The sequence below is a fragment of the Coregonus lavaretus genome (assembly GCF_964263955.1).
Source record: "Coregonus lavaretus genome assembly, contig: HAP1_SCAFFOLD_900, whole genome shotgun sequence".
Taxonomy (NCBI): Eukaryota; Metazoa; Chordata; class Actinopteri; order Salmoniformes; family Salmonidae; genus Coregonus; species Coregonus lavaretus.
In genome coordinates this window covers 124751-196839 of record NW_028160529.1, presented here as the reverse complement: position 1 = coordinate 196839, position 72089 = coordinate 124751, and the positions used below count along the sequence as shown (strand labels likewise).

Here is a 72089-nt window from a genome sequence, read left to right as displayed (position 1 = left end):
AGGTGACATAACAAGCATAAGGTCCATTGTAACACAGTGAAGTAGAGGTGGGAGCTAAAAGCAGACATGGACAGTGAGACGGTGTGAGGAGGTCAGGGGTGAAACACTAGATCAGGACAGGTAGAAATGGCAGGGCTGGAAATAGACACAGAGACACATTCTGATCATGGCTCAGACCTGACCTGAGACACCCAAACAGAAGATGCCATAGCAAAGTCCTGTCCAGTAGGCTATATGGGATTTCCTTTCATCAAAATCCAACACATAGAAATGTGTCCAGTGTGTGTGTGTTGGTGTGTATCCAGTGTGTGTGTGTGTGTGTATGTGTGTGTGTTTGTGTGTCCTGTTTGTGTGTTTCCAGTGTGTGTGTGTGTGTGTGTCCAGTGTGTGTGTGTGTTCAGTGTGTGTGTGTTCCCAGTGTGTGTGTGTATGTGTGTCCAGTGTGTCCAGTGTGTGTCCAGTGTGTTTGTGTGTTGTGTGTCCAGTGTGTTTGTGTGTTCAGTGTGTGTGTTATGTTTGGCACAGGGAAACTGAGGAGTCAACATCATGAACCCAAAACCCTGGATAGAGGGGCTCAGTGAATGTGGAGTGGAATGTGTTCAGGTGGGTCAGTGTGTCAGAGGAGACTCTGTAGAAGGACAGAGTGCCGGCTGGCTAGTCCAGATACACTCCTACTCTGTGGGAGCTGGAGGAGGGGACGTCTATGGTAGTGGACTTATTATTGTGACAGGCAGAGTAACTGTTGTCAAAGCAGATCAGACTCCAGGACTTGTCATTGTATCCATGCCCACAGTCATTACCCCCTCCTCTCCTGCTGATTCCTTTATATGTCACTCCTATAACAGCCCCTCTCCCACTCCACTCTACCTCCCAGTAACAGCGTCCAGTCAGACCCTCTCTACACAGCACCTGTTCCCTGTCCTCAAATCTCTGGGTGATCAGGATACGGCTGCTCCTCTCTCCTCCATGTCACCTTTCTGTTCTCCTCAGACAGAGAGAGGAGTCTGTTTACTGTGTTTAGGTCCAGTGTGAGAACACAGACATCTGATGGATGAAACCAGACACAATATTAGAAATCATCATCATTCACATTAGAATGTTAACTCACTTTTCACTAATTCATTTCATATAGATGTTTCTAGGTATCAAAAGGATACGTTAAGGTAACTTGAGACTTGTTCAATGATTATATGTTATATATGGTAATATAAAACACACTTATTCCCATTAATTACACACACACACACACACCTTGAACATACACACACATTTCTAAAGTAACACGAACACGCCACACACACACACACACATTGTCAAAGCAACTCTTTGTAAACTTTGGTGTCCCTGATTTGTGCTTCTGTAGAACTACAGCTGATATTTAATATGACCAAGTAAGTAATGATGGTGGTCTTTGACTTTGACTTCACTTGAATTAAGACTTATTCTTAGTCATATTCTTCACAGCAGTCAACACTCACATTTTCTAAGTCCAGGTTTCATTCTGTTCTCTCCACCATGTTCCACACTGTAACGGTAAGCAGAAGAACAGACAGTCATTGAGGGATACACGTGAACACACACACGCACACAATCACACACACACACACACACACACACACACACACACACACACACACACACACACACACACACACACACACACACACACACACACACACACAACACTCACACATTCAGCATATAACTTTGTACAAGCCGTGGTAAGAATGTTTGTTGTTTGTCTGTGTGTGTGTCCAGTGTGTGTGTATGTGTGTCCAGTGTGTGTGTCCATTGTGTGTGTGTCTGTGTGTGTGCATGTGTGTGTGTGTCCAGTGTGTGTGTTTGTGTGTGTCCAGTGTGTGTGTGGTATGTGTGTGTGTCCAGTGTATTTTTGTGTGTGTGTGTGTGTGTGTCCAGTGTGTGTCTGTGTGTCCTCTTTGTGTGTGCCCAGTGTGTATGTGTGTGTGTGTCCAGTGTGTTTGTTCAGTTTGTGTGTGTTTGTCAAGTGAATGTGTGTGTCCAGTGTGTGTGTGTGTGTGTTCAGTGTGAGTGTGTGTCTGTGTGTGTGTCCAATCTGTGTGTTTGTGTGTCCAGTGTGTGTCCAGTGTGTGTGTGTGTGTGTGTGTGTCCAGAGTGTGCGTGTGTGGGTCCAGTGTGTGTGTTCAGTGTGTGTGTGTTTGTCAGTCAAGTGCGTGTGTGTGTCCAGAGTGTGTGTGTCCACACACACACACACACACGCACACACTGGACACACACACTGGACACACACACACACTGGACACACACACACACACACACACAGTCTTTATATAACTTAGTCCAAGTGGTGGTCAGAATGTTTGTCTTAACTAGCCTGATAACTCCAACATGTCTGATATGAACATTGACATAAACCCTCTATGTACTTGAGTTTCTCCAGTCTGCAGTGTGGATCCTCCAGTCCAGCAGAGAGCAGTCTGACTCCTGAGTCTCCTGGGTGATTGTAGCTCAGGTCCAGCTCTCTCAGGTGTGAGGGGTTTGACTTCAGAGCTAAGACCAGAGAAGCACAGCCTTCCTCTGTGACTAGACAGCGTGACAGCCTGCAAAGAGTCAAATCATATTAAAACCACACTGCTATTCTTTTGTGTTGAGTAATTTCCTTTCTGTGAGTAGATAACATGTTTCTAAACACTACTGAATGAATCCTAATGATGCCATGATTGAGAAAGATCATGAATGAATCATGAATAATAATGAGTGAGTAAGTTCCAGAGGCTACAACAAAACATGCTAACCTCTCACCATTACCAATAACAGAGGGGGTATGATCCTTGTTCCTCTGTAACTTTGGTTTATTCTCTTAAACAACATATAGATTAATCTTCTGTCTCCTAGAATTGTATGGTCATATTGTTATACTAATGTGAACATCAATGCACTGATTCAATATGTTATTCAATAATACATATTTTTCTCTAAACTGAATATTTCTTCCTGATGATTAGTACTTAAATGTCATGTTATGTACTCACAGAGCAGCTCTGGAGGCTTTGACCACTGGCAGCAGCCTCAGAAGACCTTCCTCTGATCTGGAGTATTTCTTCAGGTCAAACACATCCAGCTCCTTTTCTGAAGTCAACAACACAAAGACCAGAGCTGACCACTGTGCAGGTGACAGTTTGGCTTCTGAGAGACTTCCTGATCTAAGGAAGCTTTGGATCTCCTTCACTAGAGAATGGTCATTCAGTTCATTCAGACAGTGGAACAGATTGATGCACCTCTCTGGAGAAGGATTCTCCCTGATCTTCTCCTTGATGTACTTGACTGTTTCTTCATGGCTCTGTGAGCTGCTTCTTGTCTTTGTCAGGAGACCTCGTAAGTGCTTCTGATTGGACTCCAGTGAGAGGCCCAGAAGGAAGCGGAGGAAAAGGTCTAGGTTTCCCGTCTCACTTTGTAAGGCTTTATCCACAGCACTCTTGTAGACAGTAACTTCAGTAACTTGCGGTTCGGCCATTAGATTCTCATTGTTGTTGATGAATGAGAGGAACGCATATACAGCAGCCAGAAACTCCTGAATGCTGAGATGCACAAAGCAGTACACCTTTTCCTGGTACAGCACACATTCCTCTTTAAAGAGCTGTGTGCACAATCCTGAGTACACAGAGGCTTCATTGACATCAATGCCAGTCTCTTTCAGGTCTTCTTCATAGAAAATCAGATTGCCCTTCATAAGCTGTTGAAAAGCCAGTTTTCCCAGTGACAGAATGCTCTCTTTATTCCAGTGTGGACCTGTCTCTTTTTTCCCAAGATACTTTTCATTCTTCTGTTTGGTATGAAACTCCACAAGGTGTGAGTACATCTCAGTCAGAGTCTTGGGCATCTCTTCTGTCTTGTCTGTACTCAACATGTGCTCAAGGACTGTTGCAGAAATCCAACAGAAGACTGGAATGTGGCACATGATGTGGAGGCTCCTTGATGTCTTTATGTGTGAGATGATTCTGCTGGCCAGGTCCTCATCACTGAATCTCTTCCTGAAGTACTCCTCCTTCTGTGGGTCATTGAACCCTCGTACCTCTGTCACCTGGTCAACACACACTGAAGGGATCTTATTGGCTGCTGCAGGTCGGGTAGTTATCCAGAGGAGTGCAGAGGGAAGCAGATTTCCCTTGATGAGATTTGTCAGCAGAACATCCACTGAGGTTGACTCTGTGACGTCACAACATATCTTGTTCTTCTGGAAGTCTAGGGGCAGTCGGCACTCATCCAGACCATCAAAGATGAACAAAACTTTGTACTTGTCGTAGTTGGAGATTCTTGATCCTTTGGTTTCCACTGAGAAGTGATTGAGAAGTTCAATCAAAGTGTGTTTTTCCTTTTTCATCAAATTCAAAACCCGGAAAGGGAATGAAAATACAAATTGGACATTCTGATTTGCTTTTCCTTCAGCCCAGTCCAGAATGAACTTCTGCACAGAGATTGTTTTTCCAATGCCAGCGACTCCCTTTGTCAGCACAGTTCTGATAAGTTTGTCTTGTCCAGTTAAGGGTCTGAAGATGTCGTTACATTTGACTGCAGTCTCTGGTCTTGCTTGTTTCCTGGTTGTTGTCTCAATCTGTCTCAGCTCATGTTCATTATTGACCTCTCCTGTTCCACCCTCTGTGATGTAGAGCTCTGTGTAGATCTTATTGAGAAGTGTTGGGTTTCCTTGTTTAGCGATCCCCTCAAATACACATTGAAACTTCTTCTTTAGATTAGATTTGAGTTCACGTTGGCAAATCACAGCAAGCTCATCTGAATGAAGAAATAACACAGAGGATATTAATATTACGTCTGATTTAATGCCTACAGTTTTGTAAAACTGTGTTATAAAGATTAAATTATAATAATGTATTATCTTAACTGACTGTATAAATCTGTAAATGTTTTAATAATGCATTCCACACTGGAGTGACTGATTATATATTTTTTTTTTGGTATTACTGATGGTGTCATTAATGTTCTCTCTCTCTCTCTCTCTCTCTCTCTCTCTCTCTCTCTCTCTCTCTCTCTCTCTCTCTCTCTCTCTCTCTCTCTCTCTCTCTCTCTCTCTCTCTCTCTCTCTCTCTCTCTCTCTCTCTCTCTCTCTCTCTCTCTCTCTCTCTCTCTAAATTAATCAACACAACACATCCCTGCTGCTACTTGATGAGGTCAGTAGGTGTTGTGTTAAGGCTGCTACAATATCATTGAGTTACACAGCTACATTAGCTGTACTTTAGCTACAGCTTTTAAATGTTCTAAAACAGCATTCAACATGAGGCAGACAGCTCTTACTTTTCTCCAGTGTGTCAGCAAGCTCCTTCTGGTTCATTTTCCTCAGGACGTGCAGTGTGATCTTCAGAGCTCCCTCTCTGGCACTGCTCTCCTGCTTCTCATCTTCAGCATCCACCACTTCCTTATCCTGCTTCTGACTCTCAAAGCCTTCTGGGAGTTCTGGACTAAGAATCCTCTTGAACATCTTCAGCTCCTTCTTCACAAATGTCATAATATTCTCTTCAAGCAACTGAAATAAATCAAGTAAATAAGTTAAGCAAGAGAATAAATGCTTTCTCATTAACACATGAATGAATGATTGACAGATCAACTTTACTTGAGGTAAACAAAAACAAATGTTCATAACAGGACCACATACACTGAATATGGAGGCCAGGTCTGTTTGATGACTCAGGGAAGACTGACCACTGAGAATCTCTGACTCTGATCTCTCCTGTTGGTTTCTGTGGACAAAACATGAGATTACATCTCCTCATCCAGGGAGTACACACACACACACACACACACACACACACACACACACACACACACACACACACACACACACACACACACACACACACACACACACAAACCACTGGATCCACAGCAACTCAAAAGCTTTTTCCGGGAGTGTGAGTGAGGAAGGATCTTTGGGTTCTCTGCCTCTCCTAGCAGCCTGTCATTCATCACTCAAGCTGTTTGCTAACTCTGCTTCTTGCGTTGCCAAAATAAGTAGCTCTGTTTGTGCTCAGACAATCCTACATTTCACACATACACACACGCACACCATTCACCTGCACTGCACAGGCCCCAGAAGCACTGAGAATACTGGGCCTCAATTGGCTCTCAGTCACTGCAGCAAATAGCTATCGCCATAATGAAAGGTTTTTAATACGAGTAGCTGTTTTCCCCTGATGTGTCTTTGTCAAACTGTGGAAGTTTATTTAGTGGTGAAAGTCATTCTCAATCATTTTAACGTTCAACTGTCTCGGTAATTAGCAGGTTCAATGCAGCGAAGGGGTATTTTGGAATGACACCCTCCATTATATGGTGTGCAAGGACTGAACACTCGTTGGTGCAACACAGAATGTACCGAGATAGAAGGAGAGATTGTGGGTGTCTTTATGCCAACAAAGTGTGATTCCAGAGTTTCTACAGTGTTAAGTAGCCTTAGTGATGTTATTTTAAGGACCTATCTTGTGCCTCCTCGCCACAGCGCTACCGTGTCCTCAAGCAACTCAGCCAGAAGAAGCTGAAGGGTTTTTAAAGTGGACAACTTAAACGAAAACCATTCTCTTTTTTCATGAGTGTTCCAGAAGACAGACCTTCATTGCCAGGACAAATAGTGATGTTGTTTCCAAACCAAACTTCAAGGTCTTTAAGTGAGTGTGTGTGTGTGTGTGGGGGGGGGGGGGGTCGGTCACATATTAACAGAGCTCTCTGCCTAGGCTTCCTCACGGCACCATGACAACCAATACTTACAAAGTAATCCTTATTTTGAATATTTTTGAAATAGACCAAATTTCTTTTGGGCTGAGAATATAAGACTTATAACTCTGAGAGAGCATCCAAGGGCTAGAATGATGTATATAGAATGTATGACAAACAATAATTTTAAAATATAATTCTAAAATCTTCAGAATTCTGAGATTTTTGTCCATAATACAGAATTCAAGCCAACATTCCAATCTCATTATGACTCAACAATTAAGCTAGGCTACAACCATAGAATTTGGAATTAGAACTTGGCTACAACAAGTTCCAAACCAAAGAAAACAACCAGCATATCCATTCACCACACCATAACTACTCAAGTGTATATCTTTTTAAATCTTCATAAGTGGACAGACATCGCGGAGGAGAGGTGAGTTAGAACATAATAATGTGTAAAAGTGTTTGACTTCTAAGGAAATCAGTGAAGGTAGGCCTACTTATTACCATTTAATAAATTATACCAGTTAGCCTGAAGGTAACTGAAGTTGGAAAACTGGCATGGCCAGACAGTTTTAAGAAAATGACATGGAAAAGATTCACACAAAATAAAAAAAATAAGGAATACATGTTTCTCCATACATATTGATGCAGAGAGAAGTCATTGAGATGGAGAAAGAGATGACTGAAAGTGAGGAGATGGAGAAAGGCAACAAGATGAGGGGGGAACGAGAGATAGAAAGACAAAGAGAAATGGAGGGGCTGCTGAGAATGAGAAAGGAGATTGAGACTTGTAACAAGGTAGACCACTACCGGTGGAAGCTGCAGAGAGAGGTGTTGGAGGAAGTCAACAAGGTGAGGGTGGAACCAGAGCAAGAAAGAGAAAGGCTGATTGAAGAGTTGCTGAGACAGATAAGGGAGACTGAGGCTTCTATTGAGGTAAACTGCTACCAATGGAAGCTGGAGAGAGAGTTGTTTGAGAAACAGAGAGAAAGTGCAGTGTCAGACAGAAAAAATATGGAGCTCAAGATGGCAAAGCTGAAGGTGCAGAACATACTGCACTTGGCCAAGATAGGGAAGTTGACCGTGGAGAACACGAGGCTGTCAGCTGAGAATGAAAGGGTGAGAGAGGTGTCGGTCAAACAGAGAGAAAGCGCAGCGACCGACAAACAAACAATGGTGGACAAGATATCAAAGGTGAAGATGTCCTTGGCCAAGTTATGGAAGGTGACAGTGGAGAACAAGAAGAGACTGTTAGCTGAGAATGAAAGGGTGGGGAAGGAGAGGGTGAGAGAGAGGAATGGATGGAACCTCATAAGAAATGGTTTGGAGACAGCTTTGGCCAAAGCAGACCAGGAGAGGAATCAGACCCTAGTAGCCTGGAAGGAGGACAGGGGGAGATGGGCCAAGGCCAAGGCTGGCCTACGAAGCCTCTTGGATCAACGGGGGGAAAGATGGATGAAGGAGAAGGAGGAGATTAAGAGGAGGAGCACGCAGGCAGCAGAGGAGTGGATAATTGAGCTGAGAGAGAAGGAGAGAGCGATAGAGGCTCTGGAAAGAGAAAAGATGAGGATTCTGTGCCTGAATGGACAAGAGAAGAAGGGATGGGAGATGGAAAAGAGAGAGATGGAGAAGGAGAACTGGAAGATTACAGAGGAGCGGGAGAGAAAGAGTAGTGAAATTGAGAAAATGCAAAGGGACAAAGAGAGATGGGCAATAGAGAAGAGGGATGTGGTGGAGAGGATGAAGGAGGCGTACATAAAGCTGTACCAGATGCAGACAGTCCTGAGGTTCAGAGAGCAAGAGCAGGCACAGGTACACTCCATTTAACCAGTCACAGTTCAGGGAGGTCATAAGTCACCTCCTAATGGTTATACTATCAGATTCAACAGATTAAGTTGACTGCATGCTAGAGAAGGAGTAATAATAATATTTCAGATCACTGACCAACATGTATGGACTTTCTCTTTCAGATGGAAACTAAACGCGCCCAGAGAGTCAGGGCAAAGCAGGAGAAAAAGGAGAGGAAAGAAAGAGACTTGTTGGAGAAGAACAAAGTAAAAGAACTGCTCAGAGCTAGAAAAGCAGAGAGTAAGGAAGAAGTGAGGAAGAATAAGGAGAAGGTGAAAGCCCACCTGGACGAGGTGGCAAGGAACTATAACGAAAAGAAACAGAGGGAGAAAGAAAGAGAAAAGCTGTTGAAAAAGGCATATGGCAAAGAAAATCACATGGTGTACATCCCAGACCTCATACTGAAGAAGATGTAAGAACACAACGCATATGGAAGAGTAAATATTATCAGCTAGCATTGGTCAAAAGTTCATTTCTATCTTCTTTCATTTAGTGGAATACTTCATCAATAAAATAATATGAGCATTTATTTGTCAGCATTCATTCCCATATGGAAGAAAGAACACACAAAATATGAGAAAAGTATAAGATGTGGAGAGGGCACGACAAAGCCTATTCGAGAGCATCCTGACTGAGATGAGAAATTCAATGAAATAATAGAATTATGAAATTGTTGTGTTGAATCAATGAATCAATGAATCAAATTGTGTTTACATATGTTTAAGACTCACACTTACCTCAGCCTGTTTCTTCCACTTCATGATCTGGGGATCATTGCCGACCCTCAACCTGTTAACATGTCCTCTAGTGGCATCAGAACATAGGCAGATGGCCATGGAGTTCAGAGTGAAGAATATCTTCTCACAGCATCTTCCCCTCCACAGCTCCATCTCCAGGCATGTTGGTACAAACGTCATTTTATTTAGCCTGCTGGTGAACAAGGCCATTGACAGCACCATCCATGTCCCTCTGTCAAGGAGGTCCTGCTTCTTACGTTGAAAGTCGTCTCTGAAAAGAGGAGACATTAGAAGGTTTCTTCTCTTAGTTTTGTCTTTTGTCTCGGACAAGGCTTACATGTCAGAGTTGTACTTACTTTACTAATTGACTTGTAGAAACGGTACAACTATATACAACATGTCAATTGTGAAATGATTGATATTGGATATCTAGTGTGAACATGATATTGGGTTAATCCTCACATTGTGGTGATTTCTCCACCTTTGATGACGTCTACTTTGAGGTTTCTGGCCTGGGGAAGGGTTGCCCTCTAACAGGTGGTCATCAAAGGTGCCTTCTCCTCTGCCCACGCCAGAGTCTCACTCCAGGAAAAGGTCTGAAAGACCTCTGTCTCCACCAGTTGGGACAAGGGACCATCTTTTTCCAGCACTAACTCCTTTTCTCTGAAAGTACATAGAAATCACACAAACCTATGATCCTACATTGTAGATGTATGGTATGGCATATCAACTGAATAAAACAATAAATACAAAATAATAATAATAATTGTAAAGTGGTTATCCCACTGGCTACAGGGTGAATGCACCAATTTGTAGTCGCTCTGGATAAGAGCGTCTGCTAAATGATGTAAATGTGCCCTTGAGCAAGGCACTTAACCCTAATTGCTCTGGATAAGAGCGTCTGCTAAATGACGTAAATGTGCCCTTGAGCAAGGCACTTAACCCTAATTGCTCCTGTAAGTCGCTCTAGATAAGAGCGTCTGCTAAATGACTAAAATGTAAATGTAAATGTGTCCTCTTCACCTCGGGGACAGGGGACTTTGTTGGTCTTCCAGACAATCTCACCTTCTTCACCTTAGCTGGTGTAATAGCCAATCTCACCTTCTTCTCCTTAGCTGGTGTAATAGCCAATCTCACCTTCTTCTCCTTAGCTGGTGTAACAGCCAATCTCACCTTCTTCTCCTTAGCTGGTGTAACAGCCAATCTCACCTTCTTCTCCTTAGCTGGTGTTCAAGCCAATGTCACCTTCTTCACCTTAGCTGGTGTAACAGCCAATCTCACCTTCTTCACCTTAGCTGGTGTTCAAGCCAATCACACCTTCTTCACATTAGCTGGTGTAACAGACAATCTCACCTTCTTCTCCTTAGCTGGTGTACCAGCCAATCTCACCTTCTTCACCTTAGCTGGTGTTCAAGCCAATCTCACCTTCTTCACCTTAGCTGGTGTAACAGCCAATCTCACCTTCTTCTCCTTAGCTGGTGTTCAAGCCAATCTCACCTTCTTCACCTTAGCTGGTGTTCAAGCCAATCTCACCTTCTTCTCCTTAGCTGGTGTAACAGACAATCTCACCTTCTTCTCCTTAGCTGGTGTAACAGCCAAGCTCACCTTCTTCACCTTAGCTGTGTGTGTGTGTGTGTGTGTGTCTATATAGTAAATGCTATATATATATATTATGGTTATATATTGATCATTATATATTATATTTATATAAATGAAGGTAGTGTGTATATATATATAAAAATATAATGTGTAAAACTAGCAGTGTGAATGTTAAAACAATAAATGTTGTAGAATAAGAGTTTACTGAAAATAATATAAGTAATTAAGTGAATAATTTAACAAATGTAGTGAATATGTCTGTTTGTAAATGAAACCTAGGCTATACAATTATTGTAATATGTAAATAAACATATATTTTTATGATTTATCTTTCCTGGTTGTTATTTCTCAGTATCTCTAAACAGAAAATGTGCCAATCAATAAAGTTTTCTTTGGTTGAAGCACCATCTGTAGATTGCGTGATTTGATTGGACAACAAGCATTTAAAGAAAGACACGCAACTACAGAGGACAAACATTTTATGATTCATTATTTTTTGAAGTATTGACCTTGGGAGAATACCTTTTTAGTGTTTTTCAAAATTGTTATTACACGACAAGTTCAAGACAATTTTGTTTGCATTTTCAAATGATATATACTTATGTCTTATGCCTTAATTGTAGCAGCGTAACTGTGTTGTGAGATCTTAACTAGAACAATAAGAAACTATTACTGGATATAGTCAATGGGATAGTTGTTGTCATGGTAGACTTTTAAAACTAATTATGTGGCTGGCCACCCCTTTACAACTCGGAAGGCATGGTTTTGCAGATAAATGAGTAAACGTGAACTACACTCTTAAAAGAAAAGCTTCCTGTAGGATCCTTTAGGATAATATAAGGTAAAAAATATACCTTAAGATTAATTTCAAAGCCTATACTCTGCCATCAGCTCGTTGTTGAACCGTTGTAGACTTCAGGGGTTCTTTGAAGAAGCCTTTTCAAAAGAGGGGTTCGGTTTGGAACCAGCAGCGCCCTCGTGAGTAAAGGGCGCTCGAGCGCAGAATTCAAATTGAGACCGTTGGTCAAAAGACAACTGGAAGCGGGAAGCGCGCGGATGGTTGGAGAGACGCGACCAGTAAGAGATGACTTGCAACGGATTGACGTGAAAGGTGAGTGAACCTTAGCTATTCGCTAGCTAAGATAATAATTCATCAAACTACTATCAAATAACTAAAAAACAATACATGATGTAATGTACTCTTGGTTTTTCATCAGCTAGCCAAGCTACATAGCCTGTAATGTTAGCTGGTAATTGTTGTATAAATGTTGGTACGTTTTAGCTAACGTTAGCTACAGTAGCTAGCTAGTTAAAGGTACTGTAACGTTAGCTAACTTTAGCTAGCTAGACTCAATATTGAGAAATTGTAGTCATTTAAACCCATGATATACTTTCTCACCATCTCCTTCCATCCTCCTCCCTTTAGTACCTGGCTTATCCTGCCCCTGTCCAGTTAAGTGGTGGAGAGTTTGGGAGCTGTGAGCTCTGATAGAGAAATGTATCAACCACCACAAACAGGTAAGACAGACACACACACACACACAGATGACCCAATGTAGATTATGTTCGACTTGACAAAAATAAGAATACATAAAGCAGATCAGATTAGTTAGATGCATTTGATATTGAATACTCATGTTGTTTATGTTGTGTTTGTGTCTAATTGATGTCTTTCAGGTTGGTGTATTGGGGCGGATTGTTCTGTCCTCTGTATTTCAGACCAAAGCAAGACAATGTTTAAAGCTCGCTATGGATCTACTAACAGGTTAGCCTCTATAAAGTATTTGGATGTATTTGAAGTGTGATTATAGTGTGTTCTGTGTAATTCCTTTAGTCTTTTCCAATACTAACTGAATGGTGAATGAATATATTTGCAGTCAATCAATCAATCAATACAGTGTTTGAACAAAATTCAACTCCAGTTGAAGAACTGGGACAAGCTATAAATCTCATTGTGGGGTAGGCCACATGTTATAAAGATGGTTAAAGCTCCTAAACGGAATTACGTTATCAGCATGTTTCCACTGTCCATACCTGCCTACACCTTTAACACCATAGACAAAATGATTCATTTGGACAATTAAAACTCTAATAGGCCAATTTGGGTTGACATGGAAGAAGAACTTAATGCCCCATTTGGAGCATCATATTATCTGAGTCAACACTTAAATGTGGGACTGCAGAATCCCATATTATAAGAGACAGACATCTTCACCATTCCTGACAAGCTCTGCTTCTTTATGGAACAACCATAAATACAAATTAGGAGGAAAGGTGGTTGTCTGGAAAGACACATTTTTTTCTTCACTTTTGCTTCATGTGTCAACTTTAATTTGAGTGTGGCTGTGGAAGACTGGTTCCGTGATGATGTCTGCAAGTGGCTGAGTACCAATGATCTCCATGATTCCATCCCATCATTCCAAGGTTCACAATCTTTCTGAAGAATGCCAACTCTATTCAATTGTCCACTTTGCAACGAGCATACTGTCTTTGTGTCCAGACGACTCACACATATTGGCCTCTATCACCAGCATGAACCACATTTTCTAATTACCTGTGGAATTAATGGGTGTGGGAAAACAAATAGATGTTTCAGCGCCTATCGGTCACACATCTACCAAAACCACAGAGCTTTTAAAAGCCAACTTAGATGAGAATTGCCCTCATGATGAATTTGAGACGGGGACTGATCCCATTGAAGATGACATGAGCGATGTAGAGAGTCTGCCAGAGGCTGAATATGTTCAAGCCACAGAGATCAACACTGAGCAGCTAATTGAAGGTCTCAAAAACAATATCTGTCTTTTAATTTTGAAAATCAGGAAAGAACACTGCATCCCAGCTACGGTACAGAATAGCATTGTTGAGGACCTCAGAACCATTTTTGATGCATTGATGACACACTACAGTGATCCTCTCAGGTTTCATCTTACACATAAGCAAATACATGTGGATGAACATGACGATCTCAGGGACTTGCTTAACAACTCTGCAGTATTTGAGGAATACATTAGATGCATAAGCTCTGAGTGGATGCTGGAGCATTACTGTGTGAAAGAATTGGGCATGGTCAGGCCAATTGAAGTACCACTGAGCAACAAAGAAGGTTATAAAACAAGGTGATTTCAATCCAGCTACATGGTCCCCAGGGTATATGAATATAAAGAGACATGAGACAAAACAATCATAATGAATAAGATTACATGGACAGGGGGACCTGATCCTAGGTCAGCACTCCTCCTCTGGGACACTTCCCAGGAGTCACCAGGACCAAGAAACATAACACTTACTGTTGTAAAGTCTAGTTACAGCAGGTGGTTACTTCCATCTAGTGGAAGATACCAATAAAACACTTTATTTTCAGGGTGTGGAGCCTGCTGTGTGAAACAGAAAGTAAATGTGTTCTTTTGTACAGGATCCATTTTGAGACGACAGAGCAGAAAACACGTTATGGAGAGAACTAAAAAATAAAGTGAGTATTTCTAAGTATTTCTGAATAATAATCTATTCTAAAGGACAGAGTAAGACTGAATACCTGGAATGAGATATTACTAGTTAGTAGAACTGCTACTTGAGCTGAGTTGCTGATGCAGTTTTCAAAGTGGAAACTAATCAGTAGGCCCACATGTTATGAGGTAGGCTATTATCATTGTCATTAAAGTAAGTCTATAACTTCAGTTTATTGTTGTTGTAGCCTTGTGTTATTATGTAATTATTAATGGCCATGTTTAGTTAATTCAATTGGAAGTTATCAAGTGTCACCATGGTCACAGTTCTATTTCAATTGCTGATCAGATGTTAGAATGCATTAGATTGAAGGTAACAGTCAGCCAGATTAGGCTACAGGTAAACAAAATAACCTGGCTGTTGTTGACAAGCATGGACCTATTCAGTTCATATCCATATTATTAAAATTTGATTCATTGATTGAAATTACGACCACATCCTCAGTAGCCTATTCCAGCAGGCTACTGGGCAACAGAAGCACTTCCTACCTCAACATCGTCTTGCTATTCATGTTAAATTAATTAATCTGTCAATTTGAACTAAGCAAGCTGCTAAATCATTCAGCTTACATCTTGCCTACATCTTGCCCAGGCTACTGGAGGCTGTCTGAAATAAGATGTAGGCCTATCAGGGGCTATGTTTTGGCCTAGTTTTCAGGCCTGGTGGGTGGATTTTGAGTAGTCATTGGGCTAGAGAAAGTAATTGCATTAAATAACCTGACTGTTTGGATGTGTCTGTTAGTAAACTGTTTTATTTCTAAGAGATAATGAATAAAATAGAACAATTGACCTTCAATAATTAGTTGTCACTGTGTTAACCACAACCAACATGCTGCATCTCTGTTTAGGGGTCAGTGCTCTAAAATGAGTCTCTCTGGGGAGAGAGAGGAGGGGGACCCTGCCCCTAAAATGAGTCTCTCTGGGGAGAGAGAGGAGGGGGGCCCTACCTCTAAAATGAGTCTCTCTGGGGAGAGAGAGGAGGGGGTCCCTGCCTCTAAAATGAGTCTCTCTGGGGAGAGAGAGGAGGGGGTCCCTGCCTCTAAAATGAGTCTCTCTGGGGAGAGAGAGGAGGGGGGCCCTGCCTCTAAAATGAGTCTCTCTGGGGAGAGAGAGGAGGGGGTCCCTGCCTCTAAAATGAGTCTCTTTGGGTGAGTTGACAATATTGTTTAAGAATTTATATTCCAAAACGCTATATGCAAAAAAATCTGAATGTTCTAGATTTTAGATGTGTATGAAAATGATTTTTTTCCCAAAACGCTTTATATCCAATTATATCCAATGTTTAGCTGGAATGTAATGTTCGTATCCTGTATATTTGACTGTGATACGTGGTCGTCTCACCTAGATATTTTAAGATGAATGCACTTACAGATGCAATATCTTAATTTTACCCAGTTTCTCACAACAGGAAAATAATCCTGCAGCAATAGCAAATGTGCATTTTTATGTGGATTATAAATAAGGGGCATTTTTTGTAAGGGCTGATCCATTTTTCATTAGGGCAAATCAAGTCTGAAACTTTAAGTGGAATTTACCCACTTTAGAAGCCTTTATAAAGCCTTGTAGTGGTTTAATAATTTATTTAAACAATAAAAGCTAATTTACCAACATTTCTGAAAATGGATATATAGCGTTTTGGAATGAAACTCTCTTATGTTTCCCCATCTGAGTTCAGAGTAGATGAGAGACGTAATGTTTGTCTCTGTTGTGTTGAAGGTCAATCAAGCAGGAGAGACCAGCCTCCCCTGTACCCAGCTGTGTGTCCATGAAGAGTGACAAGTCTATGGATCCACCTCTAAAATGTAGGTAAGAAGAACTCATGGGTCATGGTCAGTGAGTTTAACAACATTGTCTCTAGTCATTTCTCCTCTCCCATTTTACCATTTTTTTTTGTTGTTTTCATAATCCATAGGCTAATTATTTTTTCCATTTTCATAGTCCTGAAACAATATTAAACTAACACAACATTCCCTCCCTGTGTGTGTGTGTGTGTGTGTGTGTGTGTGTGTGTGTGTGTGCACTCCCTGGATGAGGAGATGTAATCTCTATCCTGATTGCCTAGTCACTTTTACCCCTACCTACATGTACATATTACCTCAATTACCTCAACTACCTGGTATCCCTGCACATTGACTCAGTACTGGTACTCCTTGTATATAGTCTAGTTATTACCTCAACTACCTGGTACCCCTGGACATTGACTCAGTACTGGTACTCCTTGTATATAGTCTAGTTATTACCTCAACTACCTGGTACCCCTGCACATTGACTCAGTACTGGTACTCCTTGTATATAGTCTAGTTATTACCTCAACTACCTGGTACCCCTGCATATTGACTCAGTACTGGTACTCCTTGTATATAGTCTAGTTATTACCTCAACTACCTGGTACCGCTGCACATTGACTCAGTACTGGTACTCCTTGTATATAGTCTAGTTATTACCTCAACTTCCTGGTACCCCTGCACATTGACTCAGTACTGGTACTCCTTGTTTATAGTCTAGTTATTACCTCAACTACCTGGTACCCCTGGACATTGACTCAGTACTGGTACTCCTTGTATATAGTCTAGTTATTACCTCAACTACCTGGTACCCTGCACATTGACTCAGTACTGGTACTCCTTGTATATAGTCTAGTTATTACCTCAACTACCTGGTACCCCTGGACATTGACTCAGTACTGGTACTCCTTGTATATAGTCTAGTTATTACGTCAACTACCTGGTACCCTGCACATTGACTCAGTACTGGTACTCCTTGTATATAGTCTAGTTATTACCTCAACTACCTGGTACCCTGCACATTGACTCAGTACTGGTACTCCTTGTATATAGTCTAGTTATTACCTCAACTACCTGGTACCCCTGCACATTGACTCAGTACTGGTACTCCTTGTATATAGTCTAGTTATTACCTCAACTACCTGGTACCCTGCACATTGACTCAGTACTGGTACTCCTTGTATATAGTCTAGTTATTACCTCAACTACCTGGTACCCCTGCACATTGACTCAGTACTGGTACTCCTTGTATATAGTCTAGTTATTACCTCAACTACCTGGTACCCCTGGACATTTACTCAGTACTGGTACTCCTTGTATATAGTCTAGTTATTACCTCAACTACCTGGTACCCTGGACATTGACTCAGTACTGGTACTCCTTGTATATAGTCTAGTTATTACCTCAACTACCTGGTACCCTGGACATTGACTCAGTACTGGTACTCCTTGTATATAGTCTAGTTATTACCTCAACTACCTGGTACCCCTGCACATTGACTCAGTACTGGTACTCCTTGTATATAGTCTAGTTATTACCTCAACTTCCTGGTACCCCTGCACATTGACTCAGTACTGGTACTCCTTGTATATAGTCTAGTTATTACCTCAACTACCTGGTACCCCTGGACATTGACTCAGTACTGGTACTCCTTGTATATAGTCTAGTTATTACCTCAACTACCTGGTACCCCTGGACATTGACTCAGTACTGGTACTCCTTGTATATAGTCTAGTTATTACGTCAACTACCTGGTACCCTGCACATTGACTCAGTACTGGTACTCCTTGTATATAGTCTAGTTATTACCTCAACTACCTGGTACCCTGCACATTGACTCAGTACTGGTACTCCTTGTATATAGTCTAGTTATTACCTCAACTACCTGGTACCCCTGCACATTGACTCAGTACTGGTACTCCTTGTATATAGTCTAGTTATTACCTCAACTACCTGGTACCCTGCACATTGACTCAGTACTGGTACTCCTTGTATATAGTCTAGTTATTACCTCAACTACCTGGTACCCCTGCACATTGACTCAGTACTGGTACTCCTTGTATATAGTCTAGTTATTACCTCAACTACCTGGTACCCCTGGACATTTACTCAGTACTGGTACTCCTTGTATATAGTCTAGTTATTACCTCAACTACCTGGTACCCTGGACATTGACTCAGTACTGGTACTCCTTGTATATAGTCTAGTTATTACCTCAACTACCTGGTACCCTGGACATTGACTCAGTACTGGTACTCCTTGTATATAGTCTAGTTATTACCTCAACTACCTGGTACCCCTGCACATTGACTCAGTACTGGTACTCCTTGTATATAGTCTAGTTATTACCTCAACTACCTGGTACCCCTGGACATTGACTCAGTACTGGTACTCCTTGTATATAGTCTAGTTATTACCTCAACTACCTGGTACCCTGGACATTGACTCAGTACTGGTACTCCTTGTATATAGTCTAGTTATTACCTCAACTACCTGGTACCCTGGACATTGACTCAGTACTGGTACTCCTTGTATATAGTCTAGTTATTACCTCAACTACCTGGTAACCCTGGACATTGACTCAGTACTGGTACTCCTTGTATATAGTCTAGTTATTACCTCAACTACCTGGTAACCCTGGACATTGACTCAGTACTGGTACTCCTTGTATATAGTCTAGTTATTACCTCAACTACCTGGTACCCTGCACATTGACTCAGTACTGGTACTCCTTGTATATAGTCTAGTTATTACCTCAACTACCTGGTACCCTGCACATTGACTCAGTACTGGTACTCCTTGTATATAGTCTAGTTATTACCTCAACTACCTGGTACCCCTGCACATTGACTCAGTACTGGTACTCCTTGTATATAGTCTAGTTATTACCTCAACTACCTGGTACCCTGGACATTGACTCAGTACTGGTACTCCTTGTATATAGTCTAGTTATTACCTCAACTACCTGGTACCCTGGACATTGACTCAGTACTGGTACTCTGTCACGAACGTCTTCCAAATGAGTAGACCAAAGCGCAGCGCGTTGAGCGAACATGACTTTATTAATTCAAAGTCTGGAACAAAACAACAAAACAAGAACGATTCGTGAAGTCCTCTGCAATACTGACAGAACATGGAACAAAAACCCACAACACCCAAAGGAAAACATACAGATAAATATGGCTCCCAATCAGAGATAACGAGCCGACAGCTGACACTCGTTACCTCCGATTGGGAGTCACATGACTACACAAGAACTAACCAAAACCACACACACCCAAATGAACACACCCTATTCCCAACCTAACCAAAACAAAACCCCAACAAAACGAATACACCCTGGCTCAAATACAAGTCCCGAAGCCAGAGTGTGACAGTACCCCCCCCTAAAGGCGCGGACTGCGACCGCGCCTCAACTAGGGCTAACCAAGGGAGGGCTGGGTGGGCATACCTCTTCGGCGGTGGTTCTGGCTCTGGTCGTGGTCCCCACCCCACCATAGTCACTACCCGCCTCCGTAGCCTCCTCCAACTTAACCCCACCGGATAAAGGGGCAGCACCGGACTAAGAGGCAGCACCGGACTAAGGGGCAGCACCGGACTAAGAGGCAGCACCGGACTAAGAGGCAGCACCGGACTAAGGGGCAGCACCGGACTAAGAGGCAGCACCGGACTAAGGGGCAGCACCGGACTAAGGGGCAGCACCGGACTAAGAGGCAGCACCGGACTAAGGGGCAGCACCGGACTAAGGGGCAGCACCAGGATAAGGGGCAGCACCGGACTAAGGGGCAGCACCGGACTGAATGGCGGATCCTGGCTGGCTGGCTCTGGCGGATCCTGGCTGGCTGACGGATCTGGCTGCTCATGGCTGGCTGACGGATCTGGCTGCTCATGGCAGGCTGACGGATCTGGCTGCTCATGGCTGGCGGAAGGCTCTGGCTGATCCTGTCTGGCGGAAGGCTCTGGCTGATCCTGTCTGGCGGAAGGCTCTGGCTGATCCTGTCTGGCGGAAGGCTCTGGCTGATCCTGTCTGGCGGAAGGCTCTGGCTGATCCTGTCTGGCGGAAGGCTCTGGCTGATCCTGTCTGGCGGAAGGCTCTGGCTGCTCCTGTCTGGCGGAAGGCTTCGGCTGCTCCTGTCTGGCGGACGGCTCTAGCGGCTCCTGTCTGGCGGAAGGCTTTAGCGGCTCCGGTCTGGCGGACGGCTCTGAAGGCTCATGGCAGACGGGCGGCTTATGCAGCGCTTGGCAGACGGACAGTTCAGACGGCGTTGGGCAGACGGGCAGTTCAGGCGCCGTTGGGCAGACAGGCAGTTCAAGCGCCGTTGGGCAGACGGGCAGTTCAGGCGCCGTTGGGCAGACGGGCAGTTCAGGCGCCGTTGGGCAGACGGCAGACTCTGGCCGGCCGAGACGCACTATAGGCCTGGTGCGTGGTGCCGGAACTGGTGGTATCGGGCTGAGTCACGCATCTCAGGTCTAGTGCGGGGAGAAGGAACAGGGCATGCTGGACCCTGGGGACGCACATAAGGCCTAGTGCGTGGTGCCGGAACTGGTGGTCCCGGGCTGAGGACACGCATCTCAGGGCTAGTGCGGGGAGCAGGAACAGGCCGGACCGGGCTGGCGACGCGCACCGTAGGTTTGGTGCGAGTGGCAGGAACAGGCCGGGTCGGGCTGGCGACGCGCACCGTAGACTTGGTGCGGGTGGCAGGAACAGGCCGGACCGGGCTGGCGACGCGCACCGTAGGTTTGGTGCGAGTGGCAGGAACAGGCCGGGTCGGGCTGGCGACGTACACCGTAGGCTTAGTACGTGGAGCAGGAACCGGCCGGGCTGGACTGGCGACGCACACCGTGGGTCTGGTACGTGGAGCAGGAACAGGTCGGGCTGGACTGGCGACGCACACCGTGGGCTTGATGCGTGGAGTAGGAACAGGCCGGTCCGTACTGGGAACACACACCACTGGCCTTAACCGGGGATCAGGAACGGGCCGGACCGGACTGGTAATACACCTCAGTCTCTTACGCCGTGCCTCAACTGCTTCCCTCCCTCTATTCGCCAATGGCTCCCGTAATCCGGTAGCCTTCTCTCCACGTCTCTCTGTGGCAGCCTCCTGCTGCCCAGCCGCCCAAGCCATGTGCCCCCCCCAAAAAACTTTTTGGGGTTGCCTCTCGTCCTTCCGACGATGACCCTGCTGACGCCGTTGCTCCTCTCTCGCCAGGGCCTTGATCTTCCCCCAAGGTCCCTTGCCCCCGAGCATGTCCTCCCAGGTCCAGGACCCCTGCCCGTCCAAGATCTGCTCCCACGTCCAGGCTGCCTGCTCCTGGACACGCTGCTTGGTCTTGGTCTGGTGGGTTTTTCTGTCACGAACGTCTTCCAAATGAGTAGACCAAAGCGCAGCGCGTTGAGCGAACATGACTTTATTAATTCAAAGTCTGGAACAAAACAACAAAACAAGAACGATTCGTGAAGTCCTCTGCAATACTGACAGAACATGGAACAAAAACCCACAACACCCAAAGGAAAACATACAGATAAATATGGCTCCCAATCAGAGATAACGAGCCGACAGCTGACACTCGTTACCTCCGATTGGGAGTCACATGACTACACAAGAACTAACCAAAACCACACACACCCAAATGAACACACCCTATTCCCAACCTAACCAAAACAAAACCCCAACAAAACGAATACACCCTGGCTCAAATACAAGTCCCGAAGCCAGAGTGTGACATACTCCTTGTATATAGTCTAGTTATTACCTCAACTACCTGGTACCCTGGACATTGACTCAGTACTGGTACTCCTTGTATATAGTCTAGTTATTACCTCAACTACCTGGTACCTCTGCACATTGACTCAGTACTGGTACTCCTTGTATATAGTCTAGTTATTACCTCAACTACCTGGTACCCCTGGACATTGACTCAGTACTGGTATTCCTTGTATATAGTCTAGTTATTACCTCAACTACCTGGTACCCTGGACATTGACTCAGTACTGGTACTCCTTGTATATAGTCTAGTTATTACCTCAACTACCTGGTACCCCTGGACATTGACTCAGTACTGGTACTCCTTGTATATAGTCTAGTTATTACCTCAACTACCTGGTACCCCTGCACATTGACTCAGTACTGGTACTCCTTGTATATAGTCTAGTTATTACCTCAACTTCCTGGTACCCTGCACATTGACTCAGTACTGATACTCCTTATAGCCTCATTATTGTTATTTTATTATGTTACTATTTCCTTTTTTTATTTAGCTAATTTTTGTTACTTTTTAACTAAATTGTTGGGAAAGGGCTCGTAAGTAAGCATTTCACGGTAAAGTGTACCACTGTTGTATTCGGCGCATGTGACATACAATTTCATTTGATTTAATTTGAAGGTCATGCGTAAAAACATGTCATCAGGTCGAGCAGTCGTCTCACGCCGAACTGCGCATGTGCAGGCCGTCAAATCAAAGGCACTCCTTCCATATAAAGTTGTTTTTGACTAACATGAAAACGTGTCAGTTTGTCACTTTCACGAGGTTGAAGTAATAATGTGTTCAACTACTAAAGACAGAACATTTATAAAATTAACAAATCAATCAATCCAAATTAGATTTGTCACATGCTCCTAATACAACAGGTGTAGACCTTACTGTGAAATGCTTACTTACGAGCCCTTAACCAACAATGCTGAGTTAAAAAATGTTTTACTAACAACTAAGGAAGTCATTTTTACTTCTTTGACTTCTCAAACCCTAAACCCTGGCCTGGTCTGCTTCATATGCGTACCACAATTGTATATTTTTTTTACATCAGCAGTTGTCACAAAGTGCTTATATAGAAACCCAGTCTAAAACCCCAAAGAGCAAGCAATGCAGATGTAGAAGCACGGTGGCTAGGAAAAACTCCCTAGAAAGGCAGGAACCTAGGAAGAAACCTAGAGAGGAACCAGGCTCTGAGGGGTGGCCAGTCCTCTTCTGGCTGTGCTGGGGGGAGATTATAAGGGTACATGGCCATTAAGGCCAGATCGTTCTTCAAGATTTTCAAATGTTCATGACCAGCAGGGTCAAATAATAATCACTGTGGTTATAGAGGGTGCAACACGTCAGCATCTCAGAAGTAAATGTCAGTTGGCTGTTATAATAATAATATGCCATTTAGCAGACGCTTTTATCCAAAGCGACTTACAGTCATGCGTGTATACATTTTTGTGTATGGGTGGTCCCGGGGATCGAACCCACTACCTTGGCGTTACAAGCGCCATGCTCTACCAGCTGAGCTACAGAGGACCACATAGCCGAGCATTCAGAGGTCGAGACAGCAGGTGTTGTAGAGAGAGAGAAGGAGAGGGAGAGAGAGAGAGGGTCGAAACAGCAGGTTCGGGACAAGGTCGCACGTCCTGTGAACAGGTCAGAGTTCCATATCCGCAGGCAGACCAGTAGAAACTGGATCAGCAGCATGACAAGGTATCACATCCGGTGGAGCATGTATCGATACTGATAGGATCAAAAGAAAGGGAGTGCTGCTCTCGGATCAGTTTTCTCCATTAAAATCTTTCCTTATAATTATAATTATTTCACAATGCTGACCAGGGATCAGCTTCTAGAAAGATATTACTACCTACGGGTGCAAATATTGAGGTAGTTTATTCTAATGCTTACACAATAAAAATGCACTAAATCACAGATTCGGCACATCATTGTTCACATGTTAGGCTACACATCATGAAATATATTGAGACAAATTACAGACAGTAGTCTACAAGTAGCAAAATATAACTAAATATATTGAACATTGAATATATTTCAATATGATTGAAATAGGCCTATAGCCTACTGTTTATATTGTAATGCAGTCATCTCGGTTTTCATTTGAAGCACATTTTCATACGTCCCTTGTTTGAATCAATTGCAAAGACATTGGCAACTTTGTATTTGTATTCAACTTTGTTCTGAATTTATTGGATTTTGCAAAAAAAAACATTTGTCTCTCTAAAATGAAGCCATTAATTGATCGATTTTAAAGAAACACATGTCTGTTATTGAACAACCACCTGCCATGATTAGATGGTGAGAAAACACAACCATTTATTTGATCATTTCTTTAAACAATAGAAGCTAATTTACTAACATTTCTGAAAATTGATATATAGCGTTTTGGAATGAAACTCTTCTTATGTTTCCCCATCTGAGCTCAGAGTAGATGAGAGATGTAATGTTTGTCTCTGTTGTGTTGAAGTCCAATCAAGCAGGAGAGACCAGCCTCCCCTGTACCCAGCTGTGTGTCCATGAAGAGTGACAAGTCTATGAATCGTCCTATAGTGTTCAGAGAGGGAGACTTTTCTACTGAACAAAGGTAAGAAGAACTCATGGGTCATGGTCAGTGAGTTAAACAACACTGTCTCTAGTCATTTCTCCTCTCCCATTTTCTCATTTATTTTAGTTGTTTTCATAATCCATAGGCTAATCCTTTTTTCCATTTTCATAGTCCTGAAACAATATTAAACAAACACTACATTCCCTCCCTGTGTGTGTGTGTGTGTGTGTGTGTGTGTGTGTGTGTGTGTGTGTGTGTGTGTGTGTGTGTGTGAGTGTGTGTGCACTCCCTGGATGAGGAGATGTAATCTCTATCCTGATTGCCTAGTCACTTTTACCCCTACCTACATGTACATATTACCTCAATTACCTCAACTACCTGGTACCCCTGCACATTGACTCAGTACTGGTACTCCTTGTATATAGTCTAGTTATTACCTCAACTACCTGGTACCCCTGCTCATTGACTCAGTACTGGTACTCCTTGTATATAGTCTAGTTATTACCTCAACTACCTGGTACCCCTGGACATTGACTCAGTACTGGTACTCCTTGTATATAGTCTAGTTATTACCTCAACTACCTGGTACCCCTGCTCATTGACTCAGTACTGGTACTCCTTGTATATAGTCTAGTTATTACCTCAACTACCTGGTACCCCTGGACATTGACTCAGTACTGGTACTCCTTGTATATAGTCTAGTTATTACCTCAACTACCTGGTACGCCTGCACATTGACTCAGTACTGGTACTCCTTGTATATAGTCTAGTTATTACCTCAACTACCTGGTACCCCTGCATATTGACTCAGTACTGGTACTCCTTGTATATAGTCTAGTTATTACCTCAACTACCTGGTACCGCTGCACATTGACTCAGTACTGGTACTCCTTGTATATAGTCTAGTTATTACCTCAACTTCCTGGTACCCCTGCACATTGACTCAGTACTGGTACTCCTTGTATATAGTCTAGTTATTACCTCAACTACCTGGTACCCCTGGACATTGACTCAGTACTGGTACTCCTTGTATATAGTCTAGTTATTACCTCAACTACCTGGTACCCTGGACATTGACTCAGTACTGGTACTCCTTGTATATAGTCTAGTTATTACCTCAACTACCTGGTACCCTGGACATTGACTCAGTACTGGTACTCCTTGTATATAGTCTAGTTATTACCTCAACTACCTGGTACCCTGGACATTGACTCAGTACTGGTACTCCTTGTATATAGTCTAGTTATTACCTCAACTACCTGGTACCCCTGCACATTGACTCAGTACTGGTACTCCTTGTATATAGTCTAGTTATTACCTCAACTACCTGGTACCCCTGGACATTGACTCAGTACTGGTATTCCTTGTATATAGTCTAGTTATTACCTCAACTACCTGGTACCCTGGACATTGACTCAGTACTGGTACTCCTTGTATATAGTCTAGTTATTACCTCAACTACCTGGTACCCCTGCACATTGACTCAGTACTGGTACTCCTTGTATATAGTCTAGTTATTACCTCAACTTCCTGGTACCCTGCACATTGACTCAGTACTGATACTCCTTATAGCCTCATTATTGTTATTTTATTATGTTACTATTTCCTTTTTTTATTTAGCTAATTTTTGTTACTTTTTAACTAAATTGTTGGTAAAGGGCTCGTAAGTAAGCATTTCACGGTAAAGTGTACCACTGTTGTATTCGGCGCATGTGACATACAATTTCATTTGATTTAATTTGAAGTTCATGCGTAAAAACATATCATCAGGTCGAGCAGTCGTCTCACGCCGAACTGCGCATGTGCAGGCCGTCAAATCAAAGGCACTCCTTCCATATAAAGTTGTTTTTGACTAACATGAAAACGTGTCAGTTTGTCACTTTCACGAGGTTGAAGTAATAATGTGTTCAACTACTAAAGACAGAACATTTATAAAATTAACAAATCAATCAATCCAAATTAGATTTGTCACATGCTCCTAATACAACAGGTGTAGACCTTACTGTGAAATGCTTACTTACGAGCCCTTAACCAACAATGCTGAGTTAAAAAATGTTTTACTAACAACTAAGGAAGTCATTTTTACTTCTTTGACTTCTCAAACCCTAAACCCTGGCCAGGTCTGCTTCATATGCGTGCCACAATTGTATATTTTTTTTACATCAGCAGTTGTCACAAAGTGCTTATATAGAAAACCAGTCTAAAACCCCAAAGAGCAAGCAATGCAGATGTAGAAGCACGGTGGCTAGGAAAAACTCCCTAGAAAGGTAGGAACCTAGGAAGAAACCTAGAGAGGAACCAGGCTCTGAGGGGTGGCCAGTCCTCTTCTGGCTGTGCTGGGGGGAGATTATAAGGGTACATGGCCATTAAGGCCAGATCGTTCTTCAAGATTTTCAAATGTTCATGACCAGCAGGGTCAAATAATAATCACTGTGGTTATAGAGGGTGCAACACGTCAGCATCTCAGAAGTAAATGTCAGTTGGCTGTTATAATAATAATAATAATATGCCATTTAGCAGACGCTTTTATCCAAAGCGACTTACAGTCATGCGTGCATACATTTTTGTGTATGGGTGGTCCCGGGGATCGAACCCACTACCTTGGCGTTACAAGCGCCGTGCTCTACCAGCTGAGCTACAGAGGACCACATAGCCGAGCATTCAGAGGTCGAGACAGCAGGTGTTGTAGAGAGAGAGAAGGAGAGGGAGAGAGAGAGAGGGTCGAAACAGCAGGTTCGGGACAAGGTCGCACGTCCTGTGAACAGGTCAGAGTTCCATATCCGCAGGCAGACCAGTAGAAACTGGATCAGCAGCATGACAAGGTATCACGTCCGGTGGAGCATGTATCAATACTGATAGGATCAAAAGAAGGGGAGCGCAGCTCTTGGATCAGTTTTCTCCATTAAAATCTTTCCATAACATTATAATTATTTCACAATACTGACAACGGATCAGCTTCTAGAAAGATATTACTTCCTACGGCTGCAAATATTGAGGTAGTTTATTCTAATGCTTACACAATAAAAATGCACTAAATCACAGATTCGGCACATCATTGGGAACATGTTAGGCTACACTTCATGAAATATATTGAGACAAATTACAGACAGTAGTCTACAAGTAGCAAAATAAAACTAAATATATTGAACATTGTATATATTCCAATATGATTGAAATAGGCCTATAGCCTGCTGGTTATATTGTAATGCAGTCATCTCGGTTTTCATTTGAAGCAAATGTGTGTACTTCCCTTGTTTGAATCAATTGCAAAGACATTGGCAACTTTGTATTTGTAGTCAACTTTGTTCTGAATTTATCTGCGGTCACAGAGAGACGGATAAACCATGTGATTCTATGTTTAGCGGAGATCTTCTGTGTATAAAGTGACGCGGGAGGGCAAAAAAGCATCTAACGACGCACTTGGCTGTTCTACAAGTGGTCTGAGGCAGGTGTTAGAATATGAGCGTTTTCAAGTGCAACGTTAATAACGATGGTTTTGGGAAACAGCTCAGAGATTTTACAATGCTCCTACGAAGGTTCTAATGATGAACTTAGCCTTAAGATGCTTTTGGGATACCAGGCCCTGGACAAAAACATCTGCTAAATTCAAAGGTAAATGTTTTATATACAGATCTCATATTACTGAATTTATTTTATTAAACAATTTTTTATATTGATGTTACAAATGTATCATGTATACAGTTCTTTATAAAATAATGTAGTTATTTGTTACATTTGACTCTGTAAAACCTAGTAGTACTACTTATTTCTCTAAGAGTGAAGCAGATATATATATTATTACTGTGTAAAACCTAGCAGTACTACTTATTTCTCTGAGAGTGAGGCAGATCTACATTCAAGAATTAGTTGTCACTGTGTTAACCACAACCAACATGCTATATCTCTGTTTAGGGGTTAGTGGTCTAAAATTAGTCTGTCTGGGGAGAGAGAGGACCAATTTTCTACTCTGAGACGCTTTTTGGATACGTGCCCAGATCTCAAAATATTGTTTTAAAAAACGAAAAAAATTTGTTTGACATAATAAAAAAAGAATATCACTAATGTACCCGACTGTAAAGACTTGGTTTAGTTTATTGTGTGGCAGTGCTCATGTCCGCGTTCTGGAACTGTCCGCGTCCCCGTACAGAACTGTCCGCGTCCACGTACGGTTTGGCGCCAAGCATATTGTCCAGTTACGCGCAGAGTGGTCTGAGGTGATGTTGGGGAATAACGACGGAGTTCGTTACAGTGTTGAGACACCGAAATGTATTGTTCAATTTGCTTTTTGCGTAATGGTCAGTGACAGTATGAGTGTAGCCAGATCCTTTTCACTCGCTATTCTTGTTTAATTGTGTGGTTCACCGGATTCGTCATCATCCTCGAGGGACAGACGAACGACCTGCCAGTTAGCCAAGCTAGTCGGTACAGCTAGCTAAGCTAGCTACTCTACCAGCAGCATCCTAGTTATCCTAGCTACCACTACATCATCACCGGCTGCTTGCATTTCTTGTGGACCGATGGAGCTCCCGGGTTGTTTCTTCCACCTGTTAAATACCGTGGAGGGCTTCTCCCTCTCTCGTTGACGGATGCTGGCCTACGCTCCCTCTGTCCGGTTCTCCTCTCTTCACTAGATGGACGGTAACTTTAGTGTTTAATCCCTCTGTGTCCAAGGACTGAACTTTTGAATATTATTTTCGGGGCGCCTCAAGTGACATTTTTTTACAACCTTTATTTCTGATAAAATTAGTTAATTGCATCCGCCATTGGAGCCCAGTTTCATAATATTACCTTCTGTCCCTGGTTATGAAGTGATTGCGAAAAAACAGGCCTTATTTTAGGGCATTTTCACCCTACCAGCTCCTATTAGTTCTATTGAGCTCCGTGACACCGACTCGCCTTCAGAACGTTCTATTCCCAGCCCATTGTTCTGCGTCACAATGCCAGCTTCACTATTGTTATCAATGAGACCTGCCTGCGTTAACCCTGTAGGTTTACCTCAGGTAACTTATTATTACCAAGGTTACAGCTACTTGGTGAGCGTTAACCCTGTAGGTTTACCTCAGGTAACTGATTATTACCAAGGTTACAGCTACTTGGTGAGCGTTAACCCTGTAGGTTTACCTCAGGTAACTTATTATTAACAAGGTTACGAATGCTGCGCAGGTTCACTGAGTTGCAAACCAAATGGGTATAATGGGGTGATTGTTGTCTAATCGGGTGGTCTAGCGAATGGATTTGTAGATCTGACGCAGTTGCTACCTTAGATTATGAGCCTAGCAAGTGTCATGAAGTGTCAGGTCTCCCGAGTGGTGCAGTGGTCTAGTGCCACTAGAGATCCTTGTTGTCGTAGCCGGCTGAGACCGGGAGACCCGTGGGTTCGCTTCCCACGGGGGGCCAGTATGAAAAAATAAATAAATAATGTATGCACTCACTAACTGTAAATCGCTCTGGATAAGAGCGTCTGCTAAATGACGTAAATGTAATGAATGAGTTATGTAGTATCCACATACGGCCACAAGGAGGCGCAAGAGTGCCATAAACCCATACTGTTTTTTACCATATAAACCCTAAACCTAACAATCAATCAAATGTATTTATAAAGCCCTTTTTACACCAGCAGATGTCACAAAGTGCTATACAGAAACTCTTACCCTACTTATAACCTATTTTAGCGGTAACCCTAACACCTAATTCTAGGGTAGGGTAGCCTAGAACACTTTTATAAACTATTTTAGTAATAATATTATCATAGTAAATACAATTATATTATTAAATAGCGTTTTGATTATTTTGTTGTTATTTTATTATATGTATAATTCCAAGACACATTTGTTTTATTTTTCAAATGTGGTTTGAATTGGGTGACCTAGTAACCTCTGTGTGAAAGTCCAGCAATTGGCGTGGGGCAGGTTTGAGACTGATCTAATACACTTTATTTCTCAGCTGCCTCACCAACGTCTGTACGTGACTTAATAACTTTTAATTGCTAAATATTTCCAATAGATGGCATCATAAGACCACGAAGCATCAGTTATAGGCTACAAGCAGCAATTTGATTGACATAAAATAGCATGCATGATTTTCTAAAATGGTCACTCATTACTTTAGTTAGCTATATATCTCGTATTAGGCCTGTGTTGCTTTTGGAAGAGCAATTCATTAGTGACTATAGCAGGTGTTGAACCCCTGGTAAATAATCACTAGTCAGATGCTCCAACCTCAACCCTAGTATACATGCATTTTTAAATATCTGATATTGCGATTAAACAACCTCGGAATAGAAAAGACAAGAGTGCGTCTTCCAGCCCACCAATAAATTACATCATGCAACCCTCGCGGTTAGCAAATGTACCTCAACATGCCCCTCGCTTGTGCTAGAAGGCAGAGTGCTCGCTGCTGGTTGATGAATCTGACAATGAATGTACTAGGAAAATACGTTTTTCTCGACCAGAGGTGACTAAATTAATGTTCAGGCTTATTGATAATCGTTATAGTAATCAAGTATAATTTCAAAACATGAGCATAAAACAGGTAATAATAAACATGAATCATCATTATATTATTTCACAGTAATGTGTTAAATGCTTTTTCAGTCGTTCCTCTTGCGTTAGCAGTGTGGAAAGGGACAGTAAAAAGCGTGTGCAGGAGTTTTCCTGTGAGGGGGAGTGGTGGTGTATCCAGGGAGAAAACTAAACAAATCTTCTGAAATGTCATTTGTGGTCTTATGCTGCCATCTATTGGAATTATATAGTAACTGCAGTAGTACTGAATAAAGTATATCCTTACTAAAGTAGTAATTACTCAGAATTACAAAATATGACATTTTATATTTCATTTGACCAGTTACGACCATAAAATAACAATTTATAGCATAACAAACAATGAAACTGACATAAATCAAAAACACCATACATTTAGTTAACTATATATATATACTATTTATTTAGATGGGTGACATTATCTGCCAAAGTAACACCACTGTAGATAAAGAAGAGCTCTCCAGTAGGTGAACCAAAACATTCAAAGACCATTTTCTCAAAACTCTACAAGTTTATCATCTTTCGAAGCAGAATTACTTTCCCATTGTTCCTCAACTGTAGTGTATGATATACCTTTTTCTAGCTGAGTCTCTACTTTTATCCAATGTAAAAAACACAATTTCAAATGTTGCTACATAAAATCGAATCGAGCCGGTCGGTCACATTTGACTGTATAAAACCTAGCAGTACTACTTATTTCTCTGAGAGTGAGGCAGATATTTATTATTGTGTAAAACATAGCAGTAATACTTATTTCTCTGAGAGGGAGGCAGATATATAATATTACTGTGTAAAGCCTAGCAGTACTACTTGTTTCTCTGAGAGTGAGACAGATTTTAAACAAATACATGTCTCCAATCTCTTTCATAATTTCTTTAAACAATAAAAGCTAATTTACCAACATTTCTGAAAATGGATATATAGCGTTTTGGAATGAAACTCTTCTTATGTTTCGCCATCTGAGCTCAGAGTAGATGAGAGATGTAATGTTTGTCTCTGTTGTGTTGAAGCCCAATCAAGCAGGAGAGACCAGCCTCCCCTGTACCCAGCTGTGTGTCCATGAAGAGTGACCAGTCTATGGAACAACCTATAGAGTTTAGAGAGGGAGACTTTTCTACTGAACAAAGGTAAGAAGAACTCATGGGTCATGGTCAGTGAGTTAAACAACACTGTCTCTAGTCATTTCTCCTCTCCCATTTTCCCATTTATTTTTGTTGTTTTCATAATCCATAGGCTAAACCTTTTTTCCATTTTCATAGTCCTGAAACAATATTAAACAAACACTACATTCCCTCCCTGTGTGTGTGTGTGTGTGTGTGTGTGTGTGTGTGTGTGTGTGTGTGTGTGTGTGTGTGTGTGTGTGTACTCCTTGGATGAGGAGATGTAATCTCATGTTTTGTCCACAGAAACCAACAGAAGAGATCAGAGTCAGAGATTCTCAGTGGTCAGTCTTCCCAGAGTCATCAAACAGACCTGGCCTCCATATTCAGTGTATGTGGTCCTGTTATGTACATTTGTTTTTGTTTACCTCAAGTAAAGTTGATCTGTCAATCATTCATTAATATGTTAATGAGAAAGCATTTAGTCTCTTGCTTAACTTATTTACTTGATTTATTTCAGTTGCTTGAAGAGAATATTATGACATTTGTGAAGAACGAGCTGAAGATGTTCAGGAGGATTCTTAGTCCAGAACTCCCAGAAGGCTTTGAGAGTCAGAAGCAGGATAAGGAAGTGGTGGATGCTGAAGATGAGAAGCAGGAGAGCAGTGCCAGAGAGGGGGCTCTGAAGATCACACTGCACGTCCTGAGGAAAATGAACCAGAAGGAGCTTGCTGACACACTGGAGAAAAGTAAGAGCTGTCTGCCTCATGTTGAATGCTAATTTAGAACATTTAAAAGCTGTAGCTAAAGTACAGCTAAAGTAGCTGTGTAACTCAATGATATTGTTGTAGCATTAACACAACACCTAGTGACCTCATCAAGGAGCAGCAGGGATGTGTTGTGTTGTGTTGCGTTGTGTTGAGTTGAGAGAGAGAGAGAGAGAGAGAGAGAGAGAGAGTCTGTAATGCATTACGAAAACATTTACACATTTATACAGTCAGTTAAGAGAATAAAGTATTATAATTTAAAATGTTATAACAGTCCTAGAATACTGTAGGCATTAAAACAGACGTAATATTAATATCCTCTGTGTTATTTCTAGATTCAGATGAGTGTGCTGTGATTCTTCAACGTCAACTCAAATCTAATCTAAAGAAGAAGTTTCAATGTGTATTTGAGGGGATCGCTAAACAAGGAAACCCAACACTTCTCAATAAGATCTACACAGAGCTCTACATCACAGAGGGTGGAACAGGAGAGGTCAATAATGAACATGAGCTGAGACAGATTGAGACAACAACCAGGAAACAAGCAAGACCAGAGACTGCAGTTGTGACACTCTGGCTCCGGGACGTTTGTATTTGAGCCAGGGTGTATTTTGTTTTGTTGGGTTTTGGTTTGGTTATGTTGGGTATTTGGGTGTATTTCTATGTTTGCATTTCTGTGGGGTTCATTTCTAGGTTTGGTCAATGACTCCCAATCGGAGGTAACGAGTGTCAGCTGTCGGCTCGTTATCTCTGATTGGGAGCCATATTTATCTGTATGTTTCCTTTGGGTGTTGTGGGTTTTTGTTCCGAAGTCATAGTTTGCCAGTGTTCCGTTTCGGTCTGTGTACCGTGGACTTCATTGAGTCGTCTTTTTTGTTTTGTAGTTCTATAACCTTTATTTAATAAAGTCATGTTTCTTGGACACGCTGCGCCTTGGTCATACTTAGACGACATAGACGACCGTGACAGAGAAACCCACCATCATAGGACCAAGCAGCGTGTCAAGCGGCAACAGGACCCTGCTCCTAAGGATTCATGGACATGGGGGGAGATACTGGCTGGAAAGGGTCCTTGGGCACAACCGGGAGAATATCGCCGCCCTCGTGAAGAGCTGGAGGCAGCTAAAGCCGAGAGGAGGCGGTATGAGGAGGCAGCACGGAGTCAAGGCTGGAAGCCCGTGGGTACTACCCAAAAATTTCTTGGGGGGGGGCTTAAAGGGAGTGTGGCGAAGTCAGGTAGGAGACCTTGCGCCTACTCCCTGGACTTACCGTGGAGAGCGAGAGTACGGGCAGACACCGTGTTACGCAGTAGAGCGCATGGTGTCTCCTGTACGCAGGCATAGCCTGGTTCGGTACATTCCAGCTCCACGTATCGGCCGGGTTAGAGTGAGCGTTGAGCCAGATGTCATGAAGCCGGCCCAACGCATCCGGCTACCAGTGCGTCTTCTCGGGCCGGCGTACATGGCACCAGCCTTACGCATGGTGTTCCCGGTTCGCCCACATAGGCCGGTGCGGGTTATTCCACCTCCCCGTACTGGTCGGGCGACGGGGAGCATCAACCCGGGTAAGGTTGGGCAGGCTCAGTGCTCAAGGGGGCCAGTAAGCCTGCACGGTCCGGTATTTCCGGCGCCACCTCCCCGCTCCAGCTCAGTACCACCAGTGCCTACACCACGCACCAAGCCTCCTGTGTGTTCCCCGAGTCCTGTGCGTCCTGTTGCTGCTCTCCGCACTAGGCCTTATGTGCGTTCCCAGGGTCCAGCATGCCCTGTTGCTTCTCCCCGCACTAGCCCTGAGATGCGTGTCCTCAGCCCGGTACCTCCAGTTCCGGCACCACGCACCAGGCCTACGGTGCGCCTCAGACGGCCAGAGTCTGCCGTCTGCCCAACGGGGCCTGAACTGCCCGTCTGCCCAAAGGCGCTTGAACTGGCCGTCTGGACTGAGCCTGCAAAGTCGCCCGTCTGCCATGAGCCTTCAGAGCCGTCCGCCAGACCGGAGCCGCTAGAGCCTTCCGCCAGACAGGATCAGCCAGAGCCTTCCGCCAGACAGGATCAGTCAGAGCCTTCCGCCAGCCATGAGCAGCCAGATCCGTCAGCCAGCCATGAGCAGCCAGATCCTTCAGCCAGCCATGAGCAGCCAGATCCGTCAGCCGGCCATGAGCAGCCAGATCCGTCAGCCAGCCATGAGCAGCCAGATCCTTCAGCCAGCCATGAGCAGCCAGATCCGTCGGCCAGCCATGAGCAGCCAGATCCGTCGGCCAGCCATGAGCAGCCAGATCCGTCAGCCAGCCATGAGCAGCCAGATCCGTCAGCCAGCCATGAGCAGCCAGATCCTTCAGCCAGCCATGAGCCGTCCAGCCAGGATCCGCCAGAGCCGTCCAGCCGGGACCCGCCAGAGCCAGCCAGCCAGGATCCGCCATTGAGTCCGGTGCTGTCCCTTAGCCCGGTGCTGCCCCTTATCCTGGTGCTGCCCCTTAGTCCGGTGCTGCCCCTTAGTCCGGTGCTGCCCTTTAGTCCGGTGCCGCCCCTTAATCCAGTGGGGTTTAGTTGGGGGGTGGTCATGTGGAGGAGGCTACGGAAGCGGATAGTGACTAAGGTGGGGTGGGGACCACGACCAGGGCCAGAACCGCCACCGTGGACAGACGCCCACCCAGACCCTCCCCTAGACTGTATGCTGGTGCGCCCGGAGGTCGCACCTTTAGGGGGGGGTACTGTGACACTCTGGCTCCGGGACGTTTGTATTTGAGCCAGGGTGTATTTTGTTTTGTTGGGTTTTGGTTTGGTTATGTTGGGTATTTGGGTGTATTTCTATGTTTGCATTTCTGTGGGGTTCATTTCTAGGTTTGGTCAATGACTCCCAATCGGAGGTAACGAGTGTCAGCTGTCGGCTCGTTATCTCTGATTGGGAGCCATATTTATCTGTATGTTTTCCTTTGGGTGTTGTGGGTTTTTGTTCCGAAGTCATAGTTTGCCAGTGTTCCGTTTCGGTCTGTGTACCGTGGACTTCATTGAGTCGTCTTTTTTGTTTTGTAGTTCTATAACCTTTATTTAATAAAGTCATGTTTCTTGGACACGCTGCGCCTTGGTCATACTTAGACGACATAGACGACCGTGACAGCAGTCAAATGTAACGACATCTTCAGACCCTTAACTGGACAAGACAAACGTATCAGAACTGTGCTGACAAAGGGAGTCGCTGGCATTGGAAAAACAGTCTCTGTGCAGAAGTTCATTCTGGACTGGGCTGAAGGAAAAGCAAATCAGGATGTCCAATTTGTATTTTCATTCCCTTTCCGGGAGCTGAATTTGATGAAAAAGGAAAAACACACTTTGATTGAACTTCTCAATCACTTCTCAATGGAAACCAAAGAATCAAGAATCTCCAACTACGACAAGTACAAAGTTCTGTTCATCTTTGATGGTCTGGATGAGTGCCGACTGCCCCTAGACTTCCAGAAGAACAAGATCTGTTGTGACGTCACAAAGTCAACCTCAGTGGATGTTCTGCTGACAAATCTCATCAAGGGAAAGCTGCTTCCCTCTGCTCTCCTCTGGATAACTACCCGACCTGCAGCAGCCAATCAGATCCCTTCAGTGTGTGTTGACCAGGTGACAGAGGTACGAGGGTTCAATGATCCACAGAAGGAGGAGTACTTCAGGAAGAGATTCAGTGATGAGGACATGGCCAGCAGAATCATCTCACACATAAAGACATCAAGGAGCCTCCACATCATGTGCCACATTCCAGTCTTCTGTTGGATTTCTGCAACAGTCCTTGAACACATGCTGAAACATAAGAGAGAAGAGATGCCTAAGACTCTGACTGAGATGTACTCACACCTTGTGGAGTTTCATACCAAACAGAAGAATGAAAAGTATCTTGGGAAAGAAGAGACAGGTCCACACTGGAATAAAGAGAGCATTCTGTCACTGGGAAAACTGGCTTTTCAACAGCTTATGAAGGGCAATCTGATTTTCTATGAAGAAGACCTGAAAGAGGCTGGCATTGATGTCAATGAAGCCTCAGTGTACTCAGGATTGTGCACACAGCTCTTTAAACAGGAATGTGGGCTGTACCAGGACAAGGTGTACTGCTTCGTGCATCTGAGCATTCAGGAGTTTCTGGCTGCTGTATATGTGTTCCTCTCATTCATCAACAACAATGACAATCTAATGGCCAAACCTCAATCAATGTTCAGCTACTTTTTTGCGCTGTCAAGAGACAAGCCTGAAGTTACAGTCTTCAAGAGTGCTGTGGATAAAGCCTTACAAAGTGAGACAGGAAACCTGGACCTGTTCCTCCGCTTCCTTCTGGGCCTCTCACTGGAGTCCAATCAGAAGCACCTACGAGGTCTACTGACAAAGACAAGAAGCAGCTCACAGAGCCATGAAGAAACAGTCAAGTACATCAAGGAGAAGATCAGGGAGAATCCCTCTCCAGAGAGGTGCATCAATCTGTTCCACTGTCTGAATGAACTGAATGACCATTCTCTAGTGGAGGAGATCCAAAGCTACCTGAGATCAGGAAGTCTCTCAGAAGCCAAACTGTCACCTGCACAGTGGTCAGCTCTGGTCTTTGTGTTGCTGACTTCAGAAAAGGAGCTGGATGTGTTTGACCCGAATAAATACTCCAGATCAGAGGAAGGTCTTCTGAGGCTGCTGCCAGTGGTCAAAGCCTCCAGAGCTGCTCTGTGAGTACATCAAATGACATTTAAGTAATAATCATCAGGAAGAAATATTCAGTTTAGAGAAAAATATATATTATAATATGTATATAATATATTATATTATATTGAAAAACTTACTGAATCAATGCATTGATGTTCACATTAGTATAACAATATGACCATACAATTCTAGGAGACGGAAGATTAATCTATATGTTGTTTAAGAGAATAAACCAAATGCATCTGCCATTGTCCTTCTACACTACTGGTGTTAAATTAACAGTGTGTTTGTGAAATCATGATGATGTCTTTGCAGGCTGTCATTCTGTGGACTCACAGAGAAAGGCTGTGCTTCTCTGGTCTCAGCTCTGAAGTCAAACCCCTCACACCTGAGAGAGCTGGATCTGAGTAACAATGTCATGAAGGATTCAGGAGTGAAGCTGCTCTCTGCTGTCCTGGGGTATCCCCACTGTAAACTGGAGACTCTGAGGTCAGTATTCCTGTATCACTCAATGAACACACACTCATTGGACACACACACACACAATGATTAATTTAGTACTGTTTAGAAACATGTTATCTACTGTTAATAATGATACATTAATTCATGTATATACAGTACCAGTCAAATGTTTGGACACACCTACTCATTCAAGGGTTTGTCTTAATTTTTTCCATTGTAGAATAATAGTGAAGACATCAAAACTATGAAATAACAAATATGGAATAATGTAGTAACCAAAAAAGTGTTAAACAAATGAAAATATATTTTATATTTGAAATTCTTCAAATAGCCACCCTTTGTCTTGATGACAGTTTTGCACACTCTTGGCATTCTCTCAACCAGCTTCACCTGGAATGCTTTTCCAACAGTCTTGAAGGAGTTCCCACATATGCTGAGCACTTGTTGGCTGCTTTTCCTTCACTCTGCCGTCCGACTCATCCCAAACCATCTCAATTGGGTTGAGGTTGGGTGATTATGGAGGCCAGGTCATCTGATGCAGCACTCAATCCCTCTCCTTACACAGTCTGGAAGTGTGTTGGGTCATTGTCCTGTTGAAAACAAATGATGGTCTCACTAAGCCCAAACCAGATGGGATGGCGTATTGCTGCAGAATGCTGTGGTAGCCATGCTGGTTAAGTGTGCCTTGAATTCTAAATAAATCACAGACAGTGTCACCAACAAAGCACCCCCACACCATAACACCTCCTCCTCCATGCTTTACGGTGGGAACTACACATGCCGAGATCATCCGTTCACCCACACCGCTTCTCACAAAGACACGGCGGTTGGAACCAAAAATCTCAAATTTGGACTCCAGGCCAAAGGACACATGTCCACCTGTGTAATGTCAATTGCTCGTGATTCTTGGCCCAAGCAAGTCTCTTCTTATTATTGGGGTCCTTTAGTAGTGATTTATTTGCAGCAATTCGACCATGAAAGCCTGATTCACACAGTCACCTCTGAACAGTTGATGTTGAGCTGTGTCTGTGACTTGAACTCTGCAGCAGAGGTAACTCTGGGTCTTCCATTCCTGTGGCGGTCCTCATGAGAGCCAATTTCATCATAGTGCTTGATATTTTTAACGACTGCACTTGAAGAAACTTTAAAAGTTGTTGAAATGTTCCGTATTGACTGGCCGTCATGTCATAAAGTAATGATGGACTGTCATTTCTCGTAGCTTATTTCAGCAGTTCTTGCCATAAATGGACTTGGTCTTTTACCAAATAGGGCTATCTTCTGTATACCCCCCCTACTTTGTCACAACACAACTGATTGGCTCAAACGCATTAAGAAGGAAAGAAATTCCACAAATTAACTTTTAAGAAGGCACACCTGTTAATTGAAATGCATTCCAGGTGACTACCTCATGAAGCTGGTTGAGAGAATGCACAGAGTGTGCAAAGCTGTCATCAAGGCAAAGGGTGGCTATTTGAAGAATCTAAAATCTAAAATATATTTAGATTTGTTAAACACTTTTTTGGTTACTACATGATTCCATATGTGTTATTTCATAGTTTTGATGTCTTCACTATTATTCTACAATGTAAAAATTTTTAAAAATAAAGAAAAACCCTTGAATGAGTAGGTGTGTCCAAACTCTCGACTAGTAGTAGTGTGTATATATACATATATGAATAGATATGGCAGGTTTCAGGACTCTGATGTATCTGAAAATGTTGAAAAAATATATTTTCACCACCAAAGAATAGCAGTGTGGTTTTAATATGATTTGACTCTTTGCAGGCTGTCAGGCTGTCTAGTCACAGAGGAAGGCTGTGCTTCTCTGGTCTCAGCTCTGAAGTCAAACCCCTCACACCTGAGAGAGCTGGACCTGAGTAACAATGACCTGAAGGATTCAGGAGTGAAGCTGCTCTCTGCTGGACTGGGGAATCCCCACTGTAAACTGGAGACTCTGAGGTCAGTATTCCTGTAGTTGGTCAACAAGTGATAACTGTTCACCAGATCCACGTGTGTTTACCAGGCACACATAGTCCACACCATATGTGTTTGGACAGTGATGCTTACAGTTTTACATTTGGTGCTATGCTCCAGCATTTTGGATTTGAGATATAATGTTTCATATTAGGCAACAGTACAGAATGTCACCTTTTATTTGAGGGTATTTTCATACATATCTGTGTTACTGTTTAGAAATGAAAGCACTTTATGTATCTAGTTCTCCCATTTGAAAAAGTCGTAATAATTTGGACATATTCACTTATATTGTATTAAAGTAGTCATAAGTTTAGTATTTGGTCCCATATTCCTTACCTGCAGTGATTACATCAAGCTTGTGATTCTACAAACTGGTTTAATGCATTTGCAGTTTGTCTTGGTTGTGTTTTGGATGACGTTTTTCCCAATAGAAACTGAATGGTGAATAATGTCCTGTCATTTTGGAGTCACTTCACTTGTATTGTCAGTAAGAATAGAAGATGTTTCTGAACACTTCTACATTCATGTGGATGCTATCATGATTATGAATAATCATGAATGAATCGTGAATAATGATGATGAATGAGAAAGTTACAGAGGAACAAGGATCATACCCCCTCTGTTATTGGTAATGGTGAGAGGTTAGCATGTTTTGTTGTAGCCTCTGTAACTTTCTCACTCATTATTATTCATGATTCATTCATGATTTTTCTAAATCATGTCATCATCAGGATTAATTTAGTAATGTTTAGGAACATGTTATCTACTCACTTAGACAGAAAATTACTCCAGTCATCATCCACCATTCAGTTACTATCGGGCAAAACATAACCCAAAACACAACCAAAACAAACTGCAAATGCAACCAACGAGTTTGGGACCAAATACTCAACTTTTGACTACTTTAATACACTATGAGTGAATTTATCAAAATACTTATGACTTCTTCAAAAGTGGGGGACTAGATACATAAAGTGCTTTCATTTCTAAATGGTGAAACAGATATGTATTCAAATACCCTCAAATAAAAGGTGACATTATATACTGTCACCTCATATGAAACATTTGATCCCAAATCCAAAATGCTGGAGTATAGAGCCACATTTAAAATGTTAGCTTCACTGTCAAAATAGATATGGTGTGGACTGTATACTCAATACAATCTACCGTAATTTTCGGACTATAAGCCGCGCCTTTTTTCCCATTTTTCGACCCCTGCGGCTTATATAACGGTGCGGCTAATCTATGCATTTTTACAGCTAACGGCCACTAGATGACCTCCTAAATATATGGATTTTACAGGTTACAGTCCACCAACTTTAACTCTATGGGCTCTATGACCGGTCCGCGCCCCCCACCTTTAAGCGGCGGGCTCCAGCAGGAAAAGCTGGAGGCCGGAAAAGAGTGAGACGGGTAGCACGCAAAAGTAAAAGTGGAACCGAGAGTGGTACGAGAGACAGAACGAGAGACAGAACGAGAGCAAGACAGACAGACATTACGAGAGCAAGACAGTTTGTGCAAAGGAAGTTTTCATGCACAAACCCTCATTATGGAAAACAAACGTAGAAATGCATACGATGCAGCTTAAAGGCAGTCAATCTGGCTGTAAAAGAAGGAAATAGAGCTGCTGCACGTAGTCTTGGCATCAATGAGTCAATGGTGAGACGTTGGAGACGCCAGCGGGAAGAACTGTCTCAATGCAAAAAGTCAAAAAAAGCTTTCAGAGGTAATAAAAGCAGATGGCCCGAACTTGAAAACTTTCTTGAAGATTGGGTGAACACACAGAGAGCAGACGGCCGAGGTGTTTCCACCGTGCAGATCCGACTGAAAGCTGAAACAGTCGCCACCGAAATGAAAATTGAAAATTTTAGAGGTGGACCATCCTGGTGTTTCAGATTTATGAGACGAAAGGGACTCTCCATCAGGGCGCAGACGACTGTGTGTCAGCAACTCCCTCCCGACTACCAGGAAAAAATAACAAACTTCGGCGAATTCACACAAAGAATGATAGAGGAATATTCCATCGGACCGGACCAGATCATAAATATGGATGAAGTGCCTTTGACGTTTGACCTGCCTCTCACTAGGACTGTTAACAAGAAAGGTGAATCGTCCATCACGTTGAGAACCACTGGCCACGAGAGAACGAATTTCACTTGTGTTCTTGGCTGCACAGCATCTGGATTAAAGCTTCCGCCAATGGTGATTTTTAAGCGGATTACAATGCCAAAAGAAAAGATCCTGAACGGCATCTCCTTTAAAGTCAACAAGAAAGGGTGGATGATGGAAAGCGTAATGAATGAGTGGCTGAATGAGTGGCTGAATGAGTGGCTGAATGAGTGGCTGAATGAGTGCTACGTCAAGCGCCCTGGAGGATTATTTCGCCAAAAAAAAGCTTTGCTCGTTTTGGACAGCATGAGGGCCCATATAACGGATTATGTGAAAGCAGCCATCAAGAGCACAAACTCGATTCCAGCTGTGATTCCTGGGGGCACAACGAAGCATCTGCAGCCACTCGAAATCAGTGTCAATCGTGCGTTCAAAGTGGCACTACGCGTTCAGTGGGAGGCGTGGATGACTAGCGGCGATAAATCATTCACCAAAACTGGTCGCATGCGAAAAGCAACTTTCGCTCAAGTTTGCGAGTGGATCCTGATAGCGTGGAGGAGTGTCAAAACATCCACGATCATTAACGGGTTCCGAAAGGCTGGACTGCTGCGTGATGAAGAGGAGGACGCCGCCACAGCTGAGGCCCTTCAGAGGCTGTTCGATTCCGACAGTGACGAAGAGGAGTTTGTTGGTTTTGAGAGCGTCAACGAAGGAGAGAGGAGAGTGGCTGACGAAGCCACCCTGAGCCTGTTCGTTTCCGACACTGAAGATGAGGACTTTGGTGGTTTTAGTACGCAGGAAGAAGACGGAGATGAGGATTAATGACTTGACTTTTCTGGTTACAGCCGTGTACTGCACCTTAGCCTAAAAGATGAAGACGAGGATTAATTACTTTTCTGGTAGGCTGATTACCATATATTTTAAGCAGCCGTGTTGCTGCAACTTTAGGCTTACTGTCGTGTTACAGGCACTTTATTTTGCACTTTAAAAAAAAAACATTTAATTTAGCCATTGATATTGCCTCGTCAAGCGCTGTAAGCTTTGTTTTTTGTTATGGGACTACTGTAGGCTATAATGTAGATAAATATTCAAAGATGTGCACACTTTTTCAAGGTTTTTCAAAAATAACCAAAGTTAAGTGGTTAAATGATTGTGACGCTATTAACTAATTTTGCTGGAATACGTTATGCAAACATGCAACTTGTTTGTTGAAATGTTAATAAATGGGAGCTTCCTCAAGCAGCCATCTCTTTCCCGACAATCCCCTCTGTGCACGAACCCTTACATATGGTAATTAAACATTAATACACCTGCGGCTTAGAGTCCAGTGCAGCTTATATATGTACACATCATTCAATTTAGCTGCTGCGGCTTATACTCCGGTGCGCCTTATAGTGCGGAAAATACGGTAAATCTGATACCTCACTGTCTGTCTTTTGACTGATACTGCTTTTTAAACTGGTCTGGTCAGTCAACTCAAATATTCGTACTATACATGTTTCTCTCTACAAGCAATATTATGATCATTTCTAATAATGATACATTCATTTATGAATAGATATGGCAGGTTTCAGGACACGGATATATCTGAATATGTTGTAAAAATATACTGCCACTATTTTCACCACCAAAGAATAGCAGTGTGCATTTAATATGATTTGACTCTTTGCAGGCTGTCAGGCTGTCTAGTCACAGAGGAAGGCTGTGCTTCTCTGGTCTCAGCTCTGAAGTCAAACCCCTCACACCTGAGAGAGCTGGATCTGAGTAACAATGACCTGAAGGATTCAGGAGTGAAGCTGCTCTCTGCTGGACAGGGGAATCCCCACTGTAAACTGGAGACTCTGAGGTCAGTATTCCTGTAGTTGGTCAACAAATGATACAGTGGGGTAAAAAAGTATTTAGTTAGCCACCAATTGTGCAAGTTCTCCCACTTAAAAAGATGAGAGAGGCCTGTAATTTTCATCATAGGTACACGTCAACTATGACAGACAAATTGAAAAAGAAAAATCCAGAAAATCACATTGTAGGATTTTTTATGAATGTATTTGCAAATTATGGTGGAAAATAAGTATTTGGTCACCTACAAACAAGCAAGATTTCTGGCTCTCACAGACCTGTAACTTCTTCTTTAAGAGGCTCCTCTGTCCTCCACTCATTAACTGTATTAATGGCACATGTTTGAACTTGTTATCAGTATAAAAGACACCTGTCCACAACCTCAAACAGTCACACTCCAAACTCCACTATGGCCAAGACCAAAGAGCTGTCAAAGGACACCAGAAACAAAATTGTAGACCTGCACCAGGCTGGGAAGACTGAATCTGCAATAGGTAAGCAGCTTGGTTTGAAGAAATCAACTGTGGGAGCAATTATTAGGAAATGGAAGACATACAAGACCACTGATAATCTCCCTCGATCTGGGGCTCCACGCAAGATCTCACCCCGTGTGGTCAAAATTATCACAAAAATGGTGAGCAAAAATCCCAGAACCACACGGGGGGACCTAGTGAATGACCTGCAGAGAGCTGGGACCAAAGTAACAAAGCCTACCATCAGTAACACACTACGCCGCCAGGGACTCAAATCCTGCAGTGCAAGACGTGTCCCCCTGCTAAAGCCAGTACATGTCCAGGCCCGTCTGAAGTTTGCTAGAGTTCATTTGGATGATCCAGAAGAGGATTGGGAGAATGTCATATGGTCAGATGAAACCAAAATATAACTTTTTGGTAAAAACTCAACTCGTCGTGTTTGGAGGACAAAGAATGCTGAGTTGCATCCAAAGAACACCATACCTGCTGTGAAGCATGGGGGTGGAAACATCATGCTATGGGGCTGTTTTTCTGCAAAGGGACCAGGACGACTGATCCGTGTAAAGGAAAGAATGAATGGGGCCATGTATCGTGAGATTTTGAGTGAAAACCTCCTTCCATCAGCAAGGGCATTGAAGATGAAACGTGGCTGGGTCTTTCAGCATGACAATGATCCCAAACACACTGCCCGGCAACGAAGGAGTGGCTTCGTAAGAAGCATTTCAAGTTCCTGGAGTGGCCTAGCCAGTCTCCAGATCTCGAACCTCATAGAAAATCTTTGGAGGGAGTTGAAAGTCTGTGTTGCCCAGCGACAGCCCCAAAACATCACTGCTCTAGAGGAGATCTGCATGGAGGAATGGGCCAAAATACCAGCAACAGTGTGTGAAAACCTTGTGAAGACTTACAGAAAACGTTTGACCTGTGTCATTGCCAACAAAGGGTATATAACAAAGTATTGAGAAACTTTTGTTATTGACCAAATACTTATTTTCCACCATAATTTGCAAATAAATTCATACAAAATCCTACAATGTGATTTTCTGGATTTTTTTTTCTCATTTTGTCTGTCATAGTTGACGTGTACCTATGATGAAAATTACAGGCCTCTCTCATCTTTTTAAGTGGGAGAACTTGGACAATTGGTGGCTGACTAAATACTTTTTTTCCCCACTGTAACTGTTCACCAGATCCACATGTGTTTACCAGGCACACATAGTCCACATCATATGTGTTTGGACAGTGAAGCTTACAGTTTTAAATTTGGAGCTATGCTCCAGCATTTTGGATTTGATATATAATGTTTCATATTAGGCAACAGTACAGAATGTCACCTTTTATTTTAGGTTTTTCATACATATCTGTTTTTCCGTTTAGATAGGAAAGCATTTTATGTGTCTAGTTCTCCCATTTGAAGAAGTCGTAATTATTTGGACAAATTCATTTAGTCAGAAGTTTAGTATTTGGTCCCATATTCCTTAAGCACAGTGATTACATCAAGCTTGTGATTCTACAAACTTGTTGAATGCATTTGCAGTTTGTCTTAGTTGTGTTTTAGATGATGTTTTCCCCAATAGAAACTGAATGGTGAATAATGTCCTGTGTCATTTTGGAGTCACTTCACTTGTATTGTCAGTAAGAATAGAAGATGTTTCTGAACACTTCTACATTCATGTGGATGCTACTATGGTTATGAATAATCATGAATGAATCGTGAATGATGATGAATGAGAAAGTTACAGAGGAACAAGGATCATACCCCCTCTGTTATTGGTAATGGTGAGAGGTTAGCATGTTTTGTTGTAGCCTCTGTAACTTTCTCACTCATTATTATTCATGATTCATTCATGATTTTTCTTAATCATTGCATCATCAGGATTCATTTAGTAGTGTTTAGAAACATGTTATCTACTCACTTAGACAGAAAATTACTCCAGTCATCATCCACCATTCAGTTACTATTGGACAAAACATAACCCAAAACACAACCAAAACAAACTGCAAATGCAACCAACAAGTTTGAGTCACAAGCTTGATGTAGTCATTGTGTTCAAGGAATATTGGACCAAATACTCAACTTTTGACTACATTAATACACTATAAGTGAATTGGTCAGAATACTTATGACTTCTTCAAATAGGGGGACTAGATACATAAAGGGCTTTCATTTCTAAATGGTGAAACAGATATGTATAAAAATTCCCTCAAATTAAAGGTGACATTATATACTGTCACCTCATATAAAACATTTGATCTCAAATCCAAAATGCTGGAGTATATAGCCACATTTCAAATGTTAGCTTCACTGTCTAAATAGATATGGTGTGGACTGTATACTCAATACAATCTAAATCTGATACCTCACTGTCTGTGTTTTGACTGATACTGCTTTTTAAACTGCTCTGGTCAGTCTACTCAAATATTTGTACTTTATATTTTTCTCTCTACAAGGAACATTATGATAATTTCTAATAATGATACATTCATTAATGAATAGATATGGCAGGTTTCAGGACACTGATGTATCTGAATATGTAGAAAAAATATACTGCCACTATTTTCACCACTAAAGAATAGCAGTGTGGTTTTAATATGATTTGACTCTTTGCAGGCTGTCACGCTGTCTAGTCACAGAGGAAGGCTGTGCTTCTCTGATCTCAGCTCTGAGGTCAAACCCCTCACACCTGAGAGAGCTGGATCTGAGTAACAATGACCCAGGACATTTAGAAGTCAGACTGCTCTCTGCTGGACTGGAGGATCCACACTGGAGATTGGAGAAACTCAAGTATGTAGAGGGTTTATGTCAATGTTCATATCAGACATGTTGGAGTTATCAGGCTAGTTAAGACAAACATTCTGACCACCACTTGGACTAAGTTATATAAAGACTGTGTGTGTGTGTGTGTGTGTGTGTATGTGTGTGTGTGTGTGTGTGTGTGTGTGTGTGTGTGTGTGTGTGTGTGTGTGTGTGTGTGTGTGTGTGTGTGTGTGTGTGTGTGAGAGAGAGTTCAGGTGTATCCCTCAATGACTGTCTGTTCTTCTGCTTACCGCTACAGTGTGGAACATGGTGGATAGAACACAATGAAACCTGGACTTAGAAAATGTGAGTGTTGACTGCTGTGAAGAATATGACTAAGAATAAGTCTTAATTCAAGTGAAGTCAAAGTCAAAGACCACCATCATTACTTACTTGGTCTTATTAAATATCAGCTGTAGTTCTACAGAAGCACAAATCAGGGACACCAAAGTTTACAAAGAGTTGCTTTGACAATGTGTGTGTCTGTATGTGACGTGTTCGTGTGACTTTAGAAACGTGTGTGTTCAGGGTGTGTGTGTGTGTGTAATTAATGGGAATAAGTGTGTTTTATATTACAATACAGTATAACATATGATCATTGAACAAATCTCAAGTTACCTTAACTTCTCCTTTTGATACCTAGAAACATCTACATTAAATGAATTAGTGAAAAGTGAGTTAACATTCTAATGTGAATGATGATGATTTCTAATATTGTGTCTGGTTTCATCCATCAGATGTCTGTGATCTCACACTGGACCTAAACACAGTAAACAGATTCCTCTCTCTGTCTGAGGAGAACAGAAAGGTGACATGGAGGAGAGTGGAGCAGCGGTATCCTGATCACCCAGAGAGATTTGAGGGCAGTAGACAGGTGCTGTGTAGAGAGGGTCTGACTGGGCGCTGTTACTGGGAGGTAGAGTGGAGTGGGAGATGGGCTGGTATAGGAGTGACATATAAAGGAATCAGCAGGAGAGGAAGGGTTAATGACTGTTGTCTTGGATACAATGACAAGTCCTGGAGTCTGTTCTGCACTGACATCGGTTACTCTGCCTGTCACAATAATAACCCCACTATCATAGACGTCCCCACCTCCAGCTCCCACAGAGTAGGAGTGTATCTGGACTGGCCAGCCGGCACTCTGTCCTTCTACAGATTCTCCTCTGACACACTGACCCACCTGAACACATTCCACTCCACATTCACTGAGCCCCTCTATCCAGGGTTTGGGGTTGATGTTGACTCCTCAGTGTCCCTGTAAATAATAACCATGGTAACACTGGACACACACACACACTGGGAACACACACACACTGAACACACACACTGACACACTGACACACACACTGGACACACACATACTGGACACACACACACACACACACACACACACACTGGACACACAAACACTGGACACACACACACACATACTGAACACACACACACACTGACACACACTGGACACACACACACAGGACACACACACACTGATCACACACACACACACACACACACACTGGACACACACTGGACAAACACACCCATACACTGGACACACACACACACTGGATAAACACACCCACACACTGGACACACACACACACACTGGACACACACACACACACTGAACACACACACACTGGACACACACACACACACACACACACAGAGAACACACACACACTGGACACACACACACACACTGGACAAACACACACACACACACACACAGGACACACACTCATACACATTGTATACACAAACATACACACTGGAAACACACTGGACACACACACACACACACAGGACACACACACAGGACAATCACACACACTGGACACACACACTCAAACTCACTGGACACACACACACACACACTGGACAAACACACACACCTGACACACACACACACACAGGACACACACACAGGACACAAACACACTGGACACACACACCTGACACACACACACACACACACAGGACCACACACAGGACACACACACACACACTGGACACACACACACACATACACACACACACACCTGACACACACACACACACAGGACACACACACACAGGACACACACACACACACACTGGACACACACACACACTGGACACACACACCTGACACACACACACTGGACACACACACTCACACACACTGGACACACCCAAACACACACACAAACACACACTGGACACACACACACACACACACTGGACAGACACACTCACACACACTGGACACACCCAAACACACACACACACACACACACTGGACACACACACACACACACACACACACACTGGACACACACACTCACACACACTGGACAAACACACTCACGCACACTGGACACACACACACACACTGGACACACACACACACACTGGACCCACACACTGGACACTGGACAAACACACACACACACACACACTGGACACACACACTGGACACTCACACTCACACACACAGACACTGGACACACACACTTACACACACACACACACACACTGGACAAACACACTCACACACACTGGACACACACACACACACACACTGGACACACAAACTGGACACTCACACACACACACTTACACACACACACTCACACACACTGGACACACACACACCTGACACACACACACACACAGGACACACACACACTGGAAACACACACACACACACACTGGACACACACACAGACACTGGACACACACGCACATACACACTTACACACACACTCACACACACTGGACACACACACAGACACTGGACACACACACACATACACACTTACACACACACTCACACACACTGGACACACACACACACACTGGACACACACACACACAATGGACACACACACTCACACACTCACACACACTGGACACACACAAACACACACACACTGGACCCACACACATACACACTGGACACACACACACATACACATTGGAAACACACACATACGCTGGACACACACACTGGACACCCACACACAGGACACACACATTGGACACACACACTGACACACACACACACACACACTGGACACACACACTCACACACACTGGAGACACACACACACACACTGGAGACACACACACACACAGGACATACACATTGGACACACACACACACAAACAGACACACACACACACACACACTGGACACACACACACACACACACTGGACACACAAACTGGACACTCACACACACACACTTACACACACACTCACACACACTGGACACACACACACCTGACACACACACACACACAGGACACACACACACTGGACACACACACACACACACACTGGACACACACACAGACACTGGACACACACACACATACACACTTACACACACACTCACACACACTGGACACACACACACACACTGGACACACACACACACTGGACACACACACTCACACACTCACACACACTGGACACACACAAACACACACACACTGGACCCACACACATACACACTGGACACACACACATATACACACTGGAAACACACACATACGCTGGACACACACACTGGACACCCACACACAGGACACACACATTGGACACACACACACACACAGACACACACACACACACTGGACACACACACTCACACACACTGGAGACACACACACACACACACACTGGACACACACACTGGACACACACTCTGGACACATTTCCATGTGTAGGATTTTGATGAAAGGAAATCCCATATAGCCTACTGGACACACACACACACACACACACACACACTGCACACACATACACACTAGACACACACACCCACTGAACACACACACACACTGGACATTCACACACACACTGGACACACACACACACTGATCACACATACACACACTAGACACACACACACACTGAACACACACACACTGGACACACACACACTTGACACACACACACACACACACACTGGACCCACAGTGGACACACACTGGACACACACTGGACACACACACACACACACACACACACGCACACACTGTACATACACACACACACTGGACACACACACACACATGCTGGACACACACTGGACACATTTCCATGTGTTGTATTTTGATGAAAGGAAATCCCATATAACCTACTGGACAGGACTTTGCTATGGCATCTTCTGTTTGGGTGTCTCAGGTCAGGTCTGAGTCATGATCAGAATGTGTCTCTGTGTCTATTTCCAGCCCTGCCATTTCTACCTGTCCTGATCTAGTGTTTCACCCCTGACCTCCTCACACCGTCTCACTGTCCATGTCTGCTTTTAGCTCCCACCTCTACTTCACTGTGTTATAATGGACCTTATGCTTGTTATGTCACCTCTTTAACCAGTTATCAAACATACTGACCTTTCTGACCCTATCCCATGGCCCTACTTTCTACAACTGAACATTTAAATTCCTCTATGAGTTTTGTTTAGTGTCCATTTACTATCTATGTATTTGTTGTATATTGGGGTTGTGCTGCAGAGCATCATGGGGGTTTGTATGTTTTGAGATGATCACGTTCCAGATAAATGGTTGAACTGATTCCTGTCTCCAGTCTCATCATTATTGAATTGTTATACAGACGTGGTTATGGAACCCACCAGACATAACAAAAGATTGGTGATGAGTAAGTCTGAATCTACAGGAACTATTCTGTCTGGAAGAAGTGGGTTTTTACAACTGTTTAAAACTGTTATTTTCTGTGGTCCAGTCTAGGCTTATGTTAGCACAGTGTATTGCTAGCAGAGGCAAGTGCATAGTCGAGCTAGCTAAGAAAGAGAGTTAACCAGTTGTGTAAAGTACTTAAGTAAAAATACTTTAAAGTACTACTTAAGTAGTTTTTTGGGGTATCTGTACTTGACTTTACTATTTATATTTTTGACTACTTTTACTTTCACTTCACTACATTCCTAAAGAAAATAATGTACTTTTTACTCCATACATTTTCCCTGACACCCAAAAGTACTCGTTACATTTTGAATGCTTAGCAGGACAGAAAATGTTCCAATTCACACACTTATCAAGAGAACATTCCTACTGCCTCTGATCTGGCCGACTCACTAAACACAAATGCTTTGTTTGTAAATTGTCTGAGTGTTGGAGTGTGCCTCTGGCTGAACGTACATTTTAAAAACAAGGAAATCGTCTGCTTTGCTTTATGTAAGGAATTTGAAATGATTTATACTTGTACTTTTACTTTTGATACTTAAGTATATTTTAGCAATTACATTTACTTTTGATACTTAAGTATATTTAAAACCAAATACTTTTAGACTTTTACTCAGGTAGTATTTTACTGGGTGACTTTCACTTTTAGTTGAGTCATTTTCTATTAAGGTATCTTTACTTTTACTCAAGTATGACAATTGGTTACTTTTTCCACCACTGGAGTTAACATCATCATGGACGGCAGAAAAGGACTCGAGACGGACATCGGAGTGGGAAAACAACGTGATTAAAAAGGAGGAATATACAGTGATTAAAGGAAAGGACATTTATTCAACTGTGAAGACAAACCTTTTAATTAAATCTGCTAAATGAGCGAACTTAGGAGGAAACGTCAGTGAGTGAAGTGAATGAAGATCACGTGACTGAGGAAAATATTGCTGTGGTTGAGGACGATATTGAAGTGAGTGACAATCAGGAGCTTATTGAGATACGAAAAATTATTGGAAATATTGGAAACATTGGACAGTTTGATGAAAGTATTGAGCAGTAGAGCTCATATACAGAACGGTTTGAGTATTTTGTTCTTGTAAATGACATGGATGAGGACAACATTGTGCCTACATGTTTTAGTGTATTGGGGCCAAAGACATTTAATTTACTAGGCAGCCTGCTACAACCAGACTGTAACGTGTACGCTGGGAGTCAGGAAGCAAGTACAGGAAGTGAATGTAATAATACATAGAACAAAACAAGAAACAGGAGTAGCGTACAGACATGAAACACCGAAACAGAATCAATAACGCCTGGGGAAGGAACCAAAGGGAGTGCCTGATATAGGGGAGGTAATCAGGAAGGTGATGGAGTCCAGGTGGGTCTGATTGGTCGCAGGGGGCGTAACGATGGTGACAGGTGTGCATAATAATGAGCAGACTGGTGACCTGGAACGCCGGAGAGGGAGTATACGGGACACAGACAGAACAGGTAATAAGACGTGTGGGGATATTGGGGAGATACTTCAGTAGAATTTACCTGGTCCTGACTTCAATTAAAACTCTTTCTGGGAAACCGCCCCTCAGTCTCTCATCTACTCTGAGCTCAGATGGGGAAACATGAGAAGAGTTTCATTCCAAAACGCTATATATCACTTTTCAGAAGTTTTGGTAAATTAGCCTTTATTGTTCAATGACAGACATGTATTTGTTTAAAATCTATAATTTGATGCTTTCATTTCAGAAAGACAAATAATCAAATACATGTCTGCCTCACTCTCAGAGAAATAAGTAGTACTGCTAGGTTTTACACAGTCAAATGTAATAAATAACTACATTTTTAATAAAGAACTGTAAAAATTTAATATTTGTGAAATCAATACTTAAAAAATGTTTTCCAAAAATACAGTAATATGATATATGTGTTTAAAACCTTACATTTGACATTTTAGTCATTTAGCAGATGGTCTCATCGAGGATCCGGTTTCCCAAAAGCATCTTAAGGCTAAGTTCATCGCTAGAACCTTTGTAGGAGCATTGTTAAATCTCTGAGCAGTTCCCCAAAACCATCGTTATTAACGTTACACTTGAAAACGCTTGTAATCTAACGCCTGCCTCAGACCATTCATACTCATAGAACAGCCAAATCTCAGGGGTTAAAGCAAAAAAAAAATATCCTTACGTCAATCTCAGATTGATTGTCTTGTGCTAAATTAATCTCCCCTTTCATGTAAACAAGTCATGACCGTCGTGCTTTTAGGAAAAGAGGTTCATTTCTGTAAATGTATTAAACAGCAAATTTGACCAATTCCAGTCCCCTTGCCCAGGGTTCCCAGGGTGCTCCTGGGGATTCTTCTTGAGAGGCTCAGTTCTAAGAAGCTCAGTTCTGGTGACAAGAAAAACGCCGTTCTACTCCAGAATGAATGAAAATACAATGATGCTGACACCATCTCAGGGGTCCCCAAACTTTTTCCTGTGAGGGCCACATAACTTTTCCCTTCTCTGATGGGGGGGCGGTGTCAGTTTGTAACAGAAAAAGTGTGACGATCGTAGGGGAGCTTAAAAAATTTATTGTTTTCCAGAAAGCCACACATAACCAAATAACCCTTTCCAGGTTCTTTACAGAAAAAAAGTCAGGAAACAAATAATAACACTATTAATGAAATAAATAATAACTAAATAACCCTCTCTGAGTTCTTCACAGAAAAAACAGGAAATAAATAACACTATTTATGAAATAAATAATAACTAAATAACTCTCTCTGGGTTCTTCATAGAAAAAAAAAGCCATGGAACATTAACTTTCTGTTGTGCCATGCACAATCTTAACAGATAAAAGTTCAGCTCAGTTGTCAGAGCAGAATCTCTCTGACACATATGAGCAGTCTCTTAAAGTTCTTGTGTTCCTTCCTTATAATCCTTTTGTAGGTTCCAGTAGGCTTGTAGACACCGCTGTTTGCAGCTCTCTCTCATCAACTTCCCTGTGAAAACCACAAAGGAAGCAGGTTGAGAAACTGAACTAAGTGATACAGCACCTACACAGCACAATACATTTCACTACCAGTATGGTTGTAAAGATGGATTTTATCCCAGTAGATTTTATTATGATTATATTTGTTTATGCTCAGAATGACTCATTCAAGTCAGAAAAGTGAGCTTACCTATGTATGTTCATCAGTGTGAACTGTGGGCCTGCATCTGGCTGGTGAGAAGTTGAATATCAGGTTCCATTCTAGTTACAGCCAGTCTCAAGCACTGATGCAAATGTTCATCTGTCAATCTTGATCTCATCGGAGTTTTCAGCAGTTTCATGCGAGAAAAGGTTTTCTCGCAGATATACGTGCTGCCAAAAACTGTGGACATTTTCATTGCGTGTTTTGTGATGTTTGGATATGTGTCGTTTGGGAGGGCGGCATAGAAGTCAATGAGACTGTTGGGCTTGAATGCGTCTTTCAGAACATCACAGTTCTGTAACTCAGCCAACTCAAACTGATATGAAGGCTGGGCTTCATTAATGTCGGCAACAAAGGGGTTCTGAAAAAGACGGATTTCTTTTGCATGAACATGTAGTTCACTGAATCGCACACCGAACTCCGCCTTCAGCATTTCCAGTGCTTCCACGCACTTTTCAGCTGGGAACGGGACCGCTGGGTTCTCTGTCGACAGGTTTTGGGTAGCAGGAAGATGGACGAAGTTGCGCTTTTTCACTTGTTCCAAAAGCAGCGCTAATTTCACCTCAAATGCTTTTATGTGTGAATACATGTCGCAAATGAGTTTCCCCTCGCCTTGTAGCTGCAAGTTAAGGCTGTTAAGTATTTCTGTCACGTCTGTTAAAAATGCGAGGTGCCATTTCCATTCTGGGTCGATCAGCTCTGGGACCGTTTTGTCTTTTAAATGAAGAAATGCGTTAATTTCGGGTAGCAGCTCGTAAAAACGCCTCAAAACTCTGCCCCGGCTCAGCCATCGGACCTCTGTGTAGTACAGCACATCTCCGTGCGTAGACTCCAGTTCAGACAGGAATTCTTGGAACTGCCTGTGTTTAAGTCCCTTTGCTCTGATGAAGTTTATGCACGACACCACAACCTTCATTACAGAATCCCACGTCAACACTTTGCAGCACAGTGCTTGCTGGTGAATTAGGCAGTGGACTCGTAGCGGGGCGGTGAGACCCCTTTTTTCCAACTCCCGGTTCATGCGTCCTATTAGACCGCGAGTTTCGCCCACCATGCTAGGAGCCCCTTCAGTCGTGATGCTAGCTAGCTTTGACCAGTCCAGGTCCAACTTCTCCATGGTTTGGCACACTTTGTCAAAAATATCCTCTCCCGTTGTAGTCCCTTTGAGACTTTGGAGGGCTGCCAGCTCCTCGCATATCTCAAAGTTTGCGCTAACTCCACGAATAAAAATGAGCAGTTGCGCTGTGTCTTGCACGTCCGTGCTCTCATCCAGTGCTAATGAAAAAAGGTCAAATTCTTTCGTCTTCTGCTGCAGCTGGGCATATACATTACTCCCGATTTCTTCAACGCGTCTGGTGATTGTACTCGCCGACAGACTTACGGCATTAAATGCATCTTTCTTCTCGGGACACACCTCCTCCGCGACAGCATCCATACATTTCTTAACAAACTCTCCGTCAGTGAAAGGCTTACCGCTGCTTGCTATCAGTTTAGCAACCCGAAAGCTGGCCCGAACGGATGCCTGGTTCAGCTGAGCTTGGCGTACAAATGTATTCTGCTGAGATAGTAGTCCACTTTTTAGCTTTGAGAGTTTGTCTGCTCGTATTTGGCCTTGCAAGCTATCGTACTTGTCTTTGTGACGGGATTCATAGTGTCGGCGAAGATTGTATTCTTTGAATACCGCCACCGTTTCTTGACAGATGAGACAAACAGCCTTTTCTTTGCATTGAACAAAAAAATAATCGTTTGTCCACTGCAGGTTAAATACCCTGCATTCTGAATCAATTTTTCTCTTACCTAACCTTTTCGCCATTATTCCGTTCTCTCTTTGTTAGGGCCGGGCCTAGGATTTTTTTTCTGGAGGCCAAATAGGAAAAAAATCCGATAGCGTCTCTGGTATTGTTCAGAGGGCCGGGCCAAATGTGCTGACGGGCCGTATTTGGCCCGCGGGCCGTAGTTTGGTGATCATTTACCATCTGATAATAGACCATGAATATAGGCTATATGGTTCAATATGTTAAAATCATTTAACATCTGATATTAGACCATGCATACAGGCTATATGGTTCAATATGTTAAAATCATTTAACATCATCTTTACCAATATCTTATTGGGCTCATTCATGGAGGTGGAAATGATATTTTAGATTCTAAAATATAATTTCCACCTCCATGAATGAGCCCAATAAGATATTGGTAAAGATGATGTTAAATGATTTTAACATATTGAACCATATAGCCTGTATGCATGGTCTAATATCAGATGTTAAATGATTTTAACATATTGAACCATATAGCATATATTCATGGTCTATTATCAGATGGTAAATGATTTTAACATATTGAACCATATATCCTATATTCATGGTCTATTATCAGATGGTAAATGATTTTAACATATTGAACCATATAGCCTATATTCATGGTCTATTATCAGATGGTAAATGATTTTAACATATTGAACCATATATCCTATATTCATGGTCTATTATCAGATGGTAAATGATTTTAACATATTGAACCATATAGCCTGTATTCATGGTCTATTAGCATATGTTAAACGATTTTAACATATTGAACCATATATCCTATATTCATGGTCTATTATCAGATGGTAAATGATTTTAACATATTGAACCATATAGCCTGTATTCATGGTCTATTATCATATGTTAAATGATTTTAACATATTGAACCATATATCCTATATTCATGGTCTATTATCAGATGGTAAATGATTTTAACATATTGAACCATATAGCCTGTATTCATGGTCTATTAGCATATGTTAAATGTTTTTAACATATTGAACCATATATCCTATATTCATGGTCTATTATCAGATGTTAAATGATTTTAACATATTGAACCATATAGCCTATATTCATGGTCTATTATCAGATGTTAAATGATTTTAACATATTGAACCATATAGCCTATATTCATGGTCTATTATCAGATGGTAAATGATTTTAACATATTGAACCATATATCCTATATTCATGGTCTATTATCAGATGGTAAATGATTTTAACATATTGAACCATATAGCCTGTATTCATGGTCTATTAGCATATGTTAAATGATTTTAACATATTGAACCATATATCCTATATTCATGGTCTATTATCAGATGTTAAATGATTTTAACATATTGAACCATATAGCCTATATTCATGGTCTATTATCAGATGTTAAATGATTTTAACATATTGAACCATATAGCCTATATTCATGGTCTATTATCAGATGGTAAATTATTTTCACATATTGAACCATATATCCTATATGCATGGTCTATTATCAGATGGTAAATGATTTTAACATATTGAACCATATATCCTTATTCTGCCCTTGAGTTGCGTTCCCGTGCAAAACTAGACAGATAGCTAACAACTGAGTCTTCAATAAAACTTCCAAGGCGTGACTTTTCTTGAACGAATGTATTGAAAACGTTTATGTTGTGAAACTGCAAATACAGAAAATAATATACTTTAGTATTCAATTCACATTGACATACTGTAGCTGTACATTATACATTTCAAGTTGAAAGTTGCATAAATACAAAGCAAGTGCCAAGTTACCATATATCTGGCATGACGACAACTAAATAGATAATTACTCTATGAGTAACAACTAGCCAACTCCTTTCATTACTCTAATAATGTACAAACACCTCTGTACAATAATAAAGCATATTACACTAGAAACAGTAACAAACTATAGTATGTTTTACACTTCTTTTACATGACGCACGAGCAAACTAATACAGCTAACGGCATCCATGAAAGTCAATGCAATTTGCGTGAGTAAATGTAACCAATTAACTTTGATAAGTAAGCAATTCTGTCAATAACAATATTATCATCACTTGCAATATGCTTGAATTGAACTTACAAACAAATATTTTCCGAGGCTGAAGCGTAACAAGAAATAGTTGCACTGAAAGAACTGTACAGTAACGTCGTTTCTAGCTGCTTGTCGCGTGCATAATAACAACTTTACTTCCGGGTTTTCGTACATAATTCTAAGTACCAGAAAGCTCCACTAGGGGGCGCTAAACACCATGGAACACAATGAAAGTCACTCTTAATCACTATAATAAAATAATCTGTTACCTTCTAACAAGATGGCAGCACACTCCCCGCCTGGTATAATGAGATTGTGCCACTATGAAATCAAATATTTTGCCTCTAGGATGCTTCAGAAAGAAGAACAACAATCTCTGAGATTGGTCTCAGAAACACCTTAGCAATCCCTTGCTTGACAACCTTTAGTTCTACTTTCCTGACCTTTCCGTCAGTACTGGGAAAGGTTTTGACCACAAGTCCGACTGGCCAGTCATTTCTGTGCGTCTGACTGTCTTTCAATAAGACAACATCTCCCACTTTCACATTTGGCTTTTCTGCTGTCCATTTTCTGCGTCTCTGCAGTGTTGTCAGGTACTCCTGTCTCCACCTTTTCCAAAAAGTGTCAGCGAGACACTGGACTTGCTTCCACTGTTTTCCATGAAGATCGTTCATGTGGAAATATCCAGAAGGGGCTGAGGTAGCGTTGGTCTTTTGTGTCAGTAACATTGAGGGTGTAAGAATGGCAGGCATGTCAGGATCGGTTGACACTGACACTAGGGGTCTCGCATTGATTATTGCCATAACTTCAGACATAAGAGTGCTCAAGACCTCATGTGTGAGACGAGTGGAGCCCGTCTGAAACAGCATAGCATCAAGGATACGTCTGGCAACCCCAATGAGTCTCTCCCAAGAACCACCCATATGAGACGAGTGTGGGGGATTAAATATCCAAGTACATCCCTTGTCTGAGAGGTATTTAGTCAACTCTGAGTCATTTGTGTCGATCCCCAGTTCCCTGCAGGCACCTATAAAGTTTGTACCTCGATCAGATCGTAGCACTTTTGCTGGACCGCGGATAGAGAAAAAACGCCTCAGCGCGTTGATGAAGCTGGATGTGGACATGGATTCGATGAGCTCAATATGGACTGCTCTAGTAGACATACATGTAAAGAGTACCGCCCAGCGCTTGGAGTCTGCACTACCACCTCTAGTGCGACGAGTTATGACATTCCATGGTCCAAACACATCAAGTCCAACACTGGTGAATGGTGGCTCTGATGTGAGTCTGTCTGCAGGTAAGTCCGCCATCTTTTGGTCAACTGACTTTCCTCTAACCTTACGGCAGGTGACACACTTGTGGATGATACCAGAGACCAGATGTTTGCTCCCAATAATCCAGAAGCCTGCTGCTCGAATAGCTCCATCTGAAAAATGACGGCCTTGGTGAGCCACTTGCTCGTGATAATGTCTTACCAGCAGAGTGGCGACATGATGCGTCCGTGGGATGATGAGAGGATGTTTTTCGTCTTGTGACAGGTCGGCAGAGGATAATCGGCCTCCCACCCTCAGCAACCCATCCTCATCAATCACTGGGTTCAGCTTTTTGAGTGTACTTTGTTTTGGTAACTCTTTTCCTTTCTCAAGGCATTTTAATTCCTCTTTGAAGGCTTCATGTTGCACACAGTGAATGATTGCTGTTTTGGCTTGTGACAACTCACTTGTACTGCATGGTTTTTTACACTGATGCCAGCCTCTGCAGTTGTTGTCGTCCGCACTTTTGTGAAAGGATCTGGCAACATGAATGAGTCGTGCTGTGGCTCGATTGAGAGCTTTCCAGTTCGAGAACCTCTCAAAGCGATGAGAGCCGAATTGAGCTCCAGAAACCTTAGTGACGAAGGCAGTGACGTCTGGCCGAATCTCTGCGTCTGCGTCAGGCTCTACAAGGTCAAAATTGATGGTCTCAGACTCACTTGAGTTTGCTTGGGCCAGAAAAGGGGGACCTGAGAACCAACTGGTGTGCTTTAAGAGTGCGGCTCGTATGGGCCTGGTTGCATGGTCTGCTGGATTGCTGTCAGTGTTTACGTAACACCACTGGTCTGGATTGGTAGACTTCCTGATACGAGTTACCCTATTGGCAACATACACATAAAATCTTTTGGTGACATTGTGGATGTAACCGAGAACTATCTTACTGTCTGTGTAGAACTTGGCTGCATTTACATCAATGTCTATTTCGTCTCTGATCAGTTCATACATCTCAACAGCTAGCACAGCCGCACACAGTTCTAGGCGTGGGATAGTGTGGGCCGGTCGAGGGGCCAATTTAGATTTCCCCATGACAAATCCAACATGGCATTGACCTTCCGAGTCAATAACTCTCAGATAGGCTACCGCTCCTATGGCTACTGTAGAGGCATCCGAGAAGATGTGCAGCTCTCTTCTTTGAGTGGTAGACAAGGAGACTGGGATGTAGGGCCGCTGAATATACAGATGTTCCAACTCCATCAAAGATTCCTTCCACATTTTCCATTCCTCTTCTTTTTCTGTGGGAAGGGGGGCATCCCACTCACTCTGATCAGAAGAGAGTTCTCTGATTAAGGCTTTCCCTTGCATTGTTATTGGAGCCACAAACCCAAGGGGGTCATAAAGACTATTCACTGTGGACAGGATGCCTCTCCGTGTAAAAGGCTTCTCATTGTGGGACACCTGGAATGTGAAGCTGTCTGTTTCCAGGTTCCAGGAAAGTCCCAGGCTCCGTTGAAAAGGGAGAGGATCTACTCCGAGTTCCAAGTCTTTTAAGTCCTTGGCACGGTCCTCCATGGGGAAGGCTTCCATAACTGTTTTGCTATTGGATGCAATCTTGTGTAGTTTCATGTTGGACTCCGCTAACATTGCTTGTGTTTTTCTCATAATGTTGATAGCTTCTTCTGGAGTAGCTACTGATATCAGCCCATCATCGACATAAAAGTTCCTCACTACAAACTGCTTGGGTTCTGACCCGTATTCCTTCTCACCCTGTAGAGCTGCTCGTCTCATGCAGTAGATGGCTACGGCTGGTGAGGGGCTGTTCCCAAATACATGGACTTTCATCCTGTACTCAGTTATGTTTCTATCTGGGTTGTTGTCTTCATACCAGAGAAACCTTAAGTAATCTCTGTGATCCTCACGTACACCAAAACAGTAAAACATTTGTTGCACATCTGTCGTTAGTGCAATGCCATCCTTGCGGAAGCGCATTAAGACGCCCAAGAGTGTGTTGTTTAAGTCTGGACCCCTGAGCAGGACGTCGTTCAGTGACACGCCTTGACACTCAGCGCTGGAGTCAAACACCACTCTTATTTGTTCAGGCTTTTGTGGATGGTAAACACCAAATATTGGCAGATACCAGCATTCTTTTTCTCCCTCTAGTGTCGGAGAATGTTCAGCTTGGTCGTTATCCAGCATCTTTTGCATGAAGTCAATAAATTGAAGTTTCATGTCAGGCTTTTTGTCTAAAGTCCTACGAAGTGATGTGAGACGCTTCATGGCCTGCTCCCTGTTATTAGGAAGACGACGTCTAGTGGGGCGAAAGGGTAGTGGAGCCACCCAGTTGTTTCCATCATCCTGGAAAACCTGTTTGTCCATAATGTCCAAGAAAGCTTTGTCTTCCACAGATGGTGCTGGTTTATCATCGTCTTGTGTTTTGTTGAACACGGAACATCCCAGGCTGTCTGTGTTCACAGTTGTGCTTGGATCTCTCGAGTGCCCTGTAGAGAGAGAAATGTGTTGCTGAGCTACGCTGCTGTAGTTCTCTTTCACCTGGATGATGTCAGGGCAAGGGCTCAGATAGGACGTGCGACCATTTTGAAGTATGTTTGTCCTGAACACGTTAACACTGGCTGGTCGGTGAGCCGTTCCCAGACAAACTTCACCCACGATGACCCACCCGAGGTCGAGTCGCTGTGCATAAGGAGTGTCGTGGGGCCCATTGATTTGTTCTCGTACCTTGTGTACCCTTAAGATGTCTCGTCCTAAGAGCAGGAGGATGGGAGCGTCTGGGTCCACAGCTGGAATTTTGTCCACCACTGGTTGCAGATGGGGATGATGATGCGCAATGTCAGGGGAGGGAATCTCCATTCTATCGTCTGGCATCATGTCACACTCTATCAGAGTAGGGAGAGTGAGCTGCTTGTGTCCGTCTATAGACTCCACCATGAAGTTGACGGCTCTCCTGCCTGAAGTCTCTGTTACCCCAGAACAGGTCTTCATGGTGTATGGAGCAGAGTTGTCATTGATGTTGAAGAGATTGAAAAACTCTGTCTTGGCCAGAGATTTGTTGCTCTGTTCATCAAGCACTGCATACATTTTGACAGCTTTCTCTCTTTTCCCAGCTGGATAAGCTTTGACTAGGCATATTTTTGAACATGATCTTGGATTGGCTGCCTCACCACAGATCTCGGTACACTTTGAGGTGACTGATAGAAGAGCATCTTCACCTTGCTCCCCGCCATGCTTTTTCTCTGCTGTAGCGGTATCTATCGTTGAAGGAGCTGGACCTGGATGTAGAGCAGCAAGATGTCTGTCGCTGTCACACTCGGAGCACTTGATTGACACCTTACAGTCTTTAGCTCTGTGCTGAGTTGACCCACAACATCGGAAACAAATGCCATTCTCTTTGAGATATGATTTGCGCTCATCTAGAGTTTTGTATCTAAACCCGCGACACTTTTTAAGAGGATGAGGCTTGTTATGTATTGGACAGTGATGGTCAGGGCTTTCAACCTTTGTCTTACTGGGTTTGGTTTGGTGGTCTGAGGGCTCAGATGACACATCTGTTTTGTGTACAGTCACAGGTGTCTTGCTGCTGTACCTGTCAGGTTTCTCACTTTTCACAGACACCTGGGTAGTTGAGGTGTAGAGGGTGAAGCTGGGGTCGTTTCTAATTTTCGCCTGGTTCCTGATGAATCTCGAGAAAAACGAGAATGGTGGGAATGCTACCCGATAGTCCTCCTTGTATTTGGATCCCTGTGCTATCCATTTCTCTTGTAAACTGAATGGAAGTTTCTCTACTATAGGGTTTACCCCACGAGATGTGTCCAGATAAGCGAGGCCTGGAAGGTACCCTTCTTCTTTAGCACACTCCAGTTCGAGAAGAATGTCACCCAGTTCTCTTAGTTTGTGATTGTCTTTGTTAGACAGTTTTGGAAATTCATCAATTTTCTTCAACAGTGCATTCTCGATCACTTCGGGTGTACCATAGCACTCTTCTAGTCGTTGCCAGACCATGTTAAGCCCTGCTGTTGCATTGAGAATATAGACAGATCTAATTCTCTTTGCTTGCTCAGACGACTCTGCCCCTAGCCACTTGGTAATTAGATCTAACTCTTCCCTGGCTGATAGATTCAAGTCTCTGGTCGCATTGAGAAAAGATGCTTTCCATGCCCAATAATTTTCAGGACGATCATCAAACTTCAGGAGTCCGGAACTCACCATCTCACGGCGCAGGAGGTACTTGGTGAGTTCTGGTGCCACTTGTGACTCAGGGAAGCCTTGTGTCGGTGACTGGAAGTGGGTTTGTTTTCCCTTTCCACCATGCTGCTTTTCATTTATTTTGTACGGAGAGTCTCTGCTCATGCTCCGTTGTTTGCTACTTTCTGGATTGTGGCCTGTAGCTGGGTCAACACTAAGCTCTTGTGTCTCTACTTCAAATGGCATTTCAGCAAAGTAGGGCCTAGCATGTTGTTGCACATACTCACAAGTACGTTGGACTGGACTTAAGGGCTGTGTCCCTGTGTTGAGTTCTCTGTGGAGCTCTCTGCGTTCAGACTCTACAGCTTCTTCAAAGGCTACAGCTTCAGCCAACGCAGCAGCAGCTGTTCTCTCAACTTGGAGAACATATAAACTCGCATCCAGTTCCGCCTTTTGTTTCATCACAGAAGCTTCCTTTTCAGCATAGGAGACTCGAGCACGCGCTGCGTCCGCCTTGGCACGTGCTTTGATGGCTGCACAACTCACAGTTGAGGATCTGCTTGACTGTTTTGATGACCTTGATCTTGTAGACTGAGACTTGGTCTCAATGTGCTGAAGAGGCTCCTCCATCTCTCTTACTCGCTCCTCTTCCTCTTTCTGTCGAACACTTGCCTCTGGTTGCTGTATCATAGACTGCTGATCATCCCTAGGCTCAGAGGCTTTGTTGGCTAATGAACATAGAATCATAACCACCACGTGCGATTATTCTTGTGCTTGAGCCCGCCGTGATGATGTTTTTTCACTATTCTGCCCTTGAGTTGCGTTCCCGTGCAAAACTAGACAGATAGCTAACAACTGAGTCTTCAATAAAACTTCCAAGGCGTGACTTTTCTTGAACGAATGTATTGAAAACGTTTATGTTGTGAAACTGCAAATACAGAAAATAATATACTTTAGTATTCAATTCACATTGACATACTGTAGCTGTACATTATACATTTCAAGTTGAAAGTTGCATAAATACAAAGCAAGTGCCAAGTTACCATATATCTGGCATGACGACAACTAAATAGATAATTACTCTATGAGTAACAACTAGCCAACTCCTTTCATTACTCTAATAATGTACAAACACCTCTGTACAATAATAAAGCATATTACACTAGAAACAGTAACAAACTATAGTATGTTTTACACTTCTTTTACATGACGCACGAGCAAACTAATACAGCTAACGGCATCCATGAAAGTCAATGCAATTTGCGTGAGTAAATGTAACCAATTAACTTTGATAAGTAAGCAATTCTGTCAATAACAATATTATCATCACTTGCAATATGCTTGAATTGAACTTACAAACAAATATTTTCCGAGGCTGAAGCGTAACAAGAAATAGTTGCACTGAAAGAACTGTACAGTAACGTCGTTTCTAGCTGCTTGTCGCGTGCATAATAACAACTTTACTTCCGGGTTTTCGTACATAATTCTAAGTACCAGAAAGCTCCACTAGGGGGCGCTAAACACCATGGAACACAATGAAAGTCACTCTTAATCACTATAATAAAATAATCTGTTACCTTCTAACAAGATGGCAGCACAATCCTATATTCATGGTCTATTATCAGATGTTAAATGATTTTAACATATTGAACCATATAGCCTATATTCATGGTCTATTATCAGATGTTAAATGATTTTAACATATTGAACCATATAGCCTATATTCATGGTCTATTATCAGATGGTAAATGATTTTCACATATTGAACCATATATCCTATATGCATGGTCTATTATCAGATGGTAAATGATTTTAACATATTGAACCATATAGCCTGTATTCATGGTCTATTATCAGATGTTAAATGATTTTAACATATTGAACCATATATCCTATATTCATGGTCTATTATCAAAAGATGGTAAATGATTTTAACATATTGAACCATATATCCTATATGCATGGTCTATTATCAGATGGTAAATGATTTTAACATATTGAACCATATAGCCTGTATTCATGGTCTATTATAAGACGGTAAATGATTTTAACATATTGAACCATATAGCCTGTATTCATGGTCTATTAGCATATGTTAAATGATTTTAACATATTGAACCATATATCCTATATTCATGGTCTATTATCAGATGTTAAATGATTTTAACATATTGAACCATATAGCCTATATTCATGGTCTATTATCAGATGTTAAATGATTTTAACATATTGAACCATATAGCCTATATTCATGGTCTATTATCAGATGGTAAATGATTTTAACATATTGAACCATATATCCTATATTCATGGTCTATTATCAGATGGTAAATGATTTTAACATATTGAACCATATAGCCTGTATTCATGGTCTATTAGCATATGTTAAACGATTTTAACATATTGAACCATATATCCTATATTCATGGTCTATTATCAGATGGTAAATTATTTTAACATATTGAACCATATAGCCTTTATTCATGGTCTATTATCATATGTTAAATGATTTTAACATATTGAACCATATATCCTATATTCATGGTCTATTATCAGATGTTAAATGATTTTAACATATTGAACCATATAGCCTATATTCATGGTCTATTATCAGATGTTAAATGATTTTAACATATTGAACCATATAGCCTATATTCATGGTCTATTATCAGATGGTAAATGATTTTCACATATTGAACCATATATCCTATATGCATGGTCTATTATCAGATGGTAAATGATTTTAACATATTGAACCATATATCCTGTATTCATTGTCTATTATCAGATGTTAAATGATTTTAACATATTGAACCATATAGCCTGTATTCATGGTCTATTATCAGATGGTAAATGATTTTAACATATTGAACCATATAGCCTGTATGCATGGTCTATTATCAGATGGTAAATGATTTTAACATATTGAACCATATATCCTGTATTCATGGTCTATTATCAGATGTTAAATGTTTTTAACATATTGAACCATATATCCTGTATTCATGGTCTATTATCAGATGGTAAATGATTTTAACATATTGAACCATATATCCTGTATTCATGGTCTATTATCAGATGGTAAATGATTTTAACATATTGAACCATATATCCTATATTCATGGTCTATTATCAGATGGTAAATGATTTTAACATATTGAACCATATAGCCTGTATTCATGGTCTATTAGCATATGTTAAACGATTTTAACATATTGAACCATATATCCTATATTCATGGTCTATTATCAGATGGTAAATGATTTTAACATATTGAACCATATAGCCTGTATTCATGGTCTATTATCATATGTTAAATGATTTTAACATATTGAACCATATATCCTATATTCATGGTCTATTATCAGATGGTAAATGATTTTAACATATTGAACCATATAGCCTGTATTCATGGTCTATTAGCATATGTTAAATGATTTTAACATATTGAACCATATATCCTATATTCATGGTCTATTATCAGATGTTAAATGATTTTAACATATTGAACCATATAGCCTATATTCATGGTCTATTATCAGATGTTAAATGATTTTAACATATTGAACCATATAGCCTATATTCATGGTCTATTATCAGATGGTAAATGATTTTAACATATTGAACCATATATCCTATATTCATGGTCTATTATCAGATGGTAAATGATTTTAACATATTGAACCATATAGCCTGTATTCATGGTCTATTAGCATATGTTAAACGGTTTTAACATATTGAACCATATATCCTATATTCATGGTCTATTATCAGATGGTAAATGATTTTAACATATTGAACCATATAGCCTGTATTCATGGTCTATTAGCATATGTTAAACGATTTTAACATATTGAACCATATATCCTATATTCATGGTCTATTATCAGATGGTAAATGATTTTAACATATTGAACCATATAGCCTGTATTCATGGTCTATTATCATATGTTAAATGATTTTAACATATTGAACCATATATCCTATATTCATGGTCTATTATCAGATGGTAAATGATTTTAACATATTTAACCATATAGCCTGTATTCATGGTCTATTAGCATATGTTAAATTATTTTAACATATTGAACCATATATCCTATATTCATGGTCTATTATCAGATGTTAAATGATTTTAACATATTGAACCATATAGCCTATATTCATGGTCTATTATCAGATGTTAAATGATTTTAACATATTGAACCATATAGCCTATATTCATGGTCTATTATCAGATGGTAAATGATTTTCACATATTGAACCATATATCCTATATGCATGGTCTATTATCAGATGGTAAATGATTTTAACATATTGAACCATACATCCTGTATTCATGGTCTATTATCAGATGTTAAATGATTTTAACATATTGAACCATATATCCTATATTCATGGTCTATTATCAAAAGATGGTAATGATTTTAACATATTGAACCATATATCCTATATGCATGGTCTATTATCAGATGGTAAATGATTTTAACATATTGAACCATATATCCTATATTCATGGTCTATTATCAGATGTTAAATGATTTTAACATATTGAACCATATAGCCTGTATTCATGGTCTATTATCAGACGGTAAATGATTTTAACATATTGAACCATATATCCTATATTCATGGTCTATTATCAGATGGTAAATGATTTTAACATATTGAACCATATATCCTGTATGCATGGTCTATTATCAGATGGTAAATGATTTTAACATATTGAACCATATAGCCTATATTCATGGTCTATTATCAGATGGTAAATGATTTTAACATATTGAACCATATAGCCTGTATGCATGGTCTATTATCAGATGGTAAATGATTTTAACATATTGAACCATATATCCTGTATTCATGGTCTATTATCAGATGTTAAATGATTTTAACATATTGAACCATATATCCTGTATTCATGGTCTATTATCAGATGGTAAATGATTTTAACATATTGAACCATATATCCTGTATTCATGGTCTATTATCAGATGGTAAATGATTTTAACATATTGAACCATATATCCTATATTCATGGTCTATTATCAGATGGTAAATGATTTTAACATATTGAACCATATAGCCTGTATTCATGGTCTATTAGCATATGTTAAACGATTTTAACATATTGAACCATATATCCTATATTCATGGTCTATTATCAGATGGTAAATGATTTTAACATATTGAACCATATAGGCTGTATTCATGGTCTATTATCATATGTTAAATGATTTTAACATATTGAACCATATATCCTATATTCATGGTCTATTATCAGATGGTAAATGATTTTAACATATTGAACCATATAGCCTGTATTCATGGTCTATTAGCATATGTTAAATGATTTTAACATATTGAACCATATATCCTATATTCATGGTCTATTATCAGATGTTAAATGATTTTAACATATTGAACCATATAGCCTATATTCATGGTCTATTATCAGATGTTAAATGATTTTAACATATTGAACCATATAGCCTATATTCATGGTCTATTATCAGATGGTAAATGATTTTAACATATTGAACCATATATCCTATATTCATGGTCTATTATCAGATGGTAAATGATTTTAACATATTGAACCATATAGCCTGTATTCATGGTCTATTAGCATATGTTAAACGATTTTAACATATTGAACCATATATCCTATATTCATGGTCTATTATCAGATGGTAAATGATTTTAACATATTGAACCATATAGGCTGTATTCATGGTCTATTATCATATGTTAAATGATTTTAACATATTGAACCATATATCCTATATTCATGGTCTATTATCAGATGGTAAATGATTTTAACATATTGAACCATATAGCCTGTATTCATGGTCTATTAGCATATGTTAAATGATTTTAACATATTGAACCATATATCCTATATTCATGGTCTATAATCAGATGTTAAATGATTTTAACATATTGAACCATATAGCCTATATTCATGGTCTATTATCAGATGTTAAATGATTTTAACATATTGAACCATATAGCCTATATTCATGGTCTATTATCAGATGGTAAATGATTTTAACATATTGAACCATATATCCTATATTCATGGTCTATTATCAGATGGTAAATGATTTTAACATATTGAACCATATAGCCTGTATTCATGGTCTATTAGCATATGTTAAACGATTTTAACATATTTAACCATATATCCTATATTCATGGTCTATTATCAGATGGTAAATGATTTTAACATATTGAACCATATAGCCTGTATTCATGGTCTATTATCATATGTTAAATGATTTTAACATATTGAACCATATATCCTATATTCATGGTCTATTATCAGATGGTAAATTATTTTAACATATTGAACCATATAGCCTGTATTCATGGTCTATTAGCATATGTTAAATGATTTTAACATATTGAACCATATATCCTATATTCATGGTCTATTATCAGATGTTAAATGATTTTAACATATTGAACCATATAGCCTATATTCATGGTCTATTATCAGATGTTAAATGATTTTAACATATTGAACCATATAGCCTATATTCATGGTCTATTATCAGATGGTAAATGATTTTCACATATTGAACCATATATCCTATATGCATGGTCTATTATCAGATGGTAAATGATTTTAACATATTGAACCATATATCCTGTATTCATGGTCTATTATCAGATGTTAAATGATTTTAACATATTGAACCATATATCCTATATTCATGGTCTATTATCAAAAGATGGTAAATGATTTTAACATATTGAACCATATATCCTATATTCATGGTCTATTATCAGATGTTAAATGATTTTAACATATTGAACCATATAGCCTGTATTCATGGTCTATTATCAGACGGTAAATGATTTTAACATATTGAACCATATATCCTATATTCATGGTCTATTATCAGATGGTAAATGATTTTAACATATTGAACCATATATCCTGTATGCATGGTCTATTATCAGATGGTAAATGATTTTAACATATTGAACCATATAGCCTATATTCATGGTCTATTATCAGATGGTAAATGATTTTAACATATTGAACCATATAGCCTGTATGCATGGTCTATTATCAGATGGTAAATGAATTTAACATATTGAACCATATATCCTGTATTCATGGTCTATTATCAGATGTTAAATGATTTTAACATATTGAACCATATATCCTGTATTCATGGTCTATTATCAGATGTTAAATTATTTTAACATATTGAACCATATATCCTATATTCATGGTCTATTATCAGATGTTAAATGATTTTAACATATTGAACCATATAGCCTGTATTCATGGTCTATTATCAGACGGTAAATGATTTTAACATATTGAACCATATATCCTATATTCATGGTCTATTATCAGATGGTAAATGATTTTAACATATTGAACCATATATCCTGTATTCATGGTCTATTATCAGATGGTAAATGATTTTAACATATTGAACCATATAGCCTGTATGCATGGTCTATTATCAGATGGTAAATGATTTTAACATATTGAACCATATATCCTGTATTCATGGTCTATTATCAGATGTTAAATGATTTTAACATATTGAACCATATATCCTGTATTCATGGTCTATTATCAGATGTTAAATTATTTTAACATATTGAACCATATATCCTGTATGCATGGTCTATTATCAGATGTGCTATTAGCAATAAGCATGATCCCCTGTAGCCCAACGGATGCAGCATAGTGGCTATAAATGA

General features: G+C 41.5%; 3 protein-coding genes and 1 long non-coding RNA gene across 4 annotated transcripts; 2 read left to right on the top strand and 2 right to left on the bottom strand.

Annotated features, from left to right (window-relative positions):
• Positions 1–2955: 2955 nt before the first annotated feature.
• Positions 2956–4971, bottom strand: LOC311121701 (NLR family CARD domain-containing protein 3-like; the record flags this gene model as incomplete). The annotated part of the gene is made up of 2 exons (XM_084196157.1): positions 2956–4311; positions 4923–4971. The coding sequence occupies 2 exons, from the start codon at positions 4969–4971 to the stop codon at positions 3008–3010; spliced, it is 1353 nt and encodes a 450-aa protein (XP_084052283.1). The 3' UTR covers positions 2956–3007.
• Positions 4972–14298: 9327 nt separating this feature from the next.
• On the top strand, positions 14299–35955 carry LOC311121698 (uncharacterized protein). Its single transcript, XM_084196154.1, has 8 exons — positions 14299–14361; positions 15244–15543; positions 16112–16201; positions 24407–24523; positions 32034–32150; positions 32430–32514; positions 32644–32872; positions 33226–35955. Exons 2-8 carry the CDS (start codon positions 15260–15262, stop codon positions 33486–33488), a joined length of 1185 nt encoding a protein of 394 aa, XP_084052280.1. The 5' UTR covers positions 14299–14361; positions 15244–15259; the 3' UTR covers positions 33489–35955.
• A 56-nt stretch (positions 35956–36011) lies between these two features.
• LOC311121700 (NLR family CARD domain-containing protein 3-like) lies at positions 36012–45788 on the top strand (the record flags this gene model as incomplete). The annotated part of the gene is made up of 3 exons (XM_084196156.1): positions 36012–37576; positions 37869–38042; positions 45785–45788. Coding segments are annotated over 3 exons (1743 nt in total), but the record flags the coding sequence as incomplete, so codon positions are not given.
• An 8652-nt stretch (positions 45789–54440) lies between these two features.
• LOC311121695 lies at positions 54441–55255 on the bottom strand. The gene is made up of 2 exons (XR_014612320.1): positions 55048–55255; positions 54441–54867 (listed from the first exon to the last, which is right to left on the bottom strand). It is a non-coding gene; the product is annotated as an uncharacterized lncRNA (long non-coding RNA).
• Between the last annotated feature and the right edge of the window lie 16834 nt (positions 55256–72089).

What these genes read in the sequence shown, in the direction of transcription:
- LOC311121698 (XM_084196154.1), top strand. Translation starts at nt 15,260, where the DNA reads ATGAGTCTCTCTGGGGAGAGAGAGGAGGGGGACCCTGCCCCTAAAATG. An exon ending in TCTAAAATGAGTCTCTTTGG is followed by an intron (nt 15,544 to 16,111) that starts GTGAGTTGACAA and finishes GTTGTGTTGAAG; the next exon opens with GTCAATCAAGCAGGAGAGAC. An exon ending in ACCTGGCCTCCATATTCAGT is followed by an intron (nt 32,515 to 32,643) that starts GTATGTGGTCCT and finishes GATTTATTTCAG; the next exon opens with TTGCTTGAAGAGAATATTAT.